This window comes from Neopelma chrysocephalum, unplaced genomic scaffold (assembly GCF_003984885.1).
Source record: "Neopelma chrysocephalum unplaced genomic scaffold, ASM398488v2 Primary Assembly neopelma1_189, whole genome shotgun sequence".
NCBI lineage: Eukaryota > Metazoa > Chordata > Aves > Passeriformes > Pipridae > Neopelma > Neopelma chrysocephalum.
The window spans coordinates 1,036,412-1,105,470 of NW_020897851.1; the positions used below are offsets into that span (position 1 = coordinate 1,036,412).

The 69,059-nt window shown below is 47.2% G+C and overlaps 1 long non-coding RNA gene across 1 annotated transcript; it reads right to left on the reverse strand.

Moving 5' to 3' along the window:
- Positions 1-3,805: 3,805 nt before the first annotated feature.
- Positions 3,806-35,901, reverse strand: LOC113976956. The gene is made up of 3 exons (XR_003537233.1): positions 35,772-35,901; positions 11,243-11,292; positions 3,806-3,899 (listed from the first exon to the last, which is right to left on the reverse strand). It is a non-coding gene; the product is annotated as an uncharacterized LOC113976956 (long non-coding RNA).
- Positions 35,902-69,059: the final 33,158 nt, after the last annotated feature.

Below are 69,059 nucleotides of genomic sequence, written 5' to 3' on the forward strand. Positions count from 1 at the left end.
CTGTCCCCAGCCGTGGATTTCTGTCCCCAGCCGTGGATTTCTGTCCCCAGCCGTGGATTTCTCCCCCTCCCACCTCCATCCCTCCCTTGCTCCCTGCTCAACTGGGGCACAGGGCAGGTGATGAGTTTTGGTTCTGTGCCTCTGCAGCATCTGCAGCAGTGGGTTAATGATCTGGCACTGAGGCATCACAGCGCTGACTCAGGCAGAGGGAAAGGGATGGAGGTGATTCTTCTTCCACACAAATCACACACTGTTCATTAGGTCTGTATCAATAAAATCAAAGTGCATTAGAGGCACATTAAAGATGATGAGAACACAGGGGAGCTCGTGACAGAGAACAGGAGAAATGCCCTCACTGCTGAGTTCCTGCTCTGGGACCCAACACTCACACGTGTCCTGCTTGTGCCACCTCACCCACAGGGAAGGGCTCCTGTGCCAAACTGGGCCTGTCATCCCACAGGATTCAGCTTCACCTCTACTAGCTCATCAAGAAATCCCTAATTGTAGATCCCATTTGATTAGTGACTGGGAGAGCAATGACAATGTATCACACTAGAGATGGGCTTGTGTTGTTTTCTGGCCTGGGAGAATAATTAAAAATCTCATCAAAAGCTTCACTGTGCAAAATATCTCCTTTTTGAGGGATAAAAAAATATCTCCTGTGTCTGTAGAGGAACACACTCCTCTGTGGAACAGAATGCCTGGCAGAACTGTGCCTGGTCCAGCTGCAGAGGGGATAGAACCTCATAGAATCACACAAGGGTTTGGGTTGGAAGGGACCTTAAAGGTCATCTCATTCCAACCCCCTGCCCTGGCAGGGACACCTTCCACTGTGGCCTTGAACACTTCAAGGGATGTGGAAAACCCATCTCCTCATGGGTTCTGTCATTCTGTAAGTCAACTCTACGTGTGCAGAGACGCTGTTACAAGACTTCAAATCAGTCCAGCTTGAGTAAAAAGAAATGGAACAAAAACTGACTGTGGGCTCTTACATTTATTGAGGAAAGCAGTTCTGCTGTGCTGGAAGAACCAACCCAACCAACGGGATCCAGGGTGAGCAGCCAAAGGGAAACCAAGGCTCAGCCAAATTTCAAGGTTGCTCAAATACAGCCAGGGAAAGTTTCAGCAATCTACAACTGAAAGGAAAATGAATCCAAGTCTGAAAGGAAGAAACAGAGAAACAAGGGAATGCTGGGGGAAAAAATAGCAGGAACACAGCAGAGACTGGGAAAAAACTCCTGTTAAAACACCCAGACACTGTTTGGAGCCCCAGAGCAGCTCCAGCTGCATCCACCACCAGCACAACCTGGAGCAGTGCTGGTTTTCCTGGTTTTCTCCATCAGCTCACAGAACAGCTCCACTCTGAACTGATGGTGAGCACAATCATTCCCATCTCCACTACAGCTTTTCTTGGAGTGTTTCCTACCCCTGCCTGAGCACCCTCTGACTGAGGGGTTTCAGCAGGAACCACTCCAGTGACCCTTCTATCCAGAGGTCTGGCACCGAGCTCACAAGTCACAAGGGTCATATAAACCACATTCCAAGAGCTTCCCAGGGATCCTCCCGAGTCAGTGCTGCAGAACAGAGGCAACATCATTCCCTGAGCATTGGCAGTCTGGGCACAGGCAGCCAGAGCTGCAGTCACATGGAGACACAGATCCCTCCTGGAAAACACAGCGAGGAAGAAACTAAAGCTGTCAGAGCCCTGTGAGTTGTTCTCCACATTTCCTGCTCCTCCAGCTGCAGAACACGAAATGAACAGTGGCCACCCTTCCCCTCCCGGCCTTGGCCACTCCAAAGGGTCTGTAAAAATGCAGGGGGGATGCAGGGGGTTATTCCCTGGGACGATCCCAAGGGAGAGCACAGAAAAAGACTTAGGAAACAAGTTACACAAAATTATTCCAGATTTGTGACTTGAGAATCTCGGTCCACTCGCTTTACCCAAGAGGAAGCTGAGTCCAAAATCTATCCAGAAGAGGCGATTCTGAGGAGAGGTAGCTTTGAAAATCAAAGTAAAAAGCATAACAAGGCCCAGGGGACCAGAAACCAACTAAACCCAGACTAGAAACAGGCACTTGCTATTGCCAGGCAGGGGGAGGTACCATGGGAACCACTTTAAAGCAACTCTGTGGGTTCTGGTTTCTTGGTATCTTTTTATCAATTCCCTTTAAATTCTTGGGCAAAGAGAATTACAGTCTAATTTGAGAAGTCAGGAGAATTTTGTAACCTGATTTGCAAGAGGTCAGCTGGGAAGGTTGTAAGGAAGTTCTCCAGCCCCAACACCACCACCCTGAGCTTTCTCACTCCAGAACATCCCTCAGAGCTGACACCCCACCAATGCCCCGACAGCCGTGGCCACTATCCCAGTGCTCCAAACCCCATCCAACCTGGCCTTGGACACCCCCAGGGATCCAGGGGCAGCCACAGCTTCTCTGGGCAACCTGTGCCAGGGCCTCCCCACCCTCACAGGGAAGAAATTCTTCCTCATATCTCATCTAAATCTCCCCTCTTTTAGTATTCCTTCATGACACACTCATCACACTTGTACATTTTCATCCCACATGTGGGATCTCCATCCCTTGCCAAGTACCAACAGCTGAGGGATAGGGACAGACACGTGAGTTTTTCCTACTGGTTTCATAGAATTATTTCTGCTTTTCTTGCTCGTTTTTGGAACAGAGATAGATTAATTCCCATAAAAATATTTCAGTTATTATTCCCAGGGTATTGTTTGCTCTCCCCTTTCTTTTTGTACTTTTCGTAGCAGTGAAAAAGGAATGAAGAAAAATAAATGACATTATCAGCCATTTTGAGAACAAAACTGAAAGTTTTCAGAAGTCTCTTTATTTAGGGGCTTTAGAGTGTTCATTACTTCCATGACATCAAAGTGGTTTTCTCTTGAGTAAGCAGTCAACTTTTATACCATGGGACAGATGAAAAAAGCAAATTTCACAGAAAATAATCATAAAGTAATTTTTCCAAGTGAAAGCATTTAAAAATTAAATCCATAAAAATAAATTTAAGCACTTCTTAGCTGAAGTGCTAAGATGGTTTAAAAGATACAAAAAAGTGATGTTTGTACTGGCAGGAATAGCTGGAGGTCACATTGGCAACTCACTTCTCCCTTCCCCATTTCTGTGTTTGACACATTTATCAAAACACGTGGCCAATTTTAAATGAAGTGCAAGTCTAAAGGTCTGGAATTGGGAAGCACCATTGGGATGCTCCAGCACAGCTGCCCATGTCCTCTGCCAGGAGCTGCAGAGTGACCCTCTGGTGTTTAACCTTCAGTTCAGGTTGGATCTCAGGGAAAGGTTCTTCCCCCAGAGGGTGGTTGGCACTGCCCAGGCTCCCCAGGGCAGTGGGCACAGCCCCAAGGCTGCCAGAGCTCCAGGAGCTCTGAGGGACAGGGGGGGATTGTTGGGGTGTTTGTGCAGGGCCAGGGGTTGGACTGGATGGTCCTGTGAGTCCCTTCCAGCTCAGGATATTCTGTGATTCTACAAAATGTTTTTAATCCCACCTGCTGTCCTGAAGTGCTCTCAGGAAGGCAGCTCACTCCAGCCCAGCCCCTGCCCCATTCCCAGCCCCAGCATTCCATGGACATCTCCTCACACCTCAGTCTCCCTCAGGGAGAAACTACAAACAGGACCAATAATATCAACCCCAGCAGCACTGAATAAAACAAACCCTGTGCTGGATGTCAGATTTCTGTGGAGCAGTCCCCATTCCCTTCCCCATCAATCACCCGCCCCCCTGCCCAGCTCTGTCACTGTATAAACCAATTTATGATAATGTCCAAGTCAATACCTGCTTTAAATGGTTCAGTGAACCAGGGAAAACATTGCACCAGCTTCCCATCCTGGTGTGCCCTGCTGGCCCTGTCAGGGAGAGGGAACTGTCTGAACAGGAAATACAAGAGAATTCCTGTCATTCCCAGGTTATTCCAGAGGTACAAAGTCTGACTGTTCCTCCCCACCTGCAAAGCCCCTTCCCTCGGGAGCAGTGTGGGACACTGCAGGGTCCAGGGGTGCTCAGCACCCACAGCAGCCAGGGCAGCACCCACTGAGGCCACATGTGCTTTCCTGCAGCAAATCCAGGTGTTGCTGCTCAGCTCCTGTGGCACAGCCCAGGCCAGGGCTGGCAGAGCAGACAGGGAGGTCCCAAGGTGGGCTCAGTGTCTCCAGGGGACGGGCACAGGGACAGGCACTGGCACAGGAGGGCTCGTCCTGCTGGGCCCCGTGTCTGAGGCTGCACCTGGTTCCTGCCAAACACCATCAGAAACCTCGTGGCTTCAGTGTTTCAATCAAATAAAACGTTTCATTCCACACGAGATCGCTTTTCCCCCCTTGGTTTTCGGGTCAGTTCTCTGTCCCCCTGCTCCCACACACAAACACAAGGCAGTGTTTAGGAAGGAAAGCGCCACTTCAGAGCATCAAGGCCAGAAGCTTCCTGCTGCAAACATCAGCACCCAGGGTTTAACAGGCTTTAAAAGTTGTTTCCATCAGTCTTCTGACTGAAATCCCATTTTTCATGCGTTTCATGAATTGCCAGGTTTCACACACCCCTTCTCCCACACTGGCAGAGGAAGGACAGCTCTGCAGAGGGTCAAAGAGAAGGAGGATTCTCCAGGAAGGAGGATGTGCTGAGGCTAAGCTCCCATGGCCCAGGGTGAGGATGAGGGAGGCCGAGGGCTGCCCCCACTGCTGTGGATGCTCCCCTGGAAAAACAGGGCCCTCTGCTCTGGGCTTTGTGTCTCAGAGCTGGAGAAACATCTCTCTGCTTTCCAGCTCATTTTCTATCACTCCTCGAGCTGCAGAGGAAGAGCAGATGTTGTCAGCCCTCTGCCTCTCCCCACCACCACACTGCCCACAGGTCAAGCGAGGTGAGGGTGCCAGCTACACCTGAAACATTTTTTTTTTTTGTGAGAAGGGCTGCTCTGGGGTTGTGGGAATCTGCAGGTGTAACTTTTTTCAGATCCTGCACAAAACTCAGCTGGGCAGCTCTTACCAAAACACCAAAGCTTCATCTGGTTTCCTCCCAGCTCAATCTCACCCCCACGAATTCAGTGTCAGTGAGAACTGCATTTATAAACTCCAAATCCAGCTCCTCCCATCACCACCTTGGCTGGGTTCCATCCAGAGTTCAGTGATGGAAAAATAAAATTCCTGTTGACCTCGGGGGCTTTGGAGCAGACCTATTGATTAGTGACCTCTCCCTGGGACTGTCCCATTGGCATCAGAAGTGCCAACTGGGCAGGAAAGTTTTATTCCATGTAAATAAGGCTGAGAGGATCGAGGCTGGTACCTTACAGACAGCACAGAGCATGACAGGACTTGGCTGTTCAGCCAGAGGAAAGGCAGCTCCAGGGGGAGTGTTTGCTCTCTGCAAACACACCAGGGATGAGCCCTGGGACAGGAGAAGAATCCTGAGACAACACTGCCTAAGAATGGGTAAATATAAGTTGGCCTTGGCTGGGCTTGGGCTGGAAGCACAGACATTTCCAGCCAGCTTGGCTGGGGAAAGCTTTTGGGAGCACAGATGGAAACGTGTGTTTGATCAGTTTATTAAGGGATGTGTCCCTCCAAGCACTGCAGAGCTGCACCGAGGGAAGAGCCACATCTCCACCTTCCACAGCACCACTGCACCCTAATGGTTCTCAGACAGGGAAAGGAAGAAAGGCAGGGCAGAAGGAAAATGTCTGGGAAATGCTCCTGGCCCAGCCTGCCCACCCCCTCTGTGCCCCTTGGCCACCGCTCCCCTCCAGCAGCATCTCAATATTGACACCTCCAGGTCTCAGCTGCTCCCCTCTCCTGATCCATCTGCAGCAGATGGTGCAAATGACACCCCTTTTATTTTCTGGATGAATCCATATCACCCTGCCAAGATGCTAATGTTTGTTGCTGGTTGTACATTGTGTCAGCAGCCACCAGCTCTGCTTTGCAACGGAGCAAAACTGCAGCCACAGACAGGTTAAGGTTGTAAGGAATTATTAGTTATAGCAGGTTAAAGTTAATGAAGAGGTTTCAATAACTAGCTTTGTTTTGATTCCCTGGTTTTGCTTGTGGTTTGTTGGGCCTGTTTGCAGCAGCACATTTTGATGCTGCACATCATCAGAGGCAGAATCCTTCTGATTCCCTTATCAGTTTGTAAATCCAATCCTTGTCACAAATTTTCCAATGATGGTAAATAGGTACCTCCTCACTCAGACTGCTCCTGAGTTGAAGCAACCCCCTGGCAGAGCAGCAGAAGACCTCTCTGGGTTTCAGTGCTCCCCCCCCAGAGCCCATCCTGAGGGCACAGCAGGACAATGGTCTGGGTCTCCCTGCCCCTGACTCCAGATGGAGTTTCCCTCCTTGACAAGAGCTTTGCACTTTTGATTCATGCTTAATTTGTCAGCCACTCCAAACCCCCGAGTCCTTTCTGTCTTTCCCCCTCACCTCTTCAGACTTCACATCGTTGCAGTTCAGCCTGGGCTTTTCAGACACATCTCCATCTCTCCTTTTTATTTCAGCTCTGACCTCACAGTTCCCGTGATCCCCTCCTGCTCCGTGTCATCCATATCATTTATAAGATCTTCATCCTACAAATCACTAATTAAAATAGAGAAAAGAGACTGGAGAGCAAGGCATTTCCCTCTGGGACTCTCACTGGAAAGGCTCTCCCAGATCTTCAGGCAAACACTGACAGCTGCTACTGAAATTAATTTCTCAAGCAGCTCTTTGTGCATCTACACTGAGACACATCTCCCTGGCTTACCTGGACAAAAAAGGTGTATCATAACTATTTGCTCTCTTCTTACCACCAGGTCAGTTAATTAGATTCATCTGACTCACTTTTGACCAATCCACAGTGGTTGTTCTGTTTTGATTTTAGTTGCCTCTTCTGAGTTATGGATTGATTTTTTTTTCATTATTAATTTCAGAGCCTTTCCAAGAACTCATTAGGCTTTTTAATCAATAATACACTAGACTGTACTTTTATCTTTTGTATTTAGGATCTATATTTGCATTTTGATAGTTCTGAGACCACCTCTGAGCTCAACAAGCTATTAAAAATAATTGTTCCTTGTTCCCAAATAGTTTTGATTAATTCTTTCTAATTCTAAGGAGAATTTCCTCAGATCCTGTGGCCTGACCTATACAGCAGATCCAAACAAACTCTTGTCTGTTTGTTCTCTGTTCTGGTCCTTATTCTACCCTCTGGCCAAAATTAACCATATTATCAAGGCATTTTAAGTGCTTCTCTAAGCAGCCACTAGATCTGTATTCCCTCTCTGATCTTATTTCCAATGTATTTGTAGCACTATTTCTTCCTGGTTTTTACCTCACTTGCTAAACCAAACAACACTTTTTGCCTGAGGCTCTTGATTTTACCATTATGTGCCTGTGCTGTGCCTTCACCTTCAGTTCTTGTCAAGTGCTTTTGTACCCCTCCAGATGTTCGTGTCCAAAGCAGCTCCTGGTTCTGCCCTGATGGTGTTTGCTCTATCCTGCCTCCCCTGGGGATGGAATGGATTCCCCCAGAGGATGCTCAGCTGCTCTGTGTATGTGGCTTCTCTCTCAGGACCTGCCCTTTCTAATCCCAAGGACCATCATCCCATGGGATTCAACTCCCTGCATCTCCAGTGGTCCCCTCCTCCAGAGTTCATCACACCCAAACTGCTGCCTGTGCTTCTTCCTTTCCTGCAGGAGCACCTCTGCCATTCCATAGTCAGTCTCTCCCAGATTTCCCACCCACCTCCAATTCTCCCCCAATCCTTCCCGTGGCACAGTGTCCCTGACTCCAGAGCTGCTCCAGTTCCCTCTGCCACCGCCCACAGGCCCTTTGCTTCCTAAACCTCTTCAGTTCTCCAGGCAAGGGCACCCACAGCTTTTAGAATCAATCCAATGAGTGTGGAAAGAGGAAAACTAGGAGAAAGGTGTGAGGGGACATTCTGAAAGCCCCAAGTGTGACCCAGTATTTATTTCCCACGAGCAGTCAGTGACAGGTACTCGCAGCTCAGAGGATCTGTCGGGTTGCAGAGCAGTGAATGTTTCCTCTCCTTCCCCCCCTGCTGGTGTGCTGATATCCACAACCACAGTCGAGAAAGAGAACTGGGAGCTTTCAGCTACTAATTCTGAATTACAGGCAATCAGTTGCTTTCCCAAGTCCTACAAATCCCCCAGCAAACCAAAGTGAGCCTCCCCGGCGTGGGGCTCCCAGGGATTTGCTGCTGTTGCCCTCTCACACTCTTTGATCACTTCCCCTCCCTGGCTGTCAAAGTCACGAGCACTTCACTTTCTAAAGAACAATGTACATGAGAGGGATGAAGCAAAAAAAAAAAGCACCTTGCAATTAAATATTTTAATAGACGTTCTGAAGATGGTTTCGAAAGGATTTAAAATGAATATTAACAATATATGCATCAAGGGGCTCAGGCTGAACAATACCTACCACTTTGTCTGCTAAAGAATGAAGTGTAAAAATAATATCCTCTAATATTTTATACCAGCACCCCTTTTTGACTCTCCCAGAGGAGACACCTCAGAATTGCTGTGCACAGCAGCTCTCCAGCCTTCCTCCATTCCATCCCAAGCTCAGGAGGGCTTTGGGGACCCTCACTGAAGCTTTGCATCTCCAGGTTGTCACCTCCTGGGACGTGCCTGGCACAGCCCTGCACCACCTGCCTTCAGGTGCAGAGACATCAGCCTCTGCCTCCTCCCTGCAGGGCATTCCCAGCTCACCTGGGATTTAATAACCTGGCAACCAAGGAGCCAAAGACAAAGGGAGGAGGAGCACGAGGACCAAAGGAATCCCAGTGCTGTACATCCCTCACCTTATGTGCTGCCTCTGGTCTGGGACCACCAGGAAGCTGGGATTCCCATTGTCCATTTTCATTGGATTTTAATGGAAAAGAGTTTCAGCAAGGCCCTGGAGGCCCTGCTTGATAACTCCAAACCCAGATTTATGGCTCCTCACTAGTGCTGAGTGTTACTCAGCAGCAGCCCCAGCGAGGCGGGGGGGTTTTTCTGGGTGCAGATCTGCTGGCAGGGAGACAAGGTCTGGGGATGGAGTCAGAGCATCCACCTCAGTCCCTTCAGCTCCTGCTTGGGCCCCCTCTTTCTGTGTTAATAAACACAGACATCCCTTGGCATGGCACAAAGGGCTAACAAGTTACAAACACAGTCTCACAGTTGATAAAAAATATCTGTTAAACACAGATGCTCTTGGTATTAGAGATAAATAACAAAGTTTTCATGGGTATAAATAAACAGCTCTGTATACAGCCTCGTTTACAACTTCCCTCTAATTTTGCTCTCTGTTTTGCTCCAGTTTAGGCAGATGTTCTTTAGAACTTCTGTGGCAGAGCCACAGCTCCAGGAAAGGCCCGTGCTGGCACAGGCACTGCCACCAGGACTCACAGGACACTGCCCTGAACCACAGCCCAGCACAACCCAGACCAAAACCCCTCCACCACCAGATCATCCCCACATCTGAGGCTCAGCAGACTCCGGGCAAGGAAACATTATTTCCATTACATTTGGCTTAAACCCACTGATTTATAATTAAGTTACTGATCCACGCGTTGGTGTAAAACGACTCTACAACGTAAGTGCAGCAATAACCCAGAACTGAATCTTTAAATAACAATTGTCAAGTGAGGAGATATATATAGAATATATCAAAACTAATAGTGTTCATCCATCTTTCAAAACAAGTTAAATGTGCCTGTTTCTTCTGGAAAATCTGTGTTTGCTCATTGAACGTTTTATTTTCATTACATTTGAACCTTTCAGCAGAAATAAAATACACAATCAAAGTAGGATGGTTGTTTTGATCAGTTTTCAGGCATTTATACATTATGAGAAAAGAAAATGCATTAAGATTCACAGAGACATTTGTGCTGGTGACCACTGGGAAGAAGCAATATAAACTGAGGGGAACGTGTAATCAGGAATGACAGCTCAAGCACAGATCTTATTAAACAGATAGTGTAGAACAGGCTTAGAAAGAAAGGAAGAAGTCCTGGCATTTGGGATATCTATAGGGAGTTTGGACAGGGAATTGCAAACCAGCAGGAGGGAGCAAAGCTGTTCGAGCCACGGGAGAGCAAACACGGGGGACCCTGAGCGTGGTGACTCACTCCTGAAACGTCACCCCCAGCCTGCTCTGACCTGCAAAGGTCACCCCCAGCCTGCTCTGACCTGCAAAGGTCACCCCCAGCCTGCTCTGACCTGCAAAGGTCACCCACAGCCTGCTCCCAGGGCAGCTGGCCTGCAAATTGGGAATATTCCTCTTTAAACAAGGCTCTCAGGGGTATGGCCTGGCTGTTCCTTGGAGCAATCAAGGAACACCCAATCAAAATGCTGACCTTGCATTCCCAGCTTGGAAGAGCTCACTATCTGGTGAATTTGGGGTGAAACAGAGAATGTCTCACCCATCCCCAGCTGGAAGTCTGGGAGTGTGACCCTTCGCCCTGGGAACTGCAGCCCCTCAGCAGAGCCAAAGAGAGGAGGAGCCATCCCATCCTCAGCAGTGCTCTACCTGACTGTTTTAAAAGTTCTGCACCAACCCAGGCACAGCCACTGCCCTGGCACTGCTGCAAACCAGCCCCTTCCTCCAGCCCTGTCCAGACACAAATACAGAGGTTTTGTCCAGAGCCAACCCAGGGTCAGCAGTCACTGACACCGTAAATGTCTCAGCTGTGCCTGGATTTTCCCAGCACAGCTCTGGGGAACTGAGCACCCAGGGAACTCCCCTTCAACCTCAGCTAAGCTCAGACATTTTCAGACCAGACACACCCAGGATTGTTTTGAACAACTCAGGGGATGCTCAGGCCACCCCCGGCCAGGCAATGGGAGCAATGCAGAAAAGGGAACAGCAACGAGCTGGGATATAAAACTGCTTTGTGTCCCAGGTACAGCACCACTCATGCAAATATTCATCCAATTGAGTGTTTGTCCACATGGTTTCCTGCACTTGTGAGCCATGGACATTTGTTCACAGAGCTTCAAATATCCAGGGAGGAAGAAAAAACACCTCTCTCGTTCTTCACCCACAGACACCCTTGGTGTAAGAGAACCTAAGCAGCCAAACTGAATCCAACAGTGAATCCCAAATTCTGCAAGGAATTAATTCCTTTAAAATACAGGGAATACATCTGAGGGTGACCATTCCTGGGTAATGTACAACTGCTCATCCCACCACTGGGGTGAATAAATATTTTTGATAAATATTTTGAATAAATAGTTCAGAGACTTACCTGTCTTTCAGAACAGCAGAAACTTTGGGTCATCACTGGCAGCAGGAGACCTGAAAGGTAAACAGATTTGGTTGTTCAAAAAGCACATTAAACATATTTTCCATGAGGAATTCCACAGGAAACTGAACTGTTCTCTGTCAGAGCTTCCTGCACACTGCTTGGCACCATCTGCAAACCACTCCATTATCACCAGCCCTGGGTCAGACAGGAACACAGAGAATCACAGCCAGGAGAGTTTGAAGAAGTGTTGCTCCTAAAGCAATTACTTATCTTAAATACTTCCAAGCCTTTGTGAACAGATGTAACCTCATAAAGAACCCTTCATCCCCAAGTTTCTCAGCTCACTGTATCTTCACATTCATTGCTGACGCTCCCACATTTCCTTCTGGATCCTTTAAAGACATCTCATTTATCTTTATTGGATTTCCTTTCACTTGGTTTTAAAGTTAAGCCACGCAGGAGAAGTTAAGCTGTAGCAGAGGAAAAGTAATCAGTGCATAAAGTCTGAATCTTAACAAAGGGTGTCCCAGCTTGCTGAAAACGCAGAATACAGTGAAGAAAAATGTGCTAAAGAGGCTGCCTCAAACAGGGCTCTTTGTGGGTGCTGTCACAGTGAAAGAGTTGGGAAGACTCAGTGCACTTCAGGAACCTGGCTCTGAAACACCTGGAAGTTCCCAAGTTGTGCCCAGGACTGGCACCAACACAGAAAGCAGAAAATGAGAACAGAAGTGTTGGTTCTGAACTGATGGCTGCTGCAGCAGGAGCCGTGGCCAGGGGGGACTGTTGGGCATCAAAAGGCCAGAGGTGAGGTCAGGACTGGGAGAGCAAACACAGGGAACCCCAACAGGGATTTATTAAACAAAGTTGTCATTAGCAAATGTACGTAAGCGCAGCTGGAGGCCAAAGGAAAAGGCCTCACTGAGCTGGGCACTTCAGAAACACAATGCTGTCTTTATGTATTTATACAGCACATAGGGAAGGGATCATTATCCAGCTCTTGGAATCACAGCATGCATGTACACTGATTGGGAATAAATCACAGGTAAAGAAGACAAAGGCAGCCCCTCTCCTCCCTGGGCAATAAACAACACAATACTTGTAATCAATACTGATAAGCACAAATACATTATTTTGATTAATGGTCCAGGGCCTTTGTTGTTAAATAATTTTAAAGTTTTCTACTGGGGGGAATTAATCCAGTAAAGCCATTAATCAGAACATGAGAAAGATTAAAAAAAAATACTTACTGAATGGCTTAATACAATAAACTACCCTGAAATGGACAACAGAGAATCCCAGAGTGGTTTGGGTTGGAAGACACTAAAGACCATCCAGTTCCAGCTCCCTGCCATGGGCAGGGACACCTTCCGCTAGACCAAGCTGCTCCAACCCATCCAACCTGGCCTTGACATTGTGTCTCACTCAGGCACATGAACACAAGACTTTGGTCAGTCTGAGGCTACAGAGCTTTAGGGGAGAGCCCAGGAGAAGCCAAACGGGATCAAATGCATTGAAAAAAGTAAAGCCCTTTTTTACCATTACTCTCCTCTAGTGCTTTTCCTCTATTCCCATGCCCCATATAACTTTGGACACAGCCCTACAGCAAGATTCACCTCCACCTTTGGCTCATCTTGCAGCTCAGCTGAGTGCTGTCTGCAGACACGGCACAGACACTGCACCAGCCAAGTGCACAGAGCAGGTTGAACCCTGCGAGAAGTCCTTGTACAAATAACACAAACTGGCCCAGAGACTCCCCCTGGCCCAGCTGAGCAGCCTGGCTGAGCCCCTCAAGGATTAGCATTGCTGGTGCATCCCCGCTGCCGGCACAGACGGATCTGCAGCGCCAGGAATCAACCAGCGACAGGAACTCACCCCTGGTTTGCATTTTGATCTGCAAATGAGCTGCAGAGCACGACTCCCCCCTGCCACTGGCACTGCTGGAGCACATCCATCACAGCACCAACTGGTGAGTGCTGCTTGCTCCCCCTCTCCCCTCCTCTGTAAATCTCTCCGCTGAATTATGGGAGGCTTCACATTTAAGAGAGCCAATTAGAAAATATGGATGCTCAAGGTACACTCGTGCTGCTTACCTAAAATTGATTAAAGGCTGGAGCAAATAACTCCTCCATCATCTGTCCCAAGGGTGCAAATATAGACACTGCCAAATGTTTGGTTTTACTTCTACCACTACATTAAAACAGCAGAGCTCATAAACAGCACTTTGGGGAATACGGGCTCGGCTGCAGGGCTTTGAATCTGCCGTGATATACTGACATTATCTGAAGTTTATCTTTATTGAGCTTCAAGTATGATATGGTAAAAGGGAAAAAAAAAAGTAGTAAAACTTCCATGAAATGAGTTACAGATGCAGCTGCTTTAACAGAGATTGCAAAATCCTGCAGTTATTCCACATGCTGCCATTCAGAGTGTGCTCCAACCTGTGCTCCTGCACTCCAGGGAACAGAGGGAACGGGGCACAGCTCCAGAGGAAGACACCCCCCAAGGAGACACGTCATCATCCTGCATCATAACGTCTTTTTGGCTGGTCTCCATCGTGACTCACATTTTAGCAGCTCTTTTGGTGCCATTATAACTTCTGGAGTCTCCCCATCTCAGTGGTACCACACGTCAGAACAGCTGCAATAATTCACTGACAGTGGAACTGGGTGGGACTGGCTGCAGGGAGAGTCTGGCCATGGGTTCCTTTGCCAATTATTTCTCTAATCCACCTGTGATCTGTTTGTGAGCACGAATCCATCCCATACTATACACACCTGCAATTTCTTATCACTGAGACTGGAGTCTGTTGCCACAGTTTCAATTTACACTTCAATATCACAAGAAAGGGATGGAGGATCTGTCTTGCCCTGACCAGCATCTCAATGTTCTGGATTACAAAACTGCCTCCCCAGAACTGAAGAACTCACTTATGGTGCCCTGGTTTCATGCAGAACTGGGTAAAGAAAAGATATTTTGAATCACTGATCATTCCAAGAAGTGTTGTAAGGGAAAAAAAAAAAAAAAAAAAGCCTGACTAAAAAAAATGTTAACACACTGATGAATCAAAAAGTTCAGATGTCTGGTTTAGGCTAAATATATCTATTTTTTTCTCTTAGCAATTTTCAATCTTACACTTATCAATGTGACACTGAATGTTCTCAGAAGAAAATGGCAAATAAAAAAAATTCTGAATGAGACATCAATAAATCAAGCAAAATAATACAGTTTTAAAGCCTCCATCTGCTGTATAACTCACAATTAATGTGTTTTCAAATTGTGCTGGGATTAAATTTATATTTCTATTGAGAAAGTCTTGTGCAAAAATGTTCTCCACTCTCAAATTGAAATATTAGAACAAGAGCTAATAACAAATTCTCCTCCAATCCTAATTTCTAACAACCCCCTTGAAATTAATTTTTATTTCCTGATATCCTTAAGAATTTCACTTCCACACATTTAAATTGGTGAAAAGAAGCTCCTTGAACACAATCTCATCCCACAGTGAGGGACACAGAGAAAACAGGTCCCACCAGGAAATCTCTATTTCTGCTTCAAAACCATATTTTACTTTTCACTCAACATATTTTAAAATTGCAGGTTTTCACCAAGGCCTTGGCTCTCCAGCCATATTTCCCATGGGATGGGAAGAGCCTGGAAGGATCATCCCCAGACCAAAGCCAGGTAAGTGTGACAGCCTCGGTCTGCAGCAGCCTGGGGAGAGAGCACAGGGAATTCTGGAAAATGGGAGAGGCTTCAGCCAAGGACACAGTTCTGGCCCAGGCTGTGTGACCACATCCCACAGGCACAGGGTGCAGTAAAGTCACACTCACTGGTTTGTTCTGGAATCCAGAGTTCCTCTCACTGCCTTAAATTCACCTGGCTCAGATGCCGTGCCCAGATTCCAGGGTGAATATCAAATATTACCCCCTGTTGGACGGACATTAAGGAACCAGCATTAAAATTGCTTTGGAAATGAAATGCAGCGATGCCAGCAGGCAAATGAACCTCTCGGCCACTCCTGAGTTAATCTGGGCTTTCACAGCACCATTTAAGCTGTCTGGGGGAAATAATTGAGTGGAAATCTGTTTAAAGTACTGCACTTTGATTTTATCTAGGAATACAGATAATCAATCTCTGGGCTGAAAGCTGTGGATTACAAAATGTACCAGAGCAAATGGGAATTTTATTGGCTCAGAAATAAACATGAAGGGGCAAGCACAGAGATGACCTTGTGGTGGATGGATGGCAGGGGGGAGGCAAGGCAGCCAGCCCTGCTCCTCAATCATCCCCTGCATCTTCTCAGGGAGCAACCCCAGCTGCTAAAATGGGAACCAGCCCCCCCAGGGCTGAGCTTAGGAGTTACCTGTGCTTTGGACAACACTCCCAGGGACATGGTGGGGTCCTTGGGGTGTCCTGTGTGCTGGACTTTGATGGCCCTTGGGGGTCCCTTCCCATTCAGAAGATTCTGTGATTCTGAGCCATGAGCTGGGAGCTGTTTCCCACTGCTCTGTGCCCTCTTTCCTCCCTCCCACCCTCCACAGGGGCTGGTTCCAACCTCCCCCTGCAGCCAGAAGGTGCCTGTGGCAGGCACAGCCAAACCAGGGATGGTTCCCCCTGGAACAAGGGGCTCCAGGAGAGCTCCTTCCCCCCCCTGCACATGAACTGCACTGTACCCACACTGCAGCACGTGAGACACTGTTTGTGAGCTGCAATAGTCAAGTCTGTCCAACACTAAAAAGGCTTTTGAAAAATCTTTCCCCTCCTCAAAAAATTTCTAAGCCACGTTGGGCTTTTTTGTGAAATAGCTTTTTCCTCCCTTTTCAGTGTAATACAATATGTTATTCAAGAGCCAGAGAGTTGTCAGTTTTTATGTTATGATAATCTTCTCGAGCATCCAGCTCTATTCTGCTCCTTCCCTTCGTGCTGTCACTCACATTCCAGCCTGTCACAAAAGAAAATGGCTGAATACATTAATTACAACTTGTTAGTCCTCCATATAGTTAATGCTATTGAGGAAATCAAATCACTTGGAAAATAGCTAAAGAGAAACAGTTGCTGGTATTGCAGAATCTTTATGTGTCGCACTTCAAAGCTGGAGCTTTGCAAGACAACAAAAATGATTATTATAGAGAATGAGAAAATCAAATACAACTTGATCCTCTACCCTTGGACTGTTTTCTGAATGCATTACAATATATGTTTTCTATCCTGGCAAGAGCAGTTGGACACTTTTCACATATTACCTTCTTTTATGGTCTAATCACAAATACCAGTTCAGAAATTACAGCATAAAAACTTTCTGAAGCCAGGAAGAGATCCAAGTCCCCACTCACACAAACATCCCAGACAACAGTGGTGGCTCCATTAACGTGAATAAAAGATAATTCTGTTGGGTCTGAGAAGACAAGTTGCCCTGGGATTAGTGAGGGGAGGTATTGACATTGCAACCCTCAGGAAGGCTCATCAGCCTGACTCCTGTGGCTCTGTGCAGGGCCAGAGCTGGATTCCTGCTAGATCCAGAGGGGCCTTCATACTGATAATATTATGGAAAGAACAAAGGCACAACTGGCTTCAGAGCTGGAAGTCTGTACTGAATAACTTAGAAGCCAGGAACTTGCCAAAAGTCACCTGCCAGGTCAATGACAGCTGGGGAAAGCCCTCAGCTCCTTGGGGAGAAAAGTTAACATAAACTTATAGCAGGTGAACTGTACCCCAGGGCAGATTTATTGGAAACATTGGCAGCAGCAAGAATTAAACAACTCCATGACTAGAGTCCAACCCTTCCCCATGCTCAGGAGGGCTGTTCTGGGTGAACAGGACAGGGAAATCACTGGCTGAACTGGCACCAAAATGTATTGCCCAATTTAACAGAGCAGATGTCAAATAGCCATTAGCATTACAATGATTAGTAAACTGAAGTTATGTCTTATGGGTTTACTGCCTTAGATTAAGCATTAACCTGCCTTAATTAAATTGCATCCCAGTAATTGATTTCACAGTGCTGAACTGTAAATAACAAATTGCAGATGATCTGGGTTTTTATCTGGCAAGATAATGTAAATCAGCCTTAACACGTTGCATTACCACCTTGTCTCCATCCCTTGTTCTCTCTGCTGCTTTTACCTCCACACACAACCTCCTCTGACTTTACACGTGCATTTAATCACTGCTGCTTTCTCCTCTTGAGCTGCTGGCAGGGCTGGGTATTTGTGGGGTAGGCAGTGTCTGATCCCTGTATCTGATGCCTTCTCCTCCCCCTGTCAATCCCCTGAACAGACCCTCAGCCCTCTGTTCACTCACAAACAGCTCCCAGGGCTGTGGAGGGACCCAGAGAGCACAGTGAGATGGGACTGGGGCAGTGAACAGCCATGGCAAAGCAATCCTCACACCACATGGGCTTCTCCCAGCTCTTCCTGCACTGGGCAACAGCTACTCAAATAGAATATCAACAATTATACCAGTTTCATTTGCTTTTGACTACACTGCTCAATGTGACCAAACACTGACCCATTCACTGTCCTGATACACAGTCAAGCTCTTCCCTAAATAAGGCACTGACACCCCTGGTGTCAATTATAGCCTTTCAAAACAAGGATCAAGAGCAAAACCAGAAGCTTGGGGCAGGAGGGCAAGGCAGAAGGAGAGTGAGCTGCTCTCAGTTCAGACTGCAGAGCTGAACAGGGGAGACCAAAGAACCACCCACCTTCAATCAGCACCAAAACAGGACATGAGGGTGCAAAGGGAGCAAACTGGAAAGGAAAAACAAGAAGATGTAAAGAGCTATGATGAGACAGGGGTCTTGGGAAGCTGGAGAACAAACAGGAACTGCAGTAATAGTACAGCTGCTGAATGTGGAGGTGGGAAAGCAGCTCTAAGGGCCCTGAGGAGCTGCCACTGTCACTTGATGGTGATCCAAAGGATGATCCTGAGGACAAGTGGACCAGGGAAAGAAGGAAATTAAAAGCTCTGGCATGATGTATGCAGCACATCAGAGGTTGGTGAGGGGGCTGCACAGACCCCCCCAGGCTCACCCTGCCTGCAGCCCTGCCCTGCTTTGGGCACTGCACTGCTGGGGAACTTGGCTGTGACTGAGCTTGAAATTCAGTGACTAGAACCAATTTTAATAACATTTTAGGTTAGAATTGAAAAAACAGTGAAAAGCCATAAACCACCAGGTAAACCTTAAGTGCCTTGTGTGGCTTTTTTCCCAGAGGAGCCATTAACCAGCAAAGCCCCTGAGCCCCAAGGGCACCATATTCTTCCTTGCAAGGGCTCTGTATTTCCCCTGACCTTCCCCTCTGCCCTCCAGAGAAGCTGTCAGTCCTGGTACAGCTCAGTGCCACCCACAACAGCAGGTTGAAAAACTGCTTAAGACACATTTTTATAGTGCCCACCTTGGTGCTGCCACCTGCCAGGAGTATCTGTGTGACCCAAAACCCTCCACACCTACCAAACCCTTTTGCCAAGGCAACTCACAGTGAAGTGCAAGCTCAGAGATGGACTGGGGAGGGGGAAACTCTCCCCAGGACACACAGCTCAGCTGGGAGGGTTGTGGCATTTTGAAAAATCACATGCACCTACATTTAACATGCAACTCGTGTCCCTGAGGTTTATTTCTGATAAAGGTGCTCCTGTAATGAGCAGTGTGAGGAGCCTCAGCAAGAGGCAAAGCTATCAGAGCTCCCTAAAACTCCTGTGATAGCCCAGGCAGGCACTGACTGCATCCATCTAGAATATGAGCTTAGAACAACACACTAATTATTCATGGGCTATTAGTGTTCCTTTTCCCTGCAGCACAAGACACAAAGAAAGCCTCAGAATCCCATTTTTCTCCACTTGCAAATGGCAGGAGCAGAATGGAGCAAATTATTCCAAAAAGCACCTCCGTGGAAGTGACAGCACCAACAAAACCCCATTAACAGACCCCAAACCACGTGTTCCTCATAACACATGAACAGCAAAACCCACCTCCTGCCACAGCCTGTCAAGGAAAGCAAGGCAATGTTTTCATTCTTTTCCCCCCCTTAAATGATTTACAGCTGCATCATTCCAAATCTTTCCACTGTGTTTGCTCTTGAGCCTGCACTGAATTCCTCAGTGTCACATTTTCAGCAGCTGGTTATCACACACCACTGCAACGATTCACAACCAGGAGATAAAACATGGGAACAGCAAGGGGAAGGGCAGAACATTCCCAGAAGGTGCTGCAGGAATCCCTCCACTGCAAAGCACAAGGTGGCCCCAAGCCCTGCTGCCTGGGCTCCACAGGGGATTTTGGGTTTAGTCACAGGAGTTACATCATATTAATAGAGTTGGTCAGCAGTTGTTTTATTCATGACTGCTGGGGGGAAAAAAACCCAACACCTGGAACATCAGCAAGTTCCCCCTTCCTCCAGTTGTGCAGTGGAACCCAGAGACTGATGTTTCCCCTTTTACTTCAGGTGGTTTGATACCCACTGAGGCTCCCAAAGAAGCCAGAGCTTCCCAGAGTCTGACTGCTCTCCTAGTGCCAAACAGCAACAACCACACTAAATTCAATTTTATTAACAGCAATTCTTCTAAGTTATCCACTAAAATGCCCATCTGTTACTCCCTGTTAGCAGGGGCTGTCCCCAGGTCACCTGTGCAGGTGTTGGCCAGGACAGCAGGGGCACAGCAGCCCAGGAAGGAGGGCTGAATGGGCAAGGAAAGGCAGGCACCACGGAGAAGGTAAAATATCATTCCCTGTGCCTGCTGACACTGCTCCCGAGCATCAGGCTCCATCAAAACCTGACAGGTGACACCTCCACTGCATTTCCTGGAAATCAGCAGCTGTAGAACAAGGCAGCTGCTCCCACCAGCACGCAGGAGAGTCAGGAGATAAAAGCCAGACACAGATGGATGAGAAAAAGACACTGGCAGATACTCAGGGGTTCTGAACACAAGTAGCAGCAGGAGGGATCAGAGCTGTGCTGCAGAGCTGCCAACAGCAGCCAGGGGGGCAGAGAGCCCAGGGCTGAGCCCACTCTCCAACACCAGAGAACCCAGCTGAGCACAATGCTCGGGGTTTTCAAAGCACAAACCCAATCACTGTTTTCTATTGAATTATACAGAGGCACAGGTCTATCCAACTGAAGACAAACCATCCCTTATTAAACTGCCCCAGGATTAATTGCCATTGCAGAAACGTGCACTTCCTCCAGCTCCAGAAGCACAAGGAGTGTCTCATCCTGCAGGAAATGAGGATGAATTGAGTAGGAAAAAAAAAAACAAACTTCCTTGGTTATACCACATACTCCATCCAGCACTGCAGCGTGGGGCAGGAGGTGCTGAGGAAATTAGGGAAGGGAAGCAGCTCCACAAATGAAATGGTGATAGTTTATTTATGTTTGTCAACAGCACCAAGAAACTCCAGTGAAAGCTGCCCCCCTGTGCTGGTGCCTCTGCCATAGCAGAAGGCAACTGGGGAGTGTGTCTTTAAAATGCCTTTTGAGTGATTTTAAGTCATATATCAAAATGCTTTTGTTTGTATCTTCACATCAATCATTCACAATGGGAGATTCACCTGCCATTATATATGCAGATGTGGAGGACTAAGAGCTCCAAAAAATTAAACCTCCACAGATTAAACACTTTGATTGGGAGAGTTTGCATCTCTTGTTTGTTTTTAATTAGGAATTGTCAGTTCATAATATCCTGTTGCCATCCCTCCACAGAATAATAAATACAGTCTTCTTGCTATGACTAAGCAAGAGAAACACCACGTGGGCTAAATCTGGTTATCTGAGCATCCTGAACCCAAATCCAGAGGTTCCTGCTCTCACCCATTATTCAGTCAAACTCCCACTGCAATCAATAATTGGTTTCACTCAAGGAGTGAAAGAACTCACAGTGCTGATCTCATCCATTCATGTCTTTGCTTTCACCTCAGCAGATCCCACTAAATTTCACCATCTTCCCACCACTGTACTGATGCTCCTGCAGCAATTTACACCAGACAGGAGGGACACAAAGCATGATTTGTTCCAGCCTTGCTTTGAGTCACTGCAAATGATTATAAGTTATAAAGCAATTATCTGCACGGTTTACTGTTGTCTTTATGGGATGCACATCCAAGATATTACTGCCACATCATCCCAGAGAAGAGATTCCCAGTTTGTGCCAAATCTGCCACTCCCTTCAAACTGATCAAGACCTCACATGAAAAAATTCATCCAGCAGAATTACTGGATTCACAGACCAAGAAAAGTGAGATTTGCTTGTACAAACTTGAAGAAAAAAATCCAATATAAAAATGAAAGAACCCAGAAGGGTCATCTGGGAGCTGAGTGTCTTTCCAGCATCCAGCACGACAAGCAAATTGTGCCTCCAACCCACAGTGGCATTACCACCTGCAAACTACTCTGCACTTCATCATAATTCATCATTTAGGATACTGGATGTTTTAATTAGCTCTTCTCTGTTTCTAAAGAGAAATTCCTACCACAAGTAAAAACCTTTAGAATTATTGGCAAGTTAAAGAAAGGTAGAAAATAACTCATTGGGAGGTTTTTCTTTTTTCAAGTCATTAAATGATTGAGATGATAAAAGAAGGAAGAATCTGACAGATTAAACAGTTCTTGAGGAGACCTGTCAGCTTCAATAATTTCAAAGCATTAGAACTGTCAAGCTTTCAAAATAGAAAAGACTGTATCTATAGAAAACAAGGTTCTCCTAATTGGCACACATGAAAACCCAAATTGGGGCTAAAACTCTGATTAAAGGCTTTTGCTGATCACAGATATTTGAAAGCAGCTCCATCTGTGAAGGTGGTTCTCCCACTCTGGAAAATGGTCAGTTCCGACTCTTCCTTGGATTATTCCTTGCATGGACACCCCGAGGTCAGCTCTCAGCCCAGGGGGGACGGGGGCTATGCCTATTTTACTTGGCTCAGTGATCCCAGTACCTTCTAATCACCTTCTTACAACCTGGTTCCCTGCTGGAGCATATCAACAGTTCATAGAATTCAGCCCAAATAAACCAAACCTGCATGGAATATTCTTGGCCATTTCTCTACAAAATTGTTATTGGATAGAAGGGAGCTTCAAATGAAAATTGGTAACAATGCTGTTGCTCAAAAGGTACCTGGGAAACCACTGGCAAAATTAATTGTTTGTAAGAGCACAGTAAGAGAAATACCAGTTTGGGCTGAAAGAGCCCATGTTCTGCTGCCTGAGACAAAAATGTAGCATCTGATATCAAAACAACATAAAAGGCCCAGTTCTGTTTGTCCCCCCAATGGAAACAGGCAATGATTGCAGTAATTCCACCCTCTCAGTCCTGGCTGGCACTGGCAGACCCCAAGCAGGCACTTCCTTGGCTTTTCCCAAAACAGGCTCTGAACCACAAGCCCCAAGCAGAGTTTTATCCCCAGACTTTCATTCCAGCTCCATCACACCAGTTTCATCCACTGACTCTGCTGCCCCTGGGTTCACAATCCAGAGAGTCCTTTAAATCCCACACCCAGTTAAACCCAGTGACTCTGCTGGCTCCAAAATACACAGACCTGGGCAACAAAACTCCCAAGTGGCTTTCTCTGAGCCACCACCTCTCCCAGGAGAACTCTGCCAGGTCAGAGAGCTACAACAGGGATTTCATTTGTCATGTCTGCACTTCCCAAAGCTGACTTTCATGGAGAAATGCATCCCACAATGCATGTCAGCCTCTATTAACCTGATTTTCCTCTTCCTCTCCAAAGACATTTAATGCTTTAGTAATGATCAATATTCTTGCTCTGATGATAAACAGAGACAAATGAGCCTGTGCAGCCTGGCTGGGATTTGTAATTACCACCTCCATAGGCATCCAATTCCAGCTGATGGGGAGGTGACAGGAGCTGCCTGTGGCTCTGACAGAGATGCATTTGCAGCGGGCACTTGGCTTGCAGCTGTCAGGGGCTAATTTCCTCCACCACATCCAGTTCACTGTTCCCAGCACAGTCCAGCATGTCTGCATCAAACAGGAACCCCGTGACATCCCTCCTAATGGAATCACTGAGGGAATAGTTCAGAGGCCCATCAGCTGCCACCTCCCCCAGCCACCAAGAGCTTCCTTTCACCAGTGTGGGTTTGTCTGGGCCAACGTGGGATCGATCCATCAACGTGGACCAGAGCAGGGCTGCTGGTTTGCTTCATTCCCAACACCTTCCCTGGGGGCTGGACAGGCTTCAGGCAGCAAAAGGCACAAGCTGAGGACTGTGATGTCCCTCCTGTTCTGTGAAGGGGAAGAGCACTGCAGTCCTGGCTGGGACTCAGGTCCCTGGCTGCTGATCCACTTTGGGGGAAAGTGTCCCTGCCTGGGACAGGGGGTGGAACAAGGTCCATTCCAACCTAAATAATTCTATGATTCTCTAAACAGAACAAGATTGGGATGGGGAAGAGGGAAGGACTCAAAAGACTTCAGCACCTCCAGGGAGAACAAGCCAGAGCCACGTCTCTGCTAGGTTTGGATGCAATTAGTTGAAAAGCAGGGTTTCCTTCCCCAGTTTCCTCTCAGAAAAGAAAGATCAGATGGCAAAAATCAGGGGGCTGGTGGTGGGTGCAGCAGGTGAGACACCCAGGATGGGGACCCTGCCCTTGTCCAGCACCACCCAAACAAAACAAGATTCTGAAAAATCTCATTGCTGAAGCCACTGCACCCCCATCAGAAGGGGAAGATCCCTCTGACTGGCCATCACTGGGTGATTCCAAGAAAGAACCTTTGCTTGCTGTGCACACCAATGCACATCACTGACTTCTAGCACTGCAGAGAACACGACTGAATTTACTGCACCCATCTGTTTGTGGTCCCCCTTTCAGCACAACACAGCAGCCCCAGATAACTTGGGTTATTCCAGCCCAACATCAGTGTGTCACCCAGACAGGTGAGGTTCCTCTCAGCTCCCACCTGCTCAACCATTTCAAGTGTATTAAGTGTAATTGTGGTTTCATTATACTGATAAAACAAAGAGGAGATTCTGATGCCTTTGATCTTGTTTAGGAGCGATCCAAAATCACTGTTATTGTTATAAAGAAGCAAACATCTGTATTAGCAGCTTTTCACTGAAATGATCCTGATTCTTTATGTATGCATACCAGAGTGCCAACTTCAAAGGAGCTCCACAAACTTACAGCAGCTAAAGATGCAGACTCAGATTTTTCTTTCATATTATAAACTGAATAGGACAGATAAAAGCTTTACTAACCTTGGGGTGCTCTTCCTCACAGTGCCAAAGGCTCCCTGACATACAGAAGGGAGCCACATCCAGCACACCAAGAACAAACACAAGTTGATGCTCCTCTCCCAGATCACATAAAAAAATTTTAAATACGTGGTAAGGCCTTGTTTGGAATCTGAGCTTAAAGAGCTCAATTTTTGAACAGTGACAGCATATACAAGTGTGATACTTCCCTGATGCCCAATCTTGCCCGGGTTGGCCAAGGAAATGTTAATAGTGGCAGACATGGCAATATATTGAAATAAGAATTGTTATTCTCCATTGCTCTGCAAGATGAGACCTTAAGTGTAAGTCCTGAGCCACAAATGGAGCCCCAAAGGAGAAGGGGCTGCCTGTGTGAGGAGGCAGCAGGAGCAGCACAGTCCCATCCATTGCTGCAAGTTTGTGTCACAGAGACACCACTTCACTCCCGGAGAAAGGACCATCCTGGGAGCACAATTACACTGTGTGAGACAGCTACTTCCATCACACCTTAAAAGCATTCTGTATTTGTGCTTCAGGAGCTGCTCCTGGGTTAGCTCATGAGCTCTCTGCTGTGAGCCACAAAAGGTGTCATTTCAGGTTTATGGTTTGATCTGCAGGGCACAGACAGAGCTGCAGAGGGGAAGGAGCTCCTGCAGACCTGAATGCAGGAGACTCACACAGCAGCAGCAAAGTGGGGCTGGAATCCTCTCCCCCAGCCCCAGGAGTGCCTCTCAACCCCACCAGGCACCTGCCTCCCCTGTGCCCAAGGAGCTGACCCCTAAACCCAGGACACTGCAGTGCAGGGAACCGCTCTGAGCCCAGCCAGCACACATGTCCTCATCCCCCTGGAGAGCACAGGGAGCCCCTTCCCACTGCCAGGCACACACCACCACTGCTGACACAATTCTTCATCATTTACCTCACTTAGGTACCAGCAGGTCCCTCCTGGCCCTGTCCCATCAGGGCCACACCCCACAGCCCTTTCTGAGTGACCTGTTCTGTCTGCTGGAGGTGGCATCCCATCCCACAGACCATTCCAGATGGCATCCAACAGACCATCCCTGGTGTGCAGGAGGTGGCATCCCATCCCACAGACCATCCCTGGTGTGCAGGAGGTGGCATCCCATCCCACAGACCATCCCTGGTGTGCAGGAGGTGGCATCCCATCCCACAGACCATCCCTGGTGTTTGGGACCTCCAGAGGACCCAGGTACAACATGAGCTGCCCTGTCGAGGCCATAGCAGGACAGTGGCAGGACACAACCACTGCTGACACCAGTGGGAGACTTCCAGAGATTCCAGGGGTCCTATTTCTGCTTTGCAAAGCAAATCCAGCCTCCAAGCAGCACAACCCACAACCCCAACCCTGCCCTGAGAGCTGCCACAGGGAAGGGCTCTCAGAGAGGTTCCTGCACTCCACACACACACACACACACACATCACCCTCCTGGCCACCCCTGCTGAGCCTCAGCCACGGGCTCCCAGCAGCTCCTGGGTACCTGCAGCACACACACTGCACCTCAGCCTTGGAAAATCAAAGCATGCTCAAAAATTCAGTACTTCCACATAAATGTGATACATTTCCTGAGGAAAAAAATTAAGAGATTAAATCTGGGTAATTATTCAATTAACAATTGTTATGTATACAAGAGAACCTGATTTATGGGCAGCTGTTCATACAGGCAACTGCTTTAATTGGACAATGTGCTCCTGGCTTCTCCCCAGACTTGGTTGTTTAATTAATGTTAAACAGTTCAATACCCATTTAACCTACCAGCATATGGAGAATTTAACTAACACTGCAGAGGGAGGAGAAGTCTATTCATTCCTAACTGTACTGTAATAACAGCAAGCAGGTCTGAAGTGCACTGAGGTGCAAACCTGTGAGGTGAAATGGATTCAACACCAATAACATGCCCAGATCTCAAAAATACAGTGGCATCAACTTTGTTCTCACAAATTGTGTGCAACCATCTCCCTTCCTCCTACAATTTCCAGAAATAAGAAAGGGGGGCAGAAAAAAAAACCAAAACAACACCAGTGGGCATCAGGAGATGACAAGATGAGGCACCCTGCAAAGCCACCCAGGAAAACAGTGGCAGAATCAAGGACCAGCCCCAGCTGTCCCAGTTTTCAGTGCACAGCACTAACTGCAGAAAGGCTCTTCTCTACTGCTGCTGACACAAACAAAAGTGTTCTGAAGTTCTGCTGCAGAGAATATAAATTAATTCTGGTTCCATTTTTACAAGGTCAGGAAGTGTAAATATCTCCCCACACAGATCAAGGTACAAACTGAAGCGTTAAAGCACCGAAACAACTCTTGTTCCAGGTCAGACAGCAGGTCCCAGCTGGTCTGTTCCAGCTACTCAGTCCATTGGGACACTTTTGAACCCAACTCTTATTTGAAATTCAAAGCTCACAGAGCAGCATTTAATAATCCCATAAAGCATTTTGTTTCAACTGAGAACAAAGGTTTCAGAGGTACTTACATTTGCTATGAATAAAATCTTAATGTCAAATTTCTTAAGTAAATAGCATCCTAACTAATATTCTTAGTAAGTGAAAATTAAACCTGACACTAAGCTCAAATACTCTGATTCTAAATCTCACCATTGCTAAACCTTAAAAAAAGGGGACATTCTGTTTGAAATTGTAAATGATTTGTGTCCAGTGTATGGTTAACTATCAGGGATTTATTTACCTTGAGTTATGTGTGACAGAGCAGACTCACAGACTCACTGGGTCACACAGCCAAGACACATATAAAAGCAAACCTTGGCTCATGCCAGTGGAGTCAGTGTGTGGGTCTGAGGGGCTCCTGCAGATGATGGCAATACATCAGTGAAAGTGGGCAGGTCTGTAAGGAAAGGTTTGTTCATCCTGGCCACACTCCAAACCCTCTGGAAGAGCCAGTGCAGCCCCTGAACCTGCTCAGCCCCTGGAGCTCAGGACTGGACTATGTGGAGGTCCCTGATTTCCACAGCACAGCACAACAGGAGCCTGGGGCGTGGTAAGAGAAGTAGTAACAAATTTCTCTTTAAAAAACAAATAATCAGTTTCAACTGAGGTAGTGCCACTGGAGCTGCACTAATTTACCCCAGATCAGGGTCCTCTGGAGAATCAGAATGGCAACAGGATCGAGCCTCAAGCCCTGGAACCTGCAAACCCCCTGCACCCAGTGGCCCCTCAGCCAGGGTGCAGAGGGCTCAGCACCATCAGTCTGACTGTGCCAGCCCTGCAGGGCTGGCAGCACATGCCCAGAGCCTCCTGACCCCCTAAAAGGTCTGGATTCCTTCTTAGGCACAGATACACAATGCAATAACCAGGGTACTGCCTCTGAGACAACCCCAGAGAGGAACAAGGCTTGGGAAGGAGAGGTGAGAGATGACATCAACACTGCTCAGACAGCTGGGGGAAAAGGCTCCCAGTCCATCACAGCTGAGCCTGACAGTGCAGCTGTTGGTTCCAGGCAGTTAAAGATGTTCCCCTTCCCGCAGTTCTGCCTGGCATTAAAATAAGCAGAACAAAACAAAGTCAACTCGTGAGCGAGCGTCGAGAGCAGCGGCACAAACGGAGCAGATCTGCTGGCAAACCTTTGGAGTTATTTATTCAAGTGCCGAGAAAACAATCACTCCCAGCTCAAATGGGCAAACACGGCAGAGCTGAGCAGCAACACAGCACAGAGGGATCATCAGAGATTTGCTCTTCTGATCTCAGATAAACTCCACTATTAGAAACCTTCCACCTCAGCGCTTTCATGTGCAACAACACATTAAGCACTAAAACACAGTTTACAAAGGAAATACACTGTGTAAGACCTATTTGCCTCTCTCAAGCATCACTTTATTTTAAAAGGCATCTTTGCAGATGCACAGAACGATGCTTTAGTTTGAACTAGAAACGACCCCAGCTCAGGGGTCCAAAACCCAACCACCATAAGACAAAATTGTTTTCATTTCAGGGTGAAAGAACATAAACAGGTTTGAATTCAGCTTCATTTGAACACCTCCTGCTGAATTGTCCTCTCCAGCAGCAAATCCAGTTTTTATCACCTTAGCAACAGGTCCCACTGGCTCCAACCTATTTGAGCTTATTTATGGCCCCCTGGAAGGAGCAGCAGCATCCCTCAGTCCCAAACACCAATTCCTGGTCTGGGGGAAGAATCCCTTTAAATGAGAAAACAGGGTGACCTCAGTGACTCATCCAAGACTTGCCTGTTGTCCTCACTGATCCTCTGAGCTCCCAAGAGCAGGGAATGATGGACCTGTTTCCCATGGAAAGGTAGATGGTGCCACCTCTGTACGTGGGGACATCCACAGGCACTCACCTGTTCTGCCCCTTTGCAGGGCACTTTCTGTCACACAGCACAGATTTCATTATTCCAGTCTGTCCTTAGGTTTAGACAGGTTTGATATAAATATCAGCCAGTGAGGAAGAGCAGCCTGGATTAAAGGCCACCCCTGTAAGGGTGCCCTGGTGGTACCTGAGGGTCCACCTGGGCAGTGCCCAAACACAAAGTAAGGCCACTCTGGACCCCTGAACTTACAAAATACCCCAAATCCAGCCATGAAGGCAGGCTGGGTTTGTCTGTTCCACCTACATTTTGATGTAGAGAAAATGGAAGAATTACGTGAGGAAAATGAAAACGAAGAGATTTTTCCTGTATATATATAAAGTTTGTGTCAGACTTGATGGCTTCTATGAACAAAAAATGTTCATAATATTGCGAGCCTGAGAAGAAATTTCCTTTGAGCTCCCTGCAAATGAGGTCAATTCCTTTCTTAGGCAGTTTTTGACAGGTTAATATTCATGCTCAGCTGTGTGAGAGCTGGGGATGTATAGCTTGTCAGGGGCCCTGACTTCTCAGGTTCCTCACCTGACTTCTCAGGTTCCTCACCAGCCAGACTGGAGCACCTGGGCAGGCACCTCCCTCTGCCCCAGCCCCTGAGCAGAGCAGTGAATGACCAGGGGAGTGAACACAGGGTCCATGTCCTGCCTGGCCGGGTACAGCTGCGGTGCTGATGTGGGAAATGCCTGAATTTGTGTCAAATTGGGGGATTTGTGCCTCTGCACCAGAGAGGGCTCTGAGCCAGACCCACACGAGCAGTGAACACGCTCCAAGCCCTGCTCCCAGAACAGCTCTGCCGTGCTGGGGAGGGAACAGGCTCTCCCTGCTCTGGGCATGCACCAGGGATTTTATTTCACATCTACACAGGCCCCTGGGGCCAAACACCGAGCTCACAACAGCATTTCTAGTTTGCTTCCTCATCTTGTTCACAGAACTTCATCTTTCACCTTTCCCATCCCTTCCAACACCATCCGAACTTCTCTCACGTTTTCTTTTCAATATTTCCATGCAGTAACAGACAGACAGGTACATGAACCTGCTGGGGGCAACAATTATGTTTCCTGTAAACACACAGTTTGTTTGGCACAATATCCCCACAAACATTTTACAGCTTATAAATTCTCTGAAGTTTTGTCAATAGAAACTGAGCAGCAGCTTGTGGGTTTTCTATGGGTGGTTGGTTTTTCTTTAAACACTTCATTTTCCCCTTTCTCCAGATTGTCTTTTCTATCCTAGTAGAAACATAACAGAACTTTATAAAATACTTGCTGAATGGTATTTAATATTAGAGCTAACAGGCCCAAAGGAAGTTATCCCCTGCTATATTCTCTGACACAGTTCTGTGCACAGCAACGAGACTGTTCCATGCACTATCATTGGGATTAAATTGGAAATTGATAATCAAACTCTTACCAGTGTTCTCTCTCATTTATCTAGCTGCTTGTACCAAAACTCCTTGAAAGTAGGTTGCCCAGAGAGGCTTTGGACTCCCTATTCCTGGAAGTGTCCAAGGTCAGGTTGGACAGGGCTTGGAGCAACCTGGGCTAGTGGGAGGTGTCCCTGCCCATGGCAAGGAGTGGAATGAGATGAGCTTTAAGGTCCCTTCCAACCCAAACCATTCCAGGATTCTACGAAAATTTCACCTAAATGAGTTCTGATGGTTTCTCCTTCCTTCAGGAGCAGTAGCTGCTGTCCAAAGGGTCACAAAAGGTTTCCCAGCAAAGACACCACGGCTGCTGGACACCATCTGAGTTTTCCTAACAAACCACAGACTGTTCCCCTGCTGCCCAGCTGAGCTTCCTCTCCCACCACCTTCCACAGCAGCTTTGGCCCTGAATCTCAATTCTTGCCCCCCAGAGCAAACCCCGTGTAGCAGCACCAGGTGCTGTCCTGCCCCAACACTCCTCTGCACCCAAACCTGTGGTGCTGTGACTGTGCCACCACCCAGGACAGGTGCCAGCCAGCACAGACCCCCAGAGCAGGCACTGCAGGAAGATCACCCCAAAACCACTCGGATTTAGGGCTTTTAAGTACAACAGCATTTCCTTCCATTGACCCATTCCTCACAAGTTCAGAAGCAGCAATGCCCAGCACCAACAGAAACAGGGAAGTGCCTGGAGAGACAAAAACTGTTGTGTAAGACAGAGCCGTCCCCTCGGGGTAACACCTGCCCTGCTGTGCCTGGATTGGTCACAAAAACCTCCAGGAGTTCCAGATCAAAGCCCCAAAGCTACTCAGCATGTGAGAAATATCACCAGCTCCCATATCTTAGATCATCCTGTGCCTTTTCCTCCTTGGTGTTGTCACACACATGAACCAAGCTCCAAGTTTGTTTTGGAGAGTTAATAAATCCCCATTTTTCTGCGGCAGCCTCTTCCCAACAGCGTGTGTGTGTTCTACATGCTGGAGACAAACAGGTCCCCAAGGCAGCCAGAGGCTGGTTTGATGTCTTGGAATATTATGGATGGGGCCCAGTGGGAGGCTCAGAGCAGACAAGACAAATCAGATGCCAACCCCCGAGGAGACCCCCGGGACAGCCCGGCCTCGGTGCAGACGGGGAGGAGGAGGATGGTGGCAAAATTGATGCTGGGCAGCTACAGGCTGCAAACTTGTGCAGCACAGACAGGCCAACAGGAGAGTGACAGATTGAGGCAAAGAAACCCTTCACTCTCCAAGTGGAGTCTGCAAAACAAGTACAGACCTTCTCTGCCAGTTCCACGGGAGCTTTATCCATCATTTTGCCAGGTGCCTTTCCCTTCTGCTTCATCTAAGAGACATCCCATTATTTGTAATTTTTTCTAGTTTGGTACATCTCTGCAATATGAGCTTCTAAGACCCACAGTTTTTGGAGTTATAGTCATCTCTTGATCAGTGGAAGATAAAATCAGCCGGATTTCATAAAGTGCTTAGAGTATTTTGGAATTAATTGCATTTTGCGGGTTTTTTTGTTATTCTAGGAGACCTTTCAAAAGCTTCAGATAATCTGTGTCTTTTATCAAAATGACAAAAATTTTAGTGCTTCTCTGTGAGCTGCTGCCTTCTGACAGTGATCCAAAGGCATCTCACCCTTTGGGGAAAAATAAATCAGTTTTCCACTCCTGTTTTCAATAACAAAATAAGGAGTTGAATTCCAGCTAAGCTCTGCCTCACCAATGGAAACAAAGCTACACCACCTGAGACTGTCACTTCACTTATTTACATCTATTTTCTATATATTTTGTTGATTTCTATGGCAGAAATCCCATTTTTCTGGCAACCAATGAGCACTGGGGGGATGTATCAGCCTCAGTGCACCAGTGAAGGAGCAGGACTGGGATGAACCCGGAATGAACTGAGGTCTGTGTGTGGAGTCAGAAACTAACATTAAAAAAAAAAATCACATCTTCAGAAAGAGAAAACACCAAACAGAGCAGCTGTTGCATTTTTAAACAACCCATAATCCCCACTAAATATTTCAGTTAATGAGTGTGTCTGTGGTAATGAAGAGATGCTGTCTGTTAGGAAATACATATCTATTTTTAAAGGTTACCATTCATAATTGTTTAGCTTTGTGCCTCCCCCGGTTCTCCCAAGCAACTAGTTTTGAAAGACTGGGATTTTCAAATTGCTCCTTTCTGCATAAAGAATCTCCCATGTCACAACAAAATCCCACAATGTTTGGTTGCAGCTTCCGTGACTTTTTTCCCATATCACGATTTTCATTTGCCACGAACACAAGAAACCGAGGCACTTCCCAATTTATCATGCACGTATTTGTGTGTTTAACTTCACATAATCTCATCCTCCCATCGTCTTCATTTTGCTCTGGCTACAGCAAACTGCTCCTCCCCTCCCCACTGCAGGGTGATGTGAGCTCAGTGAGGAGGAGCTCGGCTGGAACACGGCCCCAGGCAGCCCTGGGCAGAGACAAGACCCATCTCTCAGAACAGGGAATGAGCAGGCTTCAGGAGCCTTTACAAACATGTTCATCCTCCCGTGGCAAGGGCTGTGAATTCACAGCCTGCTGGACAGAACCTGCCTGAAACCAGAGGATTCAGAATGAAAATTTCTCCTCGCTGCAAGGAAACGCATCGAAGAAAATGATGAGTATTATTGTAACACCAGGAAACCCAATAAAAACGTGGATATCCACCACTACTGGAAACTTTTATATTCTCATTAAATATTCTCCCCGTTTTTATATGACATTATTTTATATTAAGGCATAAAGGACAAGATTCTTCAGTTCTCAGGGATATTAAAGCCTGGGCAGGCTCTGTGGGCCCTGCACTGCTTTGCTCTTCTCTGTCACACAGGGAAGGCACAACCTGCCCCAAAGAAAATGGATGTGAAAGGGGAAGCTGAGAACACTGGTGTTGTTCTGAGCAGGGAATCCAGGAAATCCCACTGAACCTGTTGGTCAAGGTGCTCTGATTTCTGTAACTACCACGTGCCAGAGAACACAGGGGGAAGGTTCTGAGCCAGATATGAAGGTGTAACCATGCTGGATCTCCACCACCTCCCTTCCAAAAGGAGACAGTGATTGCTGTGGGGCACAGTGTGTCCTACAGGCTGCAGATTTTCCTGCCCTTTCCCAGGAGAACTGAAGGCACCCAAATCCTTCCAGGGTTTTGGATGCTCCAATTTAAAGTCAATGGATCGGTGAGAGACAGAGAACCTGCCACAAACAAAGCAAATTCTTAATTATTCAACCACCAGTGGTTTTGCTCTAATTAAATCAGCAGTTCAATAAATAGCTACTAAAGTCTGCAACAGGTCCCAGTTCTCACAGTTTGCCTCCAGCCTCAGCTTCCATTTGTATTTCCACCCGATTACTCTCACTCAGAGACACTTAAATCTTCCTACAGATCCATAAACATTCAAAGCTCTGCAGAAGGAAATACCATGTTTTTCAAAGACGAGCTTAAGCGACTTCCATGTAAAAAGAAACTCGGGGGTAGAAAATTCTCCTAAAAAACTTAAGCACGTGCTTGTTTTATAGCAACTCATTCCAGAATCCATTGCAAAGGAACAAGACCAGGATCAATATCCCATCAGAGAGGATTGCCAGGGTGCCTGGGGAGGGTGAGAGCCCTGAGCTGCTGCAGGCACATGAACACGGTCAGAGACCTGTCCCTGCTGCATCTCTCCGTGCCCAGAACCTGCAAACCAAGTCCCATTTTCCTCACTGGAGAATTAAGTGTGAATTCCCCACGTTATCTCCCACCCATCAGGCTCCCAGAGTTTGCCTTCTCTCTCAAGCAGCCCTTGTGAGCTGTCCTTGGCCAAACAGGAACTGGAGTTGTGAATTGTTTGAGCTCATTTAGAGACCCTCAACCTGGCTGTGTGAGAAAGATTCCCGACATTCGTAAGGAGGCAACACATTCTTAAATTGTTAGTATTAAATTGCCCTGGAAAAGATACTGGAAATTCAATTATATGAGATATAAAAGATAAATTAAAAAAACCCCAATCCATAACACAAGGTCATGAAGAGGAAGAAATCACTGGCTCCACTTAAAATAAAATCACATCAAACAGCTCTGTAACACAGTCATAAGAGAAAAGGCAAACATTTTCCATTACTCAAACCATTTTTCCATCTGCAAAGATCCCAAGGTTTCTGTGACCAAGCTAATCAAGTATTCAAACAGCTCCCGTCTCCTCCTCAAGGTCTAAATAATCTTACTTTTGTGATTCAGAGGTAAATTCAATGTTTACAGTATTCAATTAATCTCCAGAGAGCTGACAGAGTTCACAATGTCTCGGCTGGGCAAATGGGAAAGAACAGGAGCTGAATGTGAGTGTTGTTTGTGCCGTCAGCCCTCCCTGCAGGGCCTGGGAGGGGATTCCAGGGCTGTCCTTTCCTTGGGCAGGTGTTTGGTCCCATTGTGGGAGCAGAAGTGAGCCCAGAGAGTTGAACCAGCAGCACAAACCCCCCCCAGCCTCCCTCTGCTCACACTCAGAGCTGTCACCCTCACAGGGACACCACGAGGAACTCCTTCAACCAGGAACATCTTCAACCAGGAAACTGCAGAACAACAGGATTTAACCCATCTCCTGCTCTTCTCTTCCCAAACACAACAGAGGGGTTTTTCTGCAGACCCCAATATTCAGACAGAACAGGCTGAGCTGGGAGGGACCCACAACCCTCAGCCCCTGCTTGGGACCATCCCAGGAGTCACAACCTGCCTGAGAGCAGTTATCCAAACTGATCCACAGCACTGCTGCACACCTGTCAAAACACTGATAAAGGTTTATGTAGGGCAGTGTTTATTCCCCTTGTACCAGAGATATCCATTTGAAGCACATTCAGAACATCAAACAAAGCACAGACAAGAGAAAACAGAGGAATCACCACAGGAAGCACCAAAGGCATCTCCAACTGCTTCCTGCCCCAAGGTTTCAACAGCAGTGATAGGAAACTGTATTAAATTATAGAATCATGGAATGGTTTGGGTGGGAAGGGACCTTAAAGTTCATCTCTTTCCACCCCCTGCCATGGGCAGGGACACCTCCTACCAGCCCAGGTTGCTCCAAGCCCCGTCCAACCTGGCCTTGGACACTTCCAGGGATCCAGGGGCAGCCACAGCTTCTCTGGGCAATCTCAGTTAAATTAAACCAACAGTTTTTGTTGCTAAAAAAGAGAAAATGGGAAAAAGGTGATACTCAAGTTGGACTTCACAATTTTTCCCCTCAAGCACTAAAAGACAAATTTAGATTTACTTTTAACACATAATTACAGATGATGCCAAGGCTCATTCAAGCAAAGTTCCCCGACAGTGTGGTCTGTGATTGTCCTGTCCCAGCCTCTGCACCAGATCCACCACTGTCAGACTCAATTGTGGTTCCATGAAGCAAAACAAATGCATTCAAACACGCTGCCATATTACGTTAACAGATCTGAAGTTTAGTGCATCTCATCCCATTACATCTTAAACTGATTTAATTCTGTGCAATGCAACATGACAAATTACTGAACTAAGGATAACCAACCTGTCTACCTGATGTCTGGTTAGTTTGCAGCTGAGGATCACTGGAGGGAGAAGGGAGCACGTGCCCTCTCTGCTGACTGTCCAAAGGGCTCCTGTCCCTGGCCAAGGCATTGCCCCAGGAGCTGCATTTCCCATCACTGAGCACAGATTCCTTTAGAAGGTCACCAAGGCAAGTGGAATCATCTCCCATGTCACAGACAGGTGGTTTAGCAACAAGTCTAAAGGCACAGCCAAAGTCCAACAAAACCCCTTTGTGAGCACTGTTTTCCTCCCAGCCTCCAGCCAAGGTTTTAACCACAGGATAATCCTGCATCAAATCTTCATATAGCAAAAATCATGTGTTACAGAAGGAAAGAATTTACTCAAAACAGTGTTTTGAAGACAGAAAAGATTCTCTCAAATTATTAAACTGATTTCAGTGAGATCCTTCTGGCAGAGCCATGAGAAGCTGTTACACTCTACAGTAAATCTGGTCTCTCAGATGAGGGAGGAGAAAGACAAGCAGCCCCCACCCCTCCAACTTCTGGCACTTATCTCACTCTGTGCCAAACTGGGCTTGAAATTCAGAATCCAACTCCCCAGTGGCTTGGAAGCAAAAGCAGGGAGAGAAGGAAGAGACAATTGGGCAAGAAGTTGCACTGCTGGAAAGTTATCAGTGACCTCTGAGCAGAACAGTTTGTGCAGCTTGAAGACACACCCAGGGAGCTCTGAGGGTTGAGCCCCTGATGCACCAAACGTGGGTGTGAAGGTTGGCAGATTGAAGCCACTGACTTGATCAGCTTCAGGAAAGAGAACACCCCGTGTTTCAACCCCAAAAGCTGTTCCATTTTCATCTGACTGGAGCTTTAGCCTGGCCTCATCCTGTGACTTGTGATCAGCATCTCAGAAATTCAATTAGAAACAAAGATAGAGCTGTGAGACAAGTACAGAGACTCTCAGAGCCACAGTCTGTTCCACTTGCCTTGTTTCAGCCAACAGCTCAGGCAGGTCAGAGTCAGACTACTCATGTGGGGTTTAAATCTTGCAGGCTTTGAAGGCTTTGGGTCACACCAAGAACAAGTGCAGCAGAGTGAAAGTTGTGGCAGTTTGTAATTATCTGTTGGGGCTTCTCTCACAGATAATTGTGAGATTCTCTGTTACAGTTCAACTAATTAACACGACTTCCTTCATCCATTAATGCCACTGACACTCTGGCCTCGTCCTCACGGACTTGGGGCAGCAGAGGAAATCAGAAGGATCCCATTATCTCTAAATGCCTTGCAAAATCTCCAGGACTCCTGTTACTTTCATCACTGTTTTCTGCCCACTTTGGTTCCAGGCCAAGACAACAATTAAGTGCACACTGCTACTTAAAAGCCCAGGAATAACCAGGCTGAAATTAAACAAAACCACAAATCTAGCAAGTATAAAAGCAGAACTATAGCTTGGGCAGGGCTCTATTTTATCTCAGTGCAGAGAAAAGGAGTTTCATCTCCTGCAGATCAAACAGCTTCAAACTCGAGGGAAGTCTGAAGCCCAGATCTAGGAGTGAACAGCCAGCAGAGAGGGGCTCGTTTTTTCATTTTTATGGAAGCAATTCTTTCAGTTTTATTTGCAAAACCAGGTAAACCCACAACTCAGACTTTGCTACTGGAAGACTCCTAAAAACATACACAGGCACTGTGGTCTAAGGCAGCACTGTTCTGAGTGGCCAGGAGGATCCATTAAATGAAGTAACAATATTAGGGAACTCTGTCTGTTATTTTATTAGCTGTGCTGAGACAGACAGGATGATCTGAGGCTGGGAGATTTATACAGACAGTATATTTTATTAGATCAACTGCTGGAACTGGGGGTGGGGAGGGAAGAGGGACAAGATCTCAGACACTCAAGCCATGAACACAGTTGTCCCTGTTCCAGCAGTCAGACTCATAAAATATATTGCCTCTCACTAGAAACCTTCCCTCTCTGGAATTTCAGCCACTGCCAATAGAAAAACTTCTCCTTAAACTGACTCATGCTTTTCTTTTCAATAAATTTCCTTCATTCCTGAGGAGCAGTTACATCTCAGCTGCACAAGGGTCCAGTTCCCAGGAGGCTCCTGGAGCTCATCGGCCCCGTGCCTGTGGCTCCAGCACTTGGCATCCACAGCACCAGAGCTGCTCCAGCCAGAGGATGCCATGGGCACGAGGCTGCTCTCCAACCTGTGACTCCACCTCTGCCACCACAGAAACAGGTAAATCTCTTCTGGATTTCAGGACAGCAGCACCCAAGTCCCTCTCTCCCTGCAACTCCTGAGTTTCTTGTCTGTTCCTTCCCATCCCTGCACTGCCAGGACACTGCCTGGGCCAGCAGTGGAACAACCTCCCCCTGACAGGGCACGTGGATCTTGCATGGAAGGTTCACTCAGGAATCCCCTGTGTGACCTTGATGCAGATTTAATCTGTCACTGTACACTCAGTTTTAGCTCCACTCTTGCCTTTTTGCAGCCTGTCCTAAAAAAGTCAACGAGATATGTTTTCATTCACTCGCGGCATCTCCAGTGACCTTGGCAATGGTCTAATCTGTCTTGGCAGATTCAAGATAGAGAAAACAAGCAAGAGAGACAGACCTGCTGGGTTCTGCTATTGATCAGCCACTGGAGTGAAAGCTCATTATGAGCAGCAGGAACGTGTCAGGTACAAGTTCTCCTACAGAGCAGCAGCGAGAAGAGAAAGGCTTGAACAAAGAAGGGGTGGCTGGGGTTTGGGGTGGGGGGGAAACACAGCCATGGGGAGGGAGGAAAGGGAGGAAAGGGCAAGGTGAGAAAAAAAGAGCAGACAACACTTCATGTCCAGTGAGGCTGTGCATCAGAAACTCCCAGTGAAGTAAACTAAGTTTATTTATCTAAAAAAACCTGAAACCCAGCTTACATTGCCAAACTTTGCTACAGAAGAGGCCAAACTCTTAGGAAAATCTTGTTTCTCAGAGTGTTATCTTAGTGTACTTCTATACAAAGATATATATATATACACACACAAAGTAGTGTTATTTAGGGTATTCCTTCTGCTACTCACAGGAACTCAAATACAACATCAAATGACACAAGAAGAGTCGAATGAACTCCTGTTATTTTCCTGGCAATCAGGGTGTAATGCAGAAACTCATTGACATGAGTGTTTGAATAGCACTGCCTCATCTCGAGACAGGTCTTTTCTTATCTCCAGACAATTATTCCATGCTCTCTGCTGAAGCCCAGCTCCTGTGACCCAGCGAGTCTCCTCCAGCCTCCCCAGGGCACAGGCTGGCAATCACACCACATTCTTTGGCACTTCTATTATCCTCCTTCCCCTGATTCCTTTATGCCCCAGGATGAACAGAGACAGAGGAGACCTGCCTGTCTCTGTATTTTATCAGGGGACTCAACCAACACCCTTTCACAAGAGGCTCCAAACAAACAGTCTGGTCACTGGGAGAGATGGCACCAAAGTCTCACCCATTGCCAAGGCTTTAACTGGGCACCAAGAGGAGCAGCTGGTCCTGGGAGGGGCTGTGCCAAGGGTAAGAGCCAGAAGCAGTTTCTGGGGTCTTTCCAAACTCCCCCTCAGAGCCAAAGGCAGTTCCCATGCCCAGCATGGCAGCCCAAGCCATTCCCTTGGCTCCAGTGTCAGAATCAGCAGCCAGAGTCACATTCCCACTGGCACTGGGCTCTTCTGCCATGTCTCAAGGTTGGTAAGAAAATACACCCATGCTTTTACTGCAGGTGGCTGATCCTCCACAGAGCAAACCCCAGCATAACTCCACCTCAGTGTCAGCTGCTGAGCTGAGCTGCAGGAAGAGGAAAATTTCCAACATCCAGCTGAGGAGGGGAATACACACCAGTGAGGGATGTTCAGTGCTCACAGACCTCACAGAAACCAAGGGGGGAGCAGCCAATGGAGTCATTGCAAACAACCAGGAGGAGGCACACACAGAGGGGAAGTGACAGCACAGGATGAATCCCACGTGGGAGACCTGATTTCTTACACATCCCTCAGTTTTATACACCTAACCTCAGCTCATCCTGCTGTGCCTGCACAGTCTCCTTTACAGGGTGTGTCAGGTCAGACGTGGGGGCTGTCCCTTCAATCACTGATCCAAATAAAAAGCTAAAAACCTCGAGATAGAAATGAGGCAGCACAAGATATCACGAGGAGAAAAATCACCCAGCACAGCTCAGGGGGGGAGTGAGCACAGGGGGTGCTCTGAGTCAGCTGTCTGTCCCAGCTCCATCCATCCCTCAGCACTGCAGTGGGGGCAGTTCAGTGCAGCAGCTCCTCTCCTGACAGCTCGGCCAGGCACAGCATTTCCCATCCTGCTGGAGGGGAGAGGGCCAGAGAGCAAACCCAGGCTGTTGCTGTTGGGCTGTGTGGGAGGAACATCTCCAACCCAGGGACACACTCACATGTGGGGGCAGGAGATGCTTCACTGACCCCCGAGGCAATCGATCCCAGGAATCAATGAGCTCCTACCTCGTGCTGCTCATCATCACAAAAACCACTTTGCCACAGGAAGGTCTCACTGTCATTAATACAACAGGGGGCTGCAGAGCCAGGGAAGGGTTTTCAGCCTTTATTGCTCACCTCTGCCTGACAGTTTAGTGCCTGCAGTCGGCCAATACAACCACTTCTGAGAAGCACAGACCTCTTACCTCCCCATCAATAGGCAGTAATAAAATGTGTCCCAGTAAGTGTGTTCAAAACATGGCAATAAATAGAGATCACAAAGAACCTGCCAGAGCAGCTCATCTCCTCAGAGCTCAACACTGTAACAGCAATTAACTGGGGACATTTCACAGACTAGAAGTGGTTTCAAGTTCTTCAGATGGAGGCATAACTCATGAAATTATCCTTTGTGGCTGCAACTTCTGATTTCTATTTATCTAGAAAAGACCTACTGACAAATCTAATTCCTGAGCTACATTAACTGGGGGAAAAAAAAAAACAAAACACACATGCCTGTAAAAGCCTAATTTATGTTTCAGGTGCCAACTTCACAGCTCTAAATTCAGAGACATCCTTATTTAAGGTGGGTACTATATTCTGTGTTGAATTAATTCTCTCACTGTTGGTTATTATACTCCTTTGAGATCTGAAGTCTCAGTTTCACAATAGTTTCCAAAAGGATCAGTGGTTTTAATGTGCACTTACATTTCTCCATCTAAGACACGTGGAAGGGGAAGTATTTACCACCAAGATCAGCTTCACACCTTTAAGTTTTCAGCAGGCAAATTCCAAATAATGGCTTATTTTCAATCAAATAACTGTTAATACATATTTGAGAGGTAGGTGAAGGCACAGAAGCACAGGAGGATGTGACATTCAGGTTGGGGTTGTTTAGGCTGGAGAAGAGACTGAGGAGAGACCTTCTCACTCTCTATGGCTCCCTGAATAGAGGCTGGAGCCAGGTGGGGGTGGATCTCTTCTCCCAGGTAACAAGTGAGAGGAGAAGAGGAAGTGGCCTCAAGTTGCACTAGAGGAGGACTAGGTTGGTGATTAGGGGGATTTTTTCATGGAAAGGGTTGTAAAGCTTTGCAACGGGCTGCCCAGGGCAGTGGTGGAGTCACCACCCTGGCAGTGTTCAGAAAACATGTGGATATGACACCTGAGGACGTGGTTTAGTGGCAAACATGGTGGTGGTAAAAAAAAAAAAAATACCAAAAGCCCTGCAGGCTCATCCATGTCCTTCTACACACTCAGTGCTTGTGTTACATCTGAAGCATCACTGCTGCCTGACCAGGGAGGGATTGAAGGCCCCTGAACTGAAGAGGACACTCTCCAGACCTGTGAGCAGGCACAAGGCAACACAGCAGGTCTGGAGGAACAGGAGCATGAACCTTGTTCTCCAGGTTCCAACAGACAAGTTACACCAGCAGCTGTGCTGGAGAGAACACAAGTCATGGAATTTCCAGCAGAGGGGACAGAGCAGTGCTTGGCCTGCCTGGATTTAAGCAAGAGTTCCTCAAACATCTTTGGAATCAGTGACAGAGACACAATTTAGTGTCCTTAGAGCCCCCAGATCAGAAGGAGAACAGGATATTGTGTCTGTAACTGAACAGCTGAGGAAGAGTCTCCCCAGGAGATGTGTTCCTTTCTGACAATAAGTGAGACACTCAATAAAACTGCCTTTCTTTGTGACTCTTCTTTTAAGAGGTTTTAAAAGAAGAGCCAACAGCTCTGCTTTTCTTCTTTCCTTTCCCTCAAGAAAGGCAGTAAGAGCAGGGATGGGGCTGGCAAAGATGCAGGAAACCTGTGCTGGGATCCCTCATCCCCCTCCCCGTCCTGCTTCCCAGGGGGGCCACCAACACAGCCCTCTCCCCACTCACCTCCCAGCCTGGAAGGCTTTAAAACAGGTTTTTACCCTTTTTTTTTTCCCCCTGTTGGGGGCAGAGGATTGATCTTAAATTAAAACAGAGCAGTGGATTAGGCACTTACTGCTCCACATGGAGAAACTGCAGCCAGCCCACAGCAAGAGCTCTTTAGGAACAGCACGTGCTGTCTGACCACACTGTTCCCAAATAACACCTTCCCTCATTCCAGAACCGTCCTTCAGGCCCTGATACAGCAATGCAGGAAACACAGCAAGGACAAGAGCAGAAATGGCCTCAAATTGCACCAGGGGAGGTTTAGATTAAATATCTGGGGCAAAAGTGTCATGGCAAGGTCTGTAAAGCACTGGCACAGGTGGCACAGGGCAGTGGTGGAGTCCCCAGCCCTGGGAGTGTTCACAAAACAGGGATATGGCACCTAAGGACATGGGTCAGTGGTGGACATGGTGCTGCTTCTCCAACCTCAGCAATTCTGTGGGTCTGTCCTCAGCTTTAGCTGATTTCTTTGGCAAACAGGATACCCCTGTTCCATCAGGAACACTCTACATAAGGACAAAACCAAGAGGGAGAAATTATACAGTGTAGGAGGACTGGGAAAAAGCAATTCTGATGTGCCTAAAACACTCAAAAGCTTTCCTTTGAAGCAAAGTGTTAATATTTTTCATAAAATATTTATAAAGTGGTACAGGATATTTATAAAAGAATATCAGCATATTTTCATAGACAGCTTGGAAGTTCTCAGTAGTGGATTTAGCAGAAAAATGAAACCTCTGTTTTAGACTACTTTGCACCCTTTTGCATAATTTCCTCAACGTGTTGGGTTTTTATTTAACTTTATAAGATGATTTTCAAAGGCTTCCCAGTGGTTATAAAACTACACTTAATTTGACAGACCTTTTCCACAACAGAGACCAGGAGCACATCTCTTCTTATAAACCTCCTACAAAAGGATTTATTTTATTTTCTCATAAATGGAGTTTCATCAGAAGCATTTACAATTTTATACAACAACAGCTGAAAACTGTTCACTGAATCCCAAAATAACCAGTTCAAAATGGAAGCCTTGGCAGGAAAAATCTAAAAGTCTTAACAGCCAGCATTGGTGTCAAATGCAATCAGCTCTTCTGAAAGAGTTCCTGGGAGAAAACTCTACCAAGTGTCCCATCCCTGGAAGTGTCCAAGGCCAGGTTGGACGGGGCTTGGAGCAACCTGGGATAGGGGAAGGTGTCCCTGCCCATGGCAGGGGTGGAATGAGAGGAGCTTTAAAGGTCCTGCCAACCCAATCCAGTCTGGGATTTTAAATCAACCAAAAGAAAAAAAAAAAAACAAAATCCACACACACAAAGAAGCCCTTACAGAGAAGTCACCAATACTTGAATTGTCACCTGCACTTCAGAGGGAACTACAACAGATGAGGAAAGCTGCAGTCAGTGCCCTCTCTGCAGCTGGAGCAGCCTAATTATTCAGAGGCAGCACAAAACATTTATCCTGGGCAGGATTTGCACCACTCACCCTTAGAGAACACAAAGGAGACCTGGCTGGACCTTGCAGAGCTGCCAGTGGAGCAGCAGACAAGCCATGCTGAGGGGTCACTGCTGCCACCATCACATGGCTGGTAAAGGACACAGCTCTGCCTGTAACCAGACACAGATGCCACTTGTCCCCTTTCACAAGGGCAGGGCTAAGAAATGCTTTGTGCTCCAGGACTGGGAGGTGGTGAAAGAAAAGATCTCTGCTCTCCATCTTCTCTGGAGGAGAAAAGCACTTCTGTGTTTAAAGCACTGCTGTCACCCCGAGGATGTCCCTGGAGCTGCTCTGCTGCTTTGACAAGCCCCAGCAAGCTGCTGCAGTGTCATCAAAGTGTGACAAAACAGATCCTGGGGAGCAGGAACCAACACAGGCCCCAGCACCTCCCTGGCAAAGGCTGCTCAGGGGTGGAAAGCCCACGAAAAAAAACACTGTATTTTAAGTGCTAATGCCGCCTTCAAAAGGTGGTGTGGGAAAGGTGATAAAGGTGGTTTGGGTTTTTCTGAACAAAGACTTGCAGGTAATTCAATAAAATGAATCCTCCACATCAATATACTATTGTACAAAGTGCTATTTGAAAGCCATGTGTTACTCCAGAATAACAGTGATTATAGACAAGAGAAATGAACAACCAGTTTTGGCACATGGACCTCTCCAAGCACCAACTGTTTTCTGAAACAGGTCATTCAAAAGTATTCACAGTTTTTAGACCCAGCAAAAAGAGTGAGAGGGGGGCTCATTAACCTTATATTAATGCATGAGACCACAGTGTGTTTCTAACCTGTCCTAGGGGTTTATTCCATTCTCTAGATGATGCTTCCAACAAGAAATGCTGCTTTCACATCAGGTTTTCCCGATCTGTGTGATCTCCAGCATTGAAGAACCTCAAAGCTCAAGTGGATGCAGCCTCAAGAAATGTGGTGAAACCTTAAGCTGGTCAAGTGGGGTCCAGACTCCAACCCACAGCACAGCTCTAAAGCCTCATTGACACACAGATCCATGTTTTGTTTCAGGAAAGGGTTCTCTGCTCAGAACTGATTGTGTTGTATCAGTTCAACTGGCCATGAAGGATCGTGTTCTATCAAAGCTGCAGGTGAGAGACAAGTACTAAGAGGAGGAATAAAAGCTTTCCAGCAGGTTTTCCCAGGCTATCCCCTCAAACAGCATCTCTGCACATGCACACATGCATGGCCAAAGGCAGGGCCAGCAAATCCCTCCAGTCCCACTGCCCATGAGCTCCTGTTGGCAGAGAAATGATTGACTGGAGCACAGTGATTATATCTCCATCTCACAGCAATACTGGAAGCACTTAATTTGATACAGCCCCAGTTAATAACCAGAAAACAGATGAGATAAATTCTCTATTTACTACAAATTCCACAGGGAAAAGAAAGTCCTGTCAAATCTGTTTGTGTCCATAATATTGCACAGAAATCTCTACTGACTACTTTGCACACTGATCCTAAGGCAGAAGAAAATTCATTCATGTTTTGGCTTCTAAAAGCAACACAAAACACTTCTTTCCTTCTGCTTTGTTGCTCTCAGAGCTCACAGGAACAGCACTGAAATCCTTTGGGATGGGGGTCTCTGCACACTCAGCCTTTGGATGAAGAACTAGAAGAAACAGGAGTGAGGCCACAACGCTCCCTTCAAAGAGACCCCACCCCATGTGGTGAGGAAGGAGTTCCTGCCCCAAAGGGACTGAGGCCCAACATTCCCCCAAAAAGTCCCCCTTCCCTCAGTGAGCACCAGCTCTGCACAAACAGCAAACTGGACTGCAAGGATTAGGCACACAGGCTGCAGGCAATCCTAAATCCTGGGCAGGCTCAGAGCTGCTCTCCTTGCAGCAACTGATGTGGCCCCACCAGCTCTCACTGGGCTGCTTCATGGGCACCCCTAAACCACCAGAACTGAGCACAAATTCACTCTGGGGAGGATTTGGGGAAATAATAATTTCCTTTTTTTTTGGAAGGGATGCTGGCATTAGTTACCTCCCCAGGTATGACAGCTATAAAGTATTTCAGCACTAGCAAGTGTTACACAATCTGTGTAACAACACCAGACCAAGGGAAACAGGACATGAATTCTTCATCAGAGCAGTTCACTTTTCAAGTCTACAACAAACACCATTAGTCTTCACTTCTAAAATTCAACTTAACCTTTCGGAAATGCTACAGCTAATAAACTTAAGGGAATAATAGGGAAACATTCCTTTCCTTGAAGTTTCTGCACCTGACTCCTCCAGCCTCTCCCTCTCACCTTCCCATTATTTTTGGCATTACCAATCACTCTCCCCCATTGATGTCTCAGCTCACAGTTCTCAGTCATGGCTCAAGTGTTTCTTCTCCTTGCTCACACTTGTTGGGAGTCTAAAGATTCCTTTAACATGTCCCACCATCAGCTTGGGACACAGACCCATTACCAGCCCCACATTTTGCCCCAGTTCCAGGCCACAGCAGCAAAATCAAACCAGTCACTGGCTGAACTTCCAGCCTCTGGCAGCCACATCTTCAATCAGCTGCATCTCACACTCCTCCAGTTCAGAAGGGGAATCCTCTGGGTGGAAGTTGCCCCTACCCTGGGACACCACCCCAAAAACCAATTGCCCTTGGCAGCAGCAGTGGCCACACAGCAGCTCCCTGTGCAGGAACAGGGACTGCTGAAGGGGCTCCAGGGCAGGAACTGCCATTCTCTCATTTATACAATTCATCTATGCAGGATTCTCTCAGGGTTAGAGGTTTAAAATGGGTGCTAAATCCCCAAATTCTGAAGACTGCCTCTTTCAAAACTCAGTGCACATCTTTGATGTAAACTCTTCCTTTGGAAGACCCTTGCAAAGCAGTTCAAGTGTTTTCTGACCTGTTTGTTCCTGCTGTGAAAACCATTGTCTGACAAGCTGGTCCTTCCAAACTGCCTGTGTGCATGGCAGTCATTTCATTCATTGTGCTTTGTAAGGAAATTGATATATCATCATTAAACAGTGCAATTAACTGTCCAAATGACACAATTACACATGTACCCTGACTACATGAAGGGCATGGTAATTGCCCGAACATTAATTTAAATTATTCAAGAAACTGATGTATAGAAACACAGACACTTAATGTGGGGAAAATAGTGACAGGAATCCCAAAGCAAACCATGAAGGCACCAGCAGGTCCCACCCCAGGCTGTGGGTACTCAATGTGTGCCACGAGCATGGTCAGGACTCAGTCACCTCCCCAGCACCAGTCCTGTCAAACACAGCAAAAGCTCATCCCTGAGCAGGGACAAGGAAACAGGACCCATTCCACAGCAGGAGGAAGTTTATTTGCAGGAAACAGACTGCACAGATTAAATTTTAAAGCCATTACTCAATAAATCTTTTAGTATTTCTACAAAGGCACACACCTGCACTACCCCATCCCCCCGGGACAGAAAACAAACACCAGCTATTATTTATATAAACCTTGATCACACTTTCTGCCTCTATTTGATGGCCAAGACCCCCTGAGGGGTGGCTGCTATTTAAAGTGGAATTACACTTAAATAAACAGTGTCTATCAGAGGATCATATTGATTCGGAAATAAAACACAAGCCATTGTTATTCTACATGAACTACTGTGAGAATCTATAAAAAAAATCCTTTTCCAATTGTTCATCAGTCCAAAATTATATGAAATATCACTGCCTCAAACCAGGCTCACTTGTCTCAGATAATAATTCAGCTGAATCTTCAGCAAAATAAAGATGCTATTCTGCAAGTGGGTGCTGTAGCAAATGCCTGTTTCTTACCCTGCAGAGAAGCAGCATTTGGATGATATTTTTCCAAGCCAGCTGTACATTGCTGCCTTCACTTGGTGTTTCCCATCACTCAAGCAAAGCAGGCTTTTATCTCTGATTAGTGAATTAATTCCCTCCCATGATTACTGTTTTTTCTTGGTAATTTCATTCAAATAAACAGGGAACCTCCTTAAATTTTATAACAATGAAAAACAAGTTAACAATTCACTATTTTAAACAGTGATGTGGCTGTTTCTGTAACTTTGCCAAATCTTTCTTTGGCATTTCTTGCTCTCACAGAGCATGTCCTTGGAGACCAGAAGCAGTGGACTGTCTTTATCTTTGGTTAAACTCCCCAAACAGCCCCAGAGCTGACTGAGCACAGGAGAAAACGTCCTGCTCATTTCTCCTCACACTTTAGCAACAGCTTAGTGCAACCAGACAGATGAATTTTCAGCGGTGCCATTGCCTGGAGCACCAGAGCTTCATCTTCTCTAGGGCATCCCAGATCACTGCTGCTGAATACTCTTAATTAGTTGTCCTACAATAACGTAGGGATTCATAAACTTATAAACATACACAACAGAAAAGTTGTGTGAGGAGCTTCCATGAAGAAGTTCAGGGGTGTTGCTCCAGTAACAGATGATACGAAAATGTGGAATCCCCAAAATACTCAAATGAATCTTAATTGATTGTTCCTGTAAAGAAATCCACTTTTTCAAAAAAATGGACTGTTACACACACATAAATCAGGTTGCCACAAAGAGAAATAATTTGCTTCTGAAGTGACATTTGTCAGCTAAATGACTAAGTACCCTGACATTTATAGAAACTGTGCTGCAGCTGAAGCCACACACTACTGCTTAACGTGAGTTTGCCTTTATAGAAAGAGAGTCACAATTTGAGCATAAAAATTGCTCTTATTAGGCAGAGAATGTCAAGTCTCATTGCTAAATTTACTGTAGTGATTCAGCATGAAAACAAGCATTGCCCTTTTGGCTTTCGGCAGCTCCGTTAAAGTGCCCATTCATTACCCACATTAACTTCACAGCAGGGCCATCACCGGGGCCAGCTGAGGGGGGTTATCCCAGGCAGGCAATCCTAAATCCCCCCTAACACCGATACCAGCTCACACCCATACAGCATCCAGCTTGCAACCAGCCCATAAAGCCCCTGGCACAGGGTGGGTGAGCAAGCCCAGACCCTGGCACACCTGGCAGGCCACTGTGCCACCCCAACACCAGCCAAAGCCACCTCTGCCCTTTGGTCAGGGGGTGTGACCCAGGGAAGATGATGTGTCTGGCAGCCCTGCCCTGCTCAAGGTCTGTGAAACTGGGACCAAAACCACTGCAGGGGGACTGGCTGGTGACACTTTGCTGGGGAGATGAAGGGGTGGAGCATCTCTGGGAGCAGGAAAGGCTGAGGGAGCTGGGGCTGCTCAGCCCTGAGGAGACACTGAGAGGGGACCTCCCCAAGGTCTGTAGGGTCTGCAGGAGGGGCAGAGGATGGGCCAGGCTCTGCTCAGGGGGCCCAGCAATGGCACAAACTGGCGCCAGGGAAGTGTCACCCGAACACGAGGAAGAAACTTCTTCCCTGGGCAGAGCCCCAGCACTGAACAGGCTGCTCAGAGAGGCTGGGGAGGCTCTCCCTGGGAATATTCCATAATGCCTGGGCACAACCCTGGGCCATGTGCTCTGGGCAGCAGGGGGGCTGGACCTGGTGTCCCACTATGGTCCCCTCCAACCTGACCCATCCTAACATTCTAAGCATCTGGGAGCAGCAGTTGCAAATCCTGTCCTTTAAAAGGCTTCAGAGAGACTCAGATAGACACAAGCTCTGACAAAACATCCATCACCAGCACATCTCCTGAGGTGTGGGCAGCCTGATGGGCTGGACCTCCAAACACAGGGCAGGAGGTGCCTCCAAGAGTCTCCTGAACAGAAATATAACCCCTCAATAGTCAAAGTAATGGCCAAGGACATCAATAGGATAATTCCCACAACCTGAACGTCTGTGCACAGCTTCCAAAGCACCAGTAACTCCAGGCAAGGCAGGTGGGAGCTGCAGAGCTCAGCTTGGGAGGGTGGCACAGCCAGGCAGGGCTGGGGGACAGGGAGGAAAGAAATCAGTGGCAGTTTGTCTGGGAGAGACCAAAATCTGAGGCAGATTTAATACTGATGGAGAACAGATGACAAATAACATTATCCACTGAAGAGAAACTGAAAGATAAAACCAGTCTTGGATCCCTAAATACTCCAGAACAATGGGAATCACTGAATTCCTCCTGTGACAGCACACACTTGGTTTCTGGAGGACAACGTGGAACAACTCAACACCACTCCCAAAACCACAAATGTTTGCCTTAACATTCAAACAATTTGGAAGTTCACACACAAACTAAGGCCCATTTAGAAACAAAAATCAAAGCAATCCATTTTTGCAGATGCTCCACTGGTTGCTCCAGCTGTAATGGCACACTTAGAGGAAACTGTAATAAAAAAAGACAAAATGCTGCTGCGATCCAGCAGGAACAGAGCAAACCAGGCATTAATATTGTTCTCCCAAAGAACAATGGCTCACAGAATAGCCTGAAAGGACATCTGACATGCAGCTTTCCCTGCCTCCAAGAAATATAACCATACATAAAACCAATATGATTACTTGCTAAATCTAATAAGTTTCTTTTTCTTTGATAGTTGTTTGCTCCTTAATGTGCTTTAAATGCATAATAAAAATATAATGAAAAACATACATTTATTCTATGTGGCAGCTACTGCATATTCCATAAAAAAGTAATCTTATAAAGTTTAATTTTACAGTGTTTCTTAAATCTATTTCTACTTATTCACTGTATGCAGAGGGTATCTGCAAAGGAATTTAATACTGAACATAACCCTTTTCTTCACTGATATTAATGCCAAATTTTCTCTTTACAGTCATTGTTTTGTCCCTTCTGTAAGCCTAGAAAAGGAAAAGCAAGTGCATGTAAGGTTTCCAAAGAGTTTCATTAAACTGTGAAGTCCAAATATCTGCATAATTTTCCCCCTGATTTCTTTAGGACTGTTGTGGGATTTTTCCTGTCTGGGCATTCGTTTTCCATAACATTTTAATTTCCTTGAGAAAACTCTGGGCTGAACTTCTCTCATTGCCACTGGTGATATCGGAGCATCTGTTCTGCATTAAGGGAATGCAGATTTGAGCACAGCTGAATTAAAGACCACTCACTTTTCAGAAGGCATTTGTCAGGAGAAACACCAGCAAATAACAGCTATTGACAGGAAGCCCATGCAAATCTTTAGGAAAATATAGTCCAGAAAAATTCCTTGGGACAGTCTCCCTTGTTTCCCTTTGCAGCAGAATTTACTGCCTAAAATCAGACTTTCAGTCAATGGTCAACCAACCTACTATTTTTAAGATCCTCTTTACAACTCTGGCTGTTAGAGGTGTGCTGTCCTTACAAACACAGCAGACCTGGTCCTGAGGAGAACCTCAGGGATCCCCTCTGGAACCACCCTGAGTGGGATTAACCTGGGGCCTCCAAGCTTTTTCACGAGTCGTGTCCTGAATTCTCTGTCTTGTGCCTGTTTGGGTGCCAGTTACTTGATAATCTCACCCTGCTGCTTGTACCACGTGTTTTTCCTCCATCCTTACCCTTAAATACAAAATGCAAGAGCCATTTGCTCATCTGAGCAATACTGACAAGTTGAATTTGCTCAAACAACAAGGATCAATAGCACACAGAACTCAGGAGACCTGCCAGGACATGGAAAAATATAATAAAGATCAAGGTGACAGCAGGTTTTAATTACACGAGAGGAGAGGAGAAGGTGTGTTCTGCAAGGTCTCTGCAATTTGAGACTATAATCAAAATGTCATCAGCCTGCCTCTCGTATTTTCAATCTCTTAGGAAAATGACTAAAATGGTATAACATTTTCAGATTAATTTTGATGCCTCCATCAGAAAGCCTGACATTTGGCTAATGTCAGACATCACCTACATTGTCATTTGATTTCTCTCTTCCCCCTCGGGTGTCACTTCACTAATGACCTAGAGGTGGTAATGAAACACAGGGAACAGATTAAGGACAGAACTTTTGGAAATGAAGCAATATCTGCTTTGACATTAACGTGCTGCTCGTGGAAACAGTCACAAACGTGTGGTATTTGCCAAGCCATGAGACACAGGTATTTAAAAAACACATGTAAACATTCTCATCATTTATCCAATTTGATGATGAACTAATTCAAGTACTGCAAGACTTTACATCAGGACACAGAAACGTGTGAGGAACACCACAAAGTCTCGAGTTCCACAGTTACATCACTGTCCCTGATGTGAGAGAGGTTTTGCCCTCCCTTTCACATGAAACAGAGTGTAAATCATGGCCTTTCTGTGCTCTCAGCCCACACACTCCTGGTGTATCATTAGCCCCTTTCCTTCCTTGGAATGTTTGAGATCAAATAAAATGCCAAAAAATAAAAGTCTTTTGTCACCTTGAAAAATCTTGTGACATCAGCTACACACCACGACACAGAGTCCCACAGCCAAATGATTCCTCCTGGGCACCAAGTGAGAACAGCCCAAGATGAAAGAGGAGAGACCAGCTAAGTACCATTTCCCACCCCCAGTGTGCCCCTGCTCCTCAGCCATGGCAGAGGCCACAGCTGGGCCCCCTTTCTGTTCTCCAAGCAAATTCTGCCTTATGGGGTTTGTTTGTTCCCATCAGCTCAAGGCAGCACTGTAATCCCCTCCTCCCATGTCCAGCCACACTGTAACCACCCTTTTTCCTTCCAGGGAATATCTAGGGGTTGTTACAATTCCTTCAGGACCTGAAACCTGGAAGCTCTGTGCTGTTTTTCCCAGAGGCAGGGATGCTGCAGCAGCACGCTGTGATATTCCACACTGCATCACAATCAACAGCTACACCATCATTTCCACTGAGAACCCTCCCAACTGCCCTTTATCAGTATTTTTTAAATTCACCAAGAGTCTGCACACGAGTAAAGATGGTTATTGTACTACAATTTTAAAGCAGAATGTGGCTGCCTTATAGCAATATAAGCTGAAGTATTTTCCAATTTCTTTTCGCTGGGTCCTTTCAAGCACTGGGAATGAGAACTCTGATATCTACAACTCTTTCCCCACTTCTTCATTTTTTCCTGAGGCTTGTCTACAAGCCAGGATAACAGCAAGAAAAATTTAGCTGTTTGCCAAAATCTTCATTCACAGCCCACAGCAGCTTGCCTTTGTCCTCTCACTTTCTAGGTGGAAGCAAGGATTATACTTCTAAGTCATTGATTCTCTCTTACAGAATTTAATACGTAGAAAGATTTGTATTCCCTCTTCCTCTGGGTGTTACAAGAAACCTGAAGTTGTCCTTAGTTTCCAAAGAAACCTCTGGGGAAGCCCTACAGTTCAATTAGGAAGCACTCTGAGTGTGGCTCTTGCTGTAGCAGATACAAGTTTATCACTCTGCACAACGATGCTGTTTGGGAAAGGTGTGTCCAGGGTGAAAATCCTGACTGTGAAAAACACTCTGGACAACTTAGGCCAGTGCCAAACCACTTCCATCCTTTTACCATCACCCCACACAGGGCAACGAGCCACCTGAGCCCTCCAGAGCTGCCCAGCACACACTGGGGTTCATCCCTGGAGACACTGCACACCCAGCACCCACAGCCACGACACCCACAGGCCACCAAGGGCCACCAAGCCTCCAGCCACCAAGGCCCCTGAGAACACAGCACGACTCACCAGTTCCCCCTGGCTCCACTGGGCTCCTCTGTGCTCAGGGTGGGCTGTCCAGGGCAGGGGGCTTTGGCAACCCCACATACAGGGAGGGTGAGACCCCAGGGCAGCCAAGCCGAGCCCGGGGCTGAGGGACACTGCCCTCTGCTCCACCCCACACTCACAGAGGCACCAGGACCTGGGGATGAGGTTTTATCCCCAGCTGGGAAACCTCCACCCCCAGAAAGCCCCACCCTGGGCAGGGCTGGGCACAGCTGCAAACAATCCCCCAAATGCCCTGGCTGTGCCAGCCCCTGTGCCAGCCCCTGTGCCCTCCTGGAGGGGTGCTGTGGGCCCAGGTGTTGGGGTGGCAGAGATTGCCTGGCATGCTGGGAGAAGGCAGAACAACAACAGTATTTGGAAAGACATCAGGGAAACAGGATGGAATTACATGGGGTTTCCACTCTGGAAGTACCTGCTGTCCATTTGCAAGGGGAGGGGTGTGAGGAGTCAAATGGGATCTAAGCACTGAGAGCTGTGGCAGCTCATTGCTGCCATGGAGCTGGACAAAACTCCCTGTCTTTGCCATCTCAGCTACAGAAAGTTGCTGCTCGTGCAGCTGCCAGGGTGTGACAGGCAGCACTTGGGGCAGGTTTGGGGCCGAGCTGGGGAGCAGGTCCCGAGGAAAGTCCCAGTGTGCTCCAGCTCCAGCTCTCCCAGCAGCATCACACAGTGCAGATAACGTAAAAACCCCAAATAAAAGCTATCTCTGGGGCATGAAGAAGTTTCCTTGGAGGAAGAGATTAAAATATTCCTGGATACAAAGCTCCTGAAGTCCAGCAAACAACAGCAAGTTCAGGGACAGCAATGGATGTGCTGCAGATTCACATCGACCCAACAGGGTTTATGATCCACAAGGTCAAACGCAGCCATTCCATTTTAAATAGAAAAAGAGATAAAATGTAAAGACAAGTTCAAGCTTTATATGAATTCAAACACAGAAGGACCCAACAGCTACTGAATTTCAACAGGATTTAAGTGACTGCAGCCTTTAGACTTCTTTAAAAGCCTTGTGAATAAGTATCCCCCAAAGTGTGCTCACATACGAGCAACCTGCTTAAGTAAATACCTCTAAATCAGCTCTGCTCATCTCTGCTCATCTCTATTCATCTCTGCTCAGCTCTGCTCACCTCTGTGCATCTCTGCTCAGCCCTGTGCGTCTCTGCTCAGCCCTGTGCATCTCTGCTCAGCCCTGTGCATCTCTGCTCAGCAGGCACAGGGCTGGTGGCAGAACATCTCAGAGCACAGCTGAGTGTGCAGCTGCCCAGTGTTGCTGTTGCCAGCAGTACAACCCTGTCACATGGGCATTTTCTTTAAGCCTTTCCAAGATATTTCTCTTCCACGTTCCTCGCAGTTGTGTATCTCAGGGTGTTTCTCAGGGTGTAGATGCTATTTTAAGAGCCTGGTCATAGAAAGTGGATAAAGAATTGACTAGTGTCAGAGAAAAAAAGGATTAAAAATTACAGAACAATGCTAAGATTTTGTCCCCTCCCTGAATTCCACAGAAATTCACAAAGAATTAAACTTGATCTCTGATGTGCAGCATGACCTGGATGGATGGCTCTGTAAAGAAAAGGGCTGGACATGCTGTAAATAAAATTAGAAGTAATTCCAAGGATCATTTCATGATTTGGAATCATGGAATAATAGAATTATTAAGGTTGGGAAAGGTCTCCAAGATCATCAAGTCCAACCTTTGATCAAATATCACCAGTCTTTTAGTAACCACCAAGGTTTTTAAAGAATTAAGGGAAGTTTAATGCTTTAAGTGATACCACTAGGAATTGGGATCAGTTAATCTTTTGCTGCTGCTGTGGTCCTCCCTCTGACTTCAGACTTACATTCTCTGGCTGCTGCTGGCGTGGTTTGCAGGAACAAGAGTGCAAACACCTCCCTGGAGAGGCCCCTGGCAAAAGCCCCTGAAGCAGAACGAGGCGTCCCAGCACTGACAACACAAAGGCAAAGAATCTGCTGTTCTCTGGAGCAGCACTGGGGAGATTCACAACCCACAAGATGTGAAAGGACAAGAGGAAGATGACTTTGCTGTCGCCTCAAAGGCAGCGGGGGCGGCGATTGAAGCAGCTCCTGCCCTGAGCACATCCCCTGGATGGCCTCGAGCACATTAAAAATGAGACGGGGAGGGAAAATGGCCAGAAAAGCCAAATTCATTCGGTTTGCTGTCTGATGGCATAGAGCATCACTGCTTGAGGTACCAACAGCAATCTGAACAATTCTGGAGCTGATGGGGATGGTGTCACTGAAAGCCATGTGCTGTCAGCCCCAGCTGCTTTGCTGTCCATCCACATGATGGAAAACGCCTCTGGAAGCAAAGGGTCACTCTGGTGTCCGTGGGACGGTCTCTGGTGCAGCAGCCAGGTGCTGCTGCCTTTGTAGCTTGTATTTCATAGCTGGGAACTGTGCAGGATGGACAGAGGGATTTACATCCACCTACCGTCCCTTCTGTGAATCACCAGGAATAGAACAGATGGAAACAGAAACACTGCACAGCTCTGAAGTTTGCCAGCCTATTCTCTTCTTCATTATTTTCAGCCTGTTTTGCTCACATAACTCCTATTCTGTCCTGCTCCCCACAATCAAGGGAATGATTCTTCCCCCTCCCATTCCTTTCCAGACAACTCTCTCCTCTTTATCCTCCCTCTCCTTTCAGACACATCATGGCTTGGCAACTTCTCAAAAGACTTCTGAGAGTTTTGTGCTTCTGACACAACTTTGTGTTCTTCTGCCTTTGTGTTATCCAAATAAAGCTGTTTGTACCCGGCCTGGAAGGTTTTACCTTGCAGCCTCCAAGAAAACACCCCAGTGCTGTCAAATACCATGGCTGAGCTTTGAGCACCTCGAGCTGATGGGGAGAAAACAATTTTAATCAACATTCCTATTTCTGGGACTTTGTGAACAAAGAGATGTTTGGGGGTTGTTCTCTACTGCCACTCACCAGGTTACCAAATCTATTCAGGTTTACTCAGATACTCAGGTCTTGTTAAAGCTACAAAGCCTTGTACCACTTATCTGGAATTCCAGATGTCCCACAGTACCCTGGAACAGTGTTTGTGATCAGGTTGTGTGTCATCTGGAAGCCCAACCTCATTCCCTGTGTGCCAGGCAGGGCACATGAACTTGGTCTCCCCAACAGGTGCAGAACAAAACTATCATAATTTATTTCTCTTTTCTTTTCAAGGACCAAAAGTAAACAAAGGGGTTAGTTCAGCTCAGGGAGACAAAAGAGTCCAGTGACTTTAGGTGAGAGCAGAACTGGAATTAAAATGGAATTTTTAAACTGCCCTGGACCAGCTGTTTTGTGTTTCAGCTCCAAAAGCTTCTGCAGGGCATTATCTGCCGAGTCCTCCTGGGATCCTGTGAGTGAGAGATACTGTACAAACACTGACATTCATTATCCTTCTGCTGTGAACGTGGATCAGTGGCTCAGAATTTCAGATGTCTCCTGTTAACATTACTGCTTTTGAAAGAGGATTTGCATCTAAAAACAAGTGGGTTTGCTTTCAGTCCTGAGCAGTACAGAGCAGGACGTGGACTAAAAGGGGACCCACTGATGTGTCAGTCCAGACACAAAGCAGCTCGGGGTGATCTCTGAGCTGATTCTCACACGTTTGCCCCTTCCCTCATGTCTGTGGATGGTTTATGTGAGTCGGGCTGTGCATCACTGCCTGCAGTGCTCAGTCTCTAACCCAGGTGGTGTCCCAGGCTTTTCCACCGAGGGATGAGGTTTTATTCATAAATACTGTACTGACCCTGGCTTTCCATCATTTTAGCTCTAGAGCTTCACACAGGTTAAAAATGTGTGTCAGTCAGCACTAAAGGCACTTTTCAAAGTTGTAGCAACAGGCAAATCCTATAAAATACCCTTTACAGCATCCTCGGTTCCATTAGAGATCGATACTCTTCCCATAAATCCAGCCTATTTTCCTAACTTAAAAGATCCCTTAAAATTTGGCACTTATGCTTATGCAGGCACCTGGCCAGTATTTTCCCAGGCTGATGGACTGAAGCGTTTTACCACAGTGCCACCCGGTGGGGTCTGGGCATCACAGCGGGGCTGGAGAAAACGGGAATCAGAGTCACTGAATGCCCCGAGCTGGAAGGGACCCACACGGATCATCGAGTCCGGCTCCTAAATCCAAGGAATGCAAACACTACCCGGCAGGCAAGGAGGAAACGGAGACATTGAAGGGATTTGGGTTCTTCAGCACTGCCTCAGATGTAGCATATGGAAAAAATAAACACACTATTGCAAAGGAAGCACAAGGGTGGCACAGGGAATATGGGAAAACATGGGGCAGCAACTGCAGGAAAGAGGAAGAAATGATACACAAGATAAACACAAACATTTACAGGTGCTACAGCTCCACACGGTGCCTCAGTTCCTAGAACACACCCTTTCCCTGTGCTGACAGGCACACAAACCCTGTGCCAGCCTGAGCTATCCCTTGGGATGCTCCATGGGGATGCTGCTGTAAGCAGGTTGCTCAGGGATCCAGTGCCCCGGGGCTGCAAAGTGCCTGGAAAAGGGTGTGAATTGTTCCTGGTCCAGAGCTGGAACCCAAAAGCACAACTGAGATCTGAACAGCAACAGAGGAGGTAAATCCCTGTCGTTCCTCCTGAGGTTCAGGTGCCAAACCTGCAGCCTGGTGGTGATTCCAGTTCTCAGCCCCTGGTGCTTCTCCCTTCCAAGGACGTGCACCCTCTGTGCCACCTCACTCACGTCAGACCAGCTCTGCCTGGGTCTCCCAGTCCTTCACCCCTTTTGTTCCTGGAAGGCAATGTTGATTTTGGACACTGGAGATGATCAAGAAACCCCCAGACCAGTGCTGTGCTCTGGTTGACAAGGTGGGGATTGGTCAGAGGTTGGACTCGATGCTCTTGGAGGTCTTTTCCAGCCTGAGTGATTTTGTGATTTCTTTCCAATAAAACTAAACCAGAAGATGTGCTCCATGACAGCAGCATCCGTTCTGTGCTCCAGCTTCCAGAGGTTAGTCCATCTACTAGATGTAATCCATAGTGACAAACCCCAAACACGTGTGATATGGATGCTGTAGCCCCAGCACCCACTGGTTGGATCTCTAGTTCGAGCCCTGTTGCACTGTAACACTTCCTAATGCAGAAACAGTCTGGGAAATGATGGTTCTTTTTGTATTTGCAGGCTCCAGAGTGGCAGCAGGATAAACAAACAGCACCACTTGGTCTTGTAAATCCCAGGAGACACTGAGTTCATTCCACCCACCCCAGAGCCCGCCAGTGCCCACTGCCTGCCTTCCCTCAGCTGTGCCTCCCAGGGAAAAGGGATGATCTTGTCACATATTCCATGAGGGAAATGCCGTGTATTTGTCCCACCTCACACAACATTATTGTTTCTCTCATCTCTGCTATGAAACATCGTCCATCAAACAGGCACATTCAAGGCTTTGTGTGCAATGCTGGGTCACACAGCAACCAAAACTGTCACTTCAGAGAAGGTTTTCTCCCATTTGCTATTAATTCCTTTCTGTAGAAATCACACGGAGAAGGATGAGCCAGGAATGAAAACAGGAGCCCAGTACTGAGGATACTGTGCTTTACTTTATTGTCCTGTCAGAGATGTCTTGTGTAACTTTGCCAAATCCATCAGCATCTGCCTCCAGTCGGGGTGTGCAGAGCAGAGGCACTGCTCCCAAACCTCTCAGGAGGAATCCAGTCAGACTGAGGTGCTGGCACTGCAGCTGGAGCTGACCTGGCACACTGGTCCTTCCAAAGACCTTCCAGGAAAAACCCCAGTTCACGCATTCAACTGAAGCATCTTCTTAATTTTATGCATTAGTTTAATCTTCTGTTTCTTTTCAGTGGAATTTGGACTTCTCCAGAGGTGTGTCTGAGCAGCAGCTGATTGATTTCCAGAGTTTCCTTGGCTGAGATCCTCAGTTTCTCCTGCCACACAAACTAAAAGGCAAATTCTCATCTTGAATGTAGATTCAGAGACCTGGCTGAGTTCTCACACATCTGTCCTTGGGGCTGCCTGCAAAAATATGCTTCGGCGCTGAAGATCTGTGGCAAGTTCCAGTGGAGTAATAAAAATACTTGCACTCATGCAATGGAGTTAAAAGTTCTGAGTATCTGTGTGTTAGAAGTATCTGGAGGTAAGTGATAAGTATGAAAAAAATAATCTAATTGTACAAAGATTTTAAAATATTTGACTTTTAAAAATCCTACACTGTGCCTCTGTCAAAGCCTCCTGTGCAAGGAGCAAGGCTGTGCTCTGAGCAGCCACTCAGGCAGGTGAAACGTCTCAGCCTTCAGGCTGTAAATCAACCCCTAATTGTGGTTCACACTAAGGAGGGAGTTTATGTAGAGATTAGTTTAGGTTTAATTCTCTGGGAGTTTTCCTATTGATTTAAAAAGGACTCAGGTCACTGCTCCAGGGTTCCCTCTACGAAACATCCGTGTTTGATCATGGCTGGCTAAGAATAAAGAACTAATTTGGATAATGCCTAAGAGAAGACATTGAAATGTGAGCAAGGAATAGGAACCAACAGAGTCTGTCCTTAAGCTCCCTGTTATTAGCATTTAACATGTGGTGAGAATAAATAAACACAAAATAGAACATAAATAAGTCCTGCCTGGGAGGGGCTGCGCTCTGTTCAGAGAGCAGCAGTGAAGAAAAGAGCTGAAAGCCCTGTTCAGGTGTGCTGGGGCACCAGTGTGGACCTGTTCCCCCAGGACAGCAGTTCCCAGATCCAGGTGGGGTGTGAGGACAGTCCCCACGTGCTGAGAGCAGGGAGGGGCTCCCAGCTCCTTCCTCAGCCCTCAATGTGTCTCACACTGCTCAGAACCTGGGAGAGAGATGGCTCCTGTCCAGAGTTAATTATTAATGGATAAATTCAATAGAGAGTTTTAATAAAAGATCAGATTAACTCAGTTCAGGTGTTCCAAACATAGATATCATCTCTACATGAGTCTGTCTGGCTCTCTACGTGTCTCTTTGGTGTCTGTACTTACAAAGCTGAATCATCCATCCCACCTTTGCTCCTGTGTTCTCCCTCCCCTTACCTGGACATCAATGTTTTACAAGGGCAGAGCTTTGGGGACGCCAATGCTCTGCTATATCCCTGCTTTCACAATTGTATTTACCGCTAGTAAAACTAAAGTGACACAAAGATGTTAATAAGTACATTATTAATTTGCAATGAAAGGGCAAATAAGCCACAAACCCCAGCATGGCTGATGCCATCTTACTTTTCCAGGTGACACATAAAAAATCTAAAGCAAACGTGTTTGCTCTTCAAAGAAATATAGAGAAAAGCTTCCAGTAGCAGTGTCATCCTCCCTCCTTCTCTGCCTTCCTTCCTTCCCTTAAATGTTTCAAGCTCTAAATTCGTTTAGCAAGTAGGAAAATACTCGTGAAGTCCATTTAATATTTACAGATGTTTAGTGGCAGGAAAAGCAACTTCCTTTTACATTTCCCAGCGGAGGCCTCGTGCTTCTCCTTTCCCTGAGCCTGTCACAGCCCGTTACATCCCAGGAGCTGGAGTGGAGATGAATCCTTTGTGGAGCTCCTGCAGCTCCTCTTGGTCAGCTTTTCCTGTCACATCAGGGAACTGATACAGAAGCAGAAGGTTTTCCTCTCCATGAACAGGTTTCAGGTGCACTTGGAATGGGCCACTGCACTAGGAAGAGAAGCTGAGAGGCTTTTCATTTCCAAATAATTTATTTTTCATTACAAAATCCGTAATTAACCTTTAATTCCAGAGATGAGTCTTTTTAAATAACTGCAGAGATTTCTCTGTGCCACTGTTAAGGTTCACTCTGTTAAATAAAACAGTTACACTTTTGTTCTCCGTAGCACAAACAGCTTCTTTTGGGTTCATTCTCATTCTTTTTTTGTTTTACTTTAAAAGTAGCTTATAATTAATTACAGATAACCATGAGTTGCTGACTTTTATCAAGACACTTGACTTATTTTATTGCTCCCTTTACAGCAAACACTCTTTATATGTAGTTATAGAAAAGGCCTATTCTATAAAATATGCAAAGAAACTGTATAAATCTGTGAAATTAATAATATATGGCCATGTTTTGACATTGCCAACTGATGGCTTGAGCTGATTTCTGCTGAAGTTGATGGACAATTCACCCACTGGAATGAGAGGAAGATTTACTGCAGCCTTGACTGGCCTGACAGAAACCCCAGTTCTGGAATATCTGATAACTCCTGCACCTCAGGAATATCCCAAGCTGGTGTGCAATGGCAGCGATCCCACTGAAGCCATTCCAGCCCTGCTGAAGCAGGCAGGGTCAGGAGGGGGAGCTCTGCTGTCAGCTCTGTGCTCAGAATTCTGCTCCCATCACCCCCCCATCCTCTGTTTTAAGGGACAGGGACTGTTCTCTAAGGAGTGAAGGACAAATATGTGAAGAATCCCCCAGGCTCCCCCACGGGATGTTTTTTCATTGCTGCCTAAGGAGAGGGCTCCATGCTCTGGTGTGGGATAATCAGAGCTCCCATTTTCAGAGCCAAACCTTCCTGTTCTTTCCCAATCAACATTCCAACTGATCTGTCCTTATTCATTTTAACTAAGGAGATACAACAGGATGAAGGCCAAGTCTAAAATATTCATAAAAGCTCTTAGGAGGATGAGCTCTGATGTGGGATTCTGCTGCCCAGGTTCCTCTGAGGGAACGTTCTGGCTCTTGGCAAATCCGCTCTCCGAACGTCGCTGGGGCATCACCTGCTGAACGTGGCATTTTTCTGGGGTGCCCAAGGTGCCAAACATCCCCTTCAAAGTGCTTTATCAAGGAGGAAGTTTAAGGCACCAGCCTCAGGCTGTCCATCCCACATGGGAGGCACCAGGGCTGTGTCCACCAGGGCTGTGTCCAGGTCTGCCAGCGAGGTCACTGCCCTGCAATTCCCAGGCAGCTCTGGCACGAGCCTTGGCAGCTCTCCAGCCTTCTCCATGCTCTTTGATTCTTTCAAATATTAGGGCAAGACGAGCTCACACAAGTTCTCCTCCAGCAAATGTGATTTGTTCTGACACCTCTGGCACGGCAGGGCAGCACCAAGGCTTAACCTGCACACAGAGCTGCCACTTCTGCTCCACCTGGGATTATTTCCAGGCATACACGTCCCCCAAACACTGACAGATCTCCTGGAAGCTATTCCACTGCACACAGAACTGGCTGGAAGCATTTCCAGGCTGTGGGACCCAGGTCCTCCAGCCCCACGAGCTGCTGGCCTGTGCTCCCAGTGCTTCCCCTCCATCCGGCCGCTGTTCTGTGGCACTGGAATGACACAGGCACGAGGAGCAGCCCTGCTGTATGAATGTTAATCACCACTGTTTCAGCCTCAGAAACACGCTGCAAATCCCTTCGAGCCCTGGCTGCTTCAAGGAATAAGGGAGGATCAGGGAGAGCCTCGCCCAGCTGATTTTATTTCTGTGGAGCAAAGTTCCCCGCTGGCAGCCGGCAGCCAGGGAAGGCAGCATTGCTTCTCCAGACAGGCTTCCACGGGGATGAATCTGTGCTGTTGCAGCACAAAATCCTAATGAGGCAGCTGGGATTTATTGCTGGTGGCACAGGGCGTGCTGTGGCTGAGGGTGTCTGTGCTGAGGAGCTCAGGAATGGCAGTCCAGGTTCTTCTGCACGGACCTGCTCACACAGCCCTCACCCTGTCCATGGGGTTTGCTCCTCCAGCCCAGGGGGGATGATCCAGCTCTGCTGGGTCACAGGGTGACCCCAGAGCTCCCACAGGCAGCCCCTGCCCGCTGAGCTCCCACCACAGCTCCCACCAGCCCTTACCCAGGGGGTGGCAGGAGCCAAACCCACCCCAGAGGATTCCTGCTCAAACAGCACAGGGCACTGGGTTGCCTTCAGGAAGGTGGAGATGCCGTCAAGAACCCCTCCTCACCCCACACTGCTGACTCAGGTGTCAGGGGCAGCTCTGCCTTGGTCTGCAGGAGCAGGGGTTTCACTTGTGGCACAGCTTACATCAGTTAAATAAGGCCTTTTATTTACTCATGGACACAGAGCTTGGAGAAATCTGGCAAAGGCCCTGGCAAAAATAACCCCCTGGCACCCCACAGAGGCATCAAACACATCCGTTCTCAACAGGGACATGAAAAATATTATTCTCTGACATCTCCATGTTCTTGATCAAGGGATTATTGATTTGATTTTGAATCAAAAAAAAAAGTCAAGAAGATTCAATACAGAAGCAGAGCTGCTCATTAACTCACTATGTGTTTAACACAGAGAAGTCAATATCTCTGAGAGAATGGCTTAAACAGTCAATGTAGGCAAGTTTTAATGAGAAATTGTAGATAAAGATTAAAAGCATTTCAAAATGAGCCTGCTAAGAGATAATGTGTCACCTAGAAGGCTATTGGCAGGCAGAGGTAGGAGGAGCACTCTCCAGATGCATCTGAGCAATGGATGTGTCCAAAGGGATCCCTGCAGGCTGAGCAGGAGCAGCCCAGGGCCAGAGCTGGGGCCTCGTGCTGGACACAGAGATGGCACAACAGGAGTCACAGAGGGAGAGAGGCAAGCACACAACAACCCACAGAAATGGCACCCAAAACCTTTGGGTAGCTGATTTCACATTTGCTGAGGGGTGTTTTATATCCACTTCTCATTAATATTTAGCAATTTACTGGACCTTTTTTTGTAAATCAATTTTAACCTAGTGGGGAATATTTTCATAAACCCTATTTTGGGTTTCAGATGCGAGTGCTCACGCTGGAAGCCTCATTAGAAGCATTACCAATAATATGCCATTAATGTGTCCAACAAAAAGAAATTAATTCTGAAGATGAACTACAAGTGAACTTCAGATCAAGAATTGTCTGCTGAAATTACTTTGTGATGAAGTGAACAGTGGATACTGACAATTTGTGACAAGAAAATGAGGCAGAATTTATTGAATAAATTACTTGAGGGTTTGCTGTGGTGGTGGTCAGGGATTGCTGGGCTGAGGCTGCAGCAGGACTTGGGCTCTCACTGCAGGAATAAACTCTCTGCTTTCATTCCCTCACCTGGCATTTTCTGTGATCGCAGAAGCATGGAATGGTTTGGGTGGGAAGGACCTTAAAGATCATCTGGTTCCAAACCCCTGCCATGGGCAGGGACACCTTCCACTAGCCCAGGTTGCTCCAAGCCCCATCCAACCTGGCCTTGGACACTTCCAGGGATCCGGGGGCAGCCACAGCTTCTCTGGGCAACCTGTGCCAGGGCCTCCCCACCCTCACAGGGAAGAATTTTTCCTAATATCTGATGATAGTTTCTTTTTCAAGATGGGAAGGAATTGACAGAAACTGTTGGGGAAATAAAAAGCAACGTCAGGTTAAAAACAGCTGGAAAATGTGGGGATGTGTCTGTGGGGGAAAGGTGGTTCCCCTTCCTCTGGGCTTCCTCTGGGCCACCAGCACAGAGACCAGGCTGGCTCATGGCAGGAGCAGGAGCACAGGAAAGGTTAAAATGGGCATGAGCTGCCTACAGGCAGCTGGGGGGGCTCAGCCTGGAGAAAAGGAGGCTCAGGGGGGACCTTCTGGCTCTGCAACCCCCTGACAGGAGGGGGGAGCCGGGGGGGGTCGGGCTCTGCTCCCAGGGAACAAGGCACAGGATGAGAGGGAACGGCCCCAAGCTGTGCCAGGGGAGGGTCAGGTTGGACATGGGGAGGAATTTCCTCCTGGAAAGGGTGGTCAGGCACTGGAAGGGGCTGCCCAGGGAGGTTTGGAGTGCCCAGCCCTGGAGGTGCCCAAGGAAGGACTGGAGGTGGCACTCAGTGCTCTGGGGACAAGGTGGGCATCTGGCACAGGGGGCACTCAGTGGTCTTGGTTTTCCAGTCTAAGTGATTTTGTGGTTCTGTGTGGAGAGTAAAGCTGCATTTCTCCCGTGGCTCCATAGGTGGCGGGGGCCGCCTTCCTTCGTGGAGCTCTGCCCAGGAACTATTCCCTTAATATTCGGGTCCGTGCTTCTGGGTTCTGACTGGCACTGGAAGGTTGGGCACGAGCGCGAGGCCGGATTTGGTCCTGTAATGCACAGAGAGGAGGACATCCCCGTGGACATCGCTCTCCCGCGTCTCCTCTCCCTCTGCCGGGACCCCTGGAGGGCAGGGATGCTCCAAGTCAGCCAGGTCCGTGCCTGGGGACTGAGCCAGAGGGGCTCGGGGACATCACTGAGCCCTGGGGGATCTGCCTGTTCATCCCCAGCCAAAAGCCAATTTCCAAATGATTTCCAAATTGTTAATGACTTCCTTCTGCCAGAGGGCAGGGTGAGGTGGGAGACTGGGAGGGAATTCTGCCCTGTGAGGGTGGGGGGGCCCTGGCACAGGGTGCCCAGAGAAGCTGTGGCTACCCCAGCCCTGGAAGTGTCCATGGCCAGGTTGGAGCAGCCTGGGCTGGTGGAAGGTGTCCCTGCTCGTGGCAGGGGATTGGAACTGGATGGGCTTTAGGGTCCCTTCCAACCCAAACCAGTGTGTGACCCTATGATTATTGCACATCACTGCCAGGTTTACTCTGCTGTGCCTTGGGAGTTTGTCACACTGTGAACAAGTAACCAGCTGTTTAATTCCACAGACACAAAGCTCTTGTTCCAGAAGGAAAACTGAATACCAGCTCTAGTTGGAGTTAGCAAGGACCCCGCTTTACTCAGAGCTCTCCAGTCCACCAGCATCTTCATGGATTTCAGCAAGACAATGTCCATATTCTGAGCATCAGTCCCATTTCTGCTTTCTCCAGGTTTATAGAACCCCAATACTGCTGAAATACTGAAACCAACCTGATGAGCAGCTCTCAACAGCCCTGGGACCAAATCAGGGAAGGCAGTACCACAGTTTGACTAAAACCATTTTCTGACCATGTCAGCAGAATTCTTCAGGGCTGAAAGAGCTGTCCATCCTGGCTGGACTCACGGATTTACAGCTGATCCCTCCCAGTAATGGAGCAGCACTGGGGGAGAGAAGGACACATGGAGCAGTACTGGGAATCTTTCTGCATCAGCTGGAATCAGCTGTCTGGTTTTTTTGCTGAACAGTATCTCTTTGTAGTGTCTCCTTTCACGTGGCATCACACAGACATATCTGTGACCTTCACAGATGTCACAGCAACAAAGAATGAGGTTCAGTTTAAAAAATGAACGTAGCAGTTCCAGACCTGGAGTAAATCCATGTGGCTGTGGCCAAGTCAGCAGAGAAAGGGTGATTTACAGACACTGCCCCACGATTACAAATAGTTTAAGTGAACTGTTACTGCTGTGCCAGGTCAGGGATCTGGTGATTAGACAAGAAAAAGCGTGTGATTCATTGGAATATGTGAGCTTTCCCAGCATGGGGAAGTGCAGTGCCTGGAAATGGGCAATGGAGCTACCAAACATTCTTCATGTGTTTTAAAAGTGGCACATGGTGATGTGCATTTGATCCCACCCCATTAAAGGCACTCAGGGATCACCACAGTAACAAAGTAATACCTGTCTCGTTCCACACCCTCTGAAATGTCAGAATATACAACAATTCACCTTTCTGCCCCGAAATGAAGGGCCACAGCCCTCCTGCAGTGCTCAGTACAGCCCAGGATTTATGAACAAACAAACCTTGGTTCTTGTGTGACCTTTTCACAAGGTTCTGAGTGCAGCCTGTGCTTGGCTTTCCTCCACTGAATCACAGAATCATTTGGGTTGGAAAAGACCTCCAAGGTCACTGAGTCCAGCCGTTAAATCATTCTTTCACAGTCATGGAATGGTTTGGGTTGGAAGGGATCTTAAAGACCTTCCAGTTCCAACCCCCTGCCATGGGCAGGAACACCTTCCACTAGACCAGGTTGTTCCTTGAGGGATCTGTCTTTGGGAGCTGCTGCTGTTCTCCTCAGCCTATAAAATACTTAAAAGATAACAATTTAATAAGTAGTTTAAGATGAAGGGCTGTTTTCGTGTTTCTTATCTCTGAGTTTACTTAGCACTAAGATCACCATAATAAAACCATTCATTATGCTGGAGATTGTATTGGTTCTAAGAGCTGCCAGAAGGGATGGGGGATCACTTGGAGCAGCAGGATGTGCCAGGGTGCTGGACAGCACCAGGGTGAGCTCAGTGTGTTTTACATCTGGGAGAGCTTGGGGGGCATTTTCCAAACACAGCAAGCACTCTCCTCTCCTGGATTTTGGGACTCAACAGGCAGCTGATGGCTGAAAATAGTGGGAAACATTTCTGGCCTGAGAGTTCCTTCCCACTGAGCTGTGCTGAGGTTCTTCAGTGTCCAGCCCTGGCCCTGCAGACTTTCCCCACCCCTCGCAGTTGTTTTTCCCTCCCTGAGCCCCCACGATGAGACGGGAGGGATGGAAATGCCAACAGCAAAATCACACCCCAAAGGCCTGACCCTGAAGGGCAGCTGGGCCACATCCCATGAGGGCATGAGTTCATTTTATCCCATTAAACCCCCACCAGAAGTGATAAAATATCAGATGTGTCAATGCAATTGCTCTGAAACAGGGAGGGAAGCTTTATAAAACACATTTACTGCTGCTGTCACGTGTGCTGCTCTCAGGGGACCTCGAAACAGCAGCCAGTAAAGCACATGTAAGCTTGTGGAGGATCATCAGAGCCCACACCGAGCCCAGAGCTGGGGTTTGCCTTCCCACAGCCCAGTGTTCCCATCAAACAGGACCTGGGCACCACGGTGCCATGGGGTGTGAGAGGAATTACCCCCAGGGCTTGGGCAGTGACCCAGCTCTGCTCTCCTGCCTGCTGCCAGCCTTTGGGGCTTCTGCCTTTTTCTTCCTTTTTTTTTTTTTAACCTTGACCAAGAGTTTTAAACCTCACCCAGCCCCACATGCGAGTTGTAATTGAGATCAGCAGAGCACTTTGAAACCCTCAGATAAAACCAGGCTATAAATGCAACAAAATCCATTTCCAAGAGGCATCAGGCAAGATAAGAAAAGTTCCAATCCCCATATTTGCATTTTACGGAAATTTGAAGAATCTGGGACCTAAGTATATTCTTGGATATTTTTAGATCTGGGCATTTCAGTTTTATTATCCAGGTCAAAACAACTCTCTGTACCCTTCACCTCGGAGGCATTTGGTCTCTGCTTTTGGACTTCAGCTTTACAACGTGTGTTTTATGATGCTGGTGTTTGTCTGGGTGGTGGGGAGGTGCAAATCCACGTGTATACATGCTTTTATGTTTAGTGTGACTTTAAAAATAAAGTTTCCAATGCTGCAAGCACTTCCACATGCCCTTAGCCATACGTAATTAATGCCATGGAGATTACTGAGGGAAAACAAAATGCATTCCTGGGGACGATGGGACCATTCACTTACATCACCAAAGCAAGATTAACTGGAGATGTTTGTCATGTAAACGCTCAGCTGAGAAATTCCCAAGTAAGTAAACTCAGAGTGAAAATTGCTCTTTTTTCCAGTGTCCATTTTGTTTTCAGTACTGGATTGTTTATGGGATTTTTAGAATCGTTCTGGAATTCACTGAGGCAGAGGATAAAGTCAACAGAATGGAATAAACTCAGGTCCTGCCATTCTTGTGTCAGAACCCTTTTGGGGTGAAACTGTGAAAGTCTGGGAAGGCCCAACAGCCACACGTGCCAAGGTCCTCAGAGCAGGACCTGGAGCCTTGCTGGGCCCATTGTCTGCAAACAGGAACATTAACACTGCTGTGATTTATCTGCTGCAGAGCAAAGCTCTCCTGGGCTGCTCAATGCATCTGGACCAGCCTAATGAGCACATTCTTCACCATCAGAGAGGCTGTGGAGGGCTTCAAATATTTTAGACATGATTCACAGAGCCAAAAGGTCTTGTTTACTGATATGCTATTTATACCTAGCTCAATTAAACCTCTTTGAAAAGAAAAAAATTCAAGGATGCCAACGTTGGCAGTGCTGTTGGAAGTGA